This window comes from Acomys russatus, chromosome 2 (genome assembly GCF_903995435.1).
Source record: "Acomys russatus chromosome 2, mAcoRus1.1, whole genome shotgun sequence".
In the NCBI taxonomy this organism is placed as follows: domain Eukaryota; kingdom Metazoa; phylum Chordata; class Mammalia; order Rodentia; family Muridae; genus Acomys; species Acomys russatus.
The window spans coordinates 89,652,689-89,724,154 of record NC_067138.1 but is presented as its reverse complement, the minus strand read 5'-3'; the positions used below and the strand labels follow the sequence as shown (position 1 = coordinate 89,724,154).

The window sequence follows — 71,466 nt, the reverse complement described above, 5'->3', positions numbered from 1 at the left end:
AGAAAGAATAAAAGATCTCCTAGAGAAATTTGCTCCACTCGGATCACAGAGAGCCTGGCAGGTTATATTAGCAACAAAGCTAACGAAAATGATGGCAATTACGTGATGAATCTGCTCACCTCAGAATCCTTAGAGAGTTTCTATTTTCCTCTCATAGTTACAGGTCTGTTGTCTCGTGGTTGGTTAAAGACTATAAACAATGAGATGCTCTTCAGCCCACTTCCCTGCTGTCTTCAGCTGTCCCCTAAGCCCCTGCTCCTCTTCCTACCAATCCTTTGGAGAAAAAAATTAGATCCGCCCCCACCACTCCCTCAAAGCAGCTTACAACCTCAGTAATGACCTCATTACCAAACCCAGGACCCCCTCAGATTTCTCCCCACCTTAGGTGAGGATCAGTATCAGAGTACTCCCTCTCTCCCTCCTCCCTCTTTCTCTCTCCCTCCTCTCTCTCTCTCTCTCCCTTCTCTCCCCCCCCCCCCCCCCCCACCAGTTTACTGCTGGGACAGTCTGCCCTCAGCCTTCCTTCATACCTCATAAGCTTATTCGGTCCTTCCAAAGTGAAGGGACTGAAATTTGATTATTCATATCTGAGTTTGAATTTTTAATTCTTATTTCAGCAGTTCTGTTTTGGGGAGCTTTGCCTTGGAGTATTTTTGCTGTGGTAGTGGTGACAGTGCTTAGGCTTGCTTCCTTGTTCTTTTCAGGCAGGCTCTTCCTGCAGAGCTGGCCTGCTGGTCGGTTCTTCCCTAGTCTCCCAAGTGCTAGGATTATGGACTTGTGCCCCAGGGCCAGTTTTAGCTGACAGTATTAACATCAAAATATCTAAAACTTGCCAGTGGTGGTGGCACATGCCTTTAATCCCAGCACTCGGGAGGCAGAGGCAGGCTGATCGATGTGAGTTCTAGGCCAGCCTGGTCTACAAAGTGAGTCCAAGACAGTCAAGGCTACACAGAGAAACCATGTCTTGGAAAAAAAAAAAAAAAAAAACCTCAAACAAACAAAAAATCTAAAATTTAACTGTCTCCGTCTATCATAAATTGCCCAAACTATCCTTTTGCCTGTTCATAAAGCTTAAGCTCTCAGGGGAAAAATACAGAAATAACTTTATTTTAATTTTTCTTCAAGATTTCAGTTCTACATCCAAGAAGTCCGCCTTCTGTCTTCTTTCTATTCGTGCTACTGGAAGCTTTGTGTCTGGTCCCTGTTTGTCCCTTCCCAGACACTTGTAATCAGTCACTCCGTACACTTAGCAATTAACAAGTAGAGTGTTTTTTTAATTGACAACTATAAGATGAAAGGACTAAAAAACATTTTAAAAAAAAATCAAAAGGAGGCCTGGAGGCACAGGTGTGTTTTTGCGGCACAGGGGAGTGTTACAGCAGACTGTACATGTGTAAGCTTCAGAGTCAGGCCCCAGCTGATTCACATCCCCTTGACCAGCCGTGACCTCCCCCAGAAGGCTCAAGTACCAGGTGCTCCATTGTTATGGCATCTGATGTCAAGTCACAGAACTGAAAAGCCTTGGCATAGCTCTTGCTCTCAGTGGCTCTGGCCCTTTGTTCCTTCCATATGCTATAACAGAAACTGTCTTTCTGAAGCATAGCTCTGACTATGTCCCTATCTTGATTAATCCTGCTTACAGGATAAAACTCAAACTTCTTCTGTGTCAGTCAAAGGCCCTTATTAGCTTCCTGCTGCCTTTCCAGTGCTGTTTCCTCCCGGCTAACAATAAATCTTCCCTTTCATTCATACTGGCAACAGAAAACATACAACTGGCCATAGCTGTAATAAGATGTGTGTACAGGCTTCAGGCTAAATGAAGTCTTTTTTTTTTTTTTTTTTTTTTTTTTTTTTTTTTTGGTTTTTCGAGACAGAGTTTCTCTGTGTAGCCTTAGCTGTCCTGAGCTCACTTTGTAGACCAACCTGGCCTCGAACTCACAGCGATCCACCCAATGAAGTCTTAACATACACACTTTAATACATATACTTTACATACAGGTAGCATAAAGTATATAGTATATGTCAAGTTCTATGCTATGCAACTTCACATTTCTTCCAATTTTCTTTGTTGTTGTTGTTGTTGGGTGTTTTGTTTTGTATTGTTTTGTTTAAAATAGGATCTCTCTACATAGCCCTGGCTGTCCTGGGAATTACTATGTAGTCCAGGCTGGCCTGGAACTCACAAGGCTACACCTGCCTCTGCCCCTTGAGTACTGGAATTAAGGGCCTGTGTCACCTTGCCCAGCATATATTCCAATTTTTCAACAGTGCAATGATGGCTTACGTGAGACTATCCCCTATAGGCTTTCATATATGCCTGGTTCCCAGTCCATCCACTGGGCAATGTCTGAGGTGCTGAGGAGGTGAGGCCTTGCTGAAAGAAGTACTGAAGAAATTAGCCTTGCTAAGGCTATTCTCCCTGGACCTCCTGCATAGGCCAGCTTGGGAACAAGCTGTAAGTTTCCACCGTTCCCAGGGAGAGCCACAAACATACAGCTAACAACCTGTTCCTTGGAGCTCTCACCCAGGGCCAACCAATCAGAGCTACAGGTCACAATGACCAGAACAAACAAAAAATCCCCTCCTGCTGTCTGGCCCTGGTCCCCTCCCTTAGCCCTAGTCACCCACCCAATCAGCTTAAGAGTCACCCTGTTGCCGGGCGTGGTGGCGCACGCCTTTAATCCCAGCACACGGGAGGCAGAGGCAGGCGGATCGCTGTGAGTTCGAGGCCAGCCTGGTCTACAAAGCGAGTCCATGATGGCCAAGGCTACACAGAGAAACCCTGTCTCGAAAAACCAAAAAAAAAAAAAGAGTCACCCTGTTGGCCAATCAAGTTTACACTAATCACTGTTGCTGAAGTCTGCTTCTGTAAAGGGTATAAAAACCCACTGCCTTCGAAGTCTCCTCCTTCCCAAAGGCAGGTAGACCTCATCGTGACGGATCAATAAAAGCCTCTTGTGTTTGCATCGATGTCGGTCTCTGTCTCTCGTTAGGAGCTTCCAGGAAAAGACTCTCCCGACACGAGTCTTACAGTACCCCACTGTGGAAAGACTTTGGGTGCTCAAACCTCACCTTACTTCCAATGTGCTCTCTGCTTTGTGCTTGCAGTTGAGATGTGAGCTCTCAGCTTCCGACCCCTTCCACCATGCCTGCCACTCATTGCCAAAGTAAACTCCTTCCATAAATTTCCTTTAGTCGTATATTTTATCACAGCAATTAATGACTACTACAAATGCAAATACATCCTTCCCATTTGTTTTCATGGTAGTCATTTTTTTTTTTTTTCTTTTCTTTTTCGAGACAAGATTTCTCTGTGTAGCCTTGGCTGTCCTAGACTCGCTTTGTAGACCAGGCTGGCCTCGAACTCACAGAGATCAGCCTGCCTCTGTCTCCCAAGTGCTGGGATTAAAGGTGTATGCCACCACCGCCCAGCACTAGTGATTTTTAAGATGAGGATAATTACAGAAAATCAAGTAAGTCTCTCTAATATTCCAAGAAGTGTTTGTGTGTCTGTGTGTGTCGTGTGTGTGTGTGTGTGTGTATGTGTGTGTGTATAAATTCTTAAAATTCAATAATAAGAAAGTTTGGGCTAGTGCTGGTGGCTCAAGCCTTTAATCCCAGCACTCAGGAGACAGAGGCAGGTAGATCTATGTGACTTCGAAGCCAGCTTGGTCTTCAGAGTAAGTTCTAAGATAGCCAAGGCTATACAGGAAAGACATGTCTCAAAAAATAATAATAATAAAATTCTAAAGATTTATTATGTATACAATGTTCTGCCTGCATGTAACACCTGCAGGCCAGAAGAGGGCACCAGATCTTACTGGAGATGGTTGTGAGTCATCATGTGGTTGCTGGGAATTGAACTCATGACCTTTGGAAGAACAGCCAGTGCTCTTAATCTCTGAGCCATCTCTCCAGCCCCAATAAAAAGATTTTAAAATGGAACAGAGTGGGCTGCAGATACTGCTCAGTGGATAAGACTGAATGCTGCTGCTTGCTTGTCTCCAGCAAGTTGGCTGCAAGATTACTTCTCGGAGTAGGCGCTCTGGCACTGCAGGCCCTGAGGACCAGAATGGCTTCTGGAGGTGGTGTTCACACTGATGAGGAGCAGGCCACCAGGCTGGAGAGGGAGATCATGACAGCCACACAGAAGGGACTGGATCCATACAATATGTTACCTCCAAAGGCAGCTGCGAGCACCATGAAAGACCCTAATTTAGTCCTATCCATCACCGACCAGCGAATAGTGGGCTGCATCTCTGAAGAGAAGAACTGTACCATCATCTGTTCTTGGCTGCACAAAGGCGAGAGTCAGCGATTGCCCAAACAGTGGAACCCATTACAAGCCAGTGCCTCACTAGCTGGCCCACTGAGCCCTGTGTTACCTTTCCGAATGTCGTGGCAAGTCTCTATAATAAAGACTAGCCACTGCATAGGCTTGTGCCATTTAAAAAAAAAAAAAAGATTGAACACTGATTTCTCAGAGAACATGGAACTCAGTTCCTAGCATCCATATGATGGTTCACAAACATCTGTAATTCCAGATGCAAGGACTGTGACACCCTCTGCTGGCCTCCACAAGCATAGCAAGTACATATATAAAAACGTGATAAATATATTTTTTGTAACAAAGGTTTTTGTTTGGTTGGTTTGGTTTGTGTGTGTGTGTGTGTGTGTGTGTGTGTGTGTGTGTGTGTGTGTCTGTCTGTCTGTCTGTCTGTCTGTCTGTCTGTCTGTTTTCAAGACAGAGTTTCTCTGTGTAGCCATGGCTGTCCTGGACTCCCTTTGTAGATCAGCCTGGCCTCGAACTCACAGTGATCCTCACCTGCCTCTGCCTCCGTGAGTGCTGAGATTAAAGGCATGTGCCACCACACCCAGCTGTAACAAAGGTCTTAAGGAAGACCTCACCTAAGAAGATATACAGAAATAATTACATGAAAAGCCATTTTACACATATGTCAGATGAGAAAGAAATCACTACACATCCATCTGGATGACAAAAACCTGAAACAGAGGCAGAGACAGACAGATTTATGTGAGTTCAAAGCCAGCCTGATCTACATAGTGAGTGCCAAAACAGGCTACATAATGAGAGCCTGTCACACAAAAAAGAATTAAAAAGAAAGAAGTAAATAAATTCTAACTTCTGGTAGGAAAAAGGATGGTACAGCCATTTTAAAAGACACTTTACCCATTTTCATTTTTATATATTTTTTGTTTGTTTTACTGGACTAAACATACCCTTATTATGTAATGGAGGAATGATTGGCCTTGGAAACCATGTTCATACGGACTCCAGCACACAAACATTCCTAGTAGCTGCCTTTAAAACTGCCAAAACTAGCCAGGCATGGTGGCGCACGCCTTTAATCCCAGAATTTGGAAGGCAGGGGCAGGTGGATCGCTGTGAGTTCGAGGCCAGCCTGGTCCTCACAGTGAGTCTAGGACAGCCAAAGCTACACAGAGAAACTTGTCTCGAAAAACCAAAATAAATAAATAAATAAATAAAACTGCCAAAACTTAGAAACAACTAGGACACCCTTCACTGGGCTTCACTGGGTGAGTGGAAAGGTATTCAAATAAAAAGAAATGAACTTTCTAGGCCCCTACACAGAAGTAGTCAACAGGTAACTCACTCTTCATGTGGGTCCTCTGGTAAGGAAAGTGGGGGCTGTCTCTGACAGGGACTCAGTTGCCTGCTTTTGAATCACTCCCCCCTCACCAGGCAACAGGGGAAGAGGATGAGCTCAGTCCTGACATAACTTGGTATGCTGGGGTGGCTTTGGAAGCTCCCTTTTTTTTTTAAAGTAGGGGAGTGGGGATGGGGAAAGAGGGTGAGACAGGGAGGGGCAGAGGGAGGAGGCCACGATCAGGATGTAAAGTGAATAAATAAATTAGTTTAAAATAAAACAACAAGGCAGGGCATAGTGGCTCATGCCTTTAATCCCAGCACTCGGGAGGCAGAGGCAGGCAGATCGCTGTGAGTTCGAGGCCAGCATGGTCTACAAAGCAAGTCCAGGACAGCCAAGGCTACACAGAGAGGCCCTGTCTTGGAAAACCAAAAAATAAAAAATAAATTAATTAATTAAAATAAAGAAATGAACTTTCAAAGCAAGGAAAAGAAATGAAAGGGCAAGGCATGGTGTCATGGGCCTATTGTCCAACACTCCAGAGGTTGCCCCCAGAAGAATAGCAAGTTGAAGGCCAGCCTAGGCTACAAAATGTGTTCCAGTACAGCCTTGGCTGTGTGTCAAAAGCACATCTCAGAGAGAGAGAAAGAGAGAGAGAGAGAGAGAGAGAGAGAGAGAGAGAGAGAGAGAGAGAGAGAGAGAACTTAACCTACAGAAAACTGCCTTGCTGGGATCACAAGCACACCACTGTTATTTCCCACCACACATCCACCTGTCATTTCTCTGGCTTTTAGGGCCTTCCCTAATATCTTTCAGCTCAAACTCTAAAACCTTAGAAATTGGTGGCTCTGGTTTTCTATTTTGAAACACTCAAGATGACAGACTTTGTTACTGCAACAAAAGTAAGACACTTAAATTTGTTTGATCAACTATTTCTGTGATGAGAGTTTGAAAAGCATTTGATGGCACATTATAATCACTTATACATAGCACATTGCCTTCCAGGGAAAATGCACCTGCATGGAATCATACAAGAGTATCTACTTCTTGCTACTATAGCGACGCGAGATGTTTTATGGTATTAAAAAATTACAATCTGAGGCCAGGCTTGGTAGTGCATACCTGCAATCCCAGCACTCGGGAGGCAGAGGCAGGCAGATCTCTGTGAGTTTGAGGCCACCATGGCCTACAAAGCGAGGAAGGGGGGAGGAAGATGAAGAGTGAGAGTGAGGGCAATGATAAAAGATCGATGTGTACGTAGTAATGACGCTCTTGCACATTATGAGCAATAATAACTTGTTTGTTTGTTTGTTTTATTTGTGTCAGTGCAGGAGACTGAACCCAGGCCCACCTTGTAAACACCATGTAAGCTCTCTACTAGTGAGCTACAGATCTAGCCCTTCTTTAAATATGAATTCTCTCTCTCTCTCTCTCTCTCTCTCTCTCTCTCTCTCTCTCTCTCTCCTACTCATCTATCTCTCTTTTAAGATAGGGTCTCACGGCCTAAGTAGTCCAAGGATGGCCTTAAACTTGGGTTCCCTCCACCCCCACCTGTTTAGTGCTAGGACTGGAAGAATGCATAACCACAACAGTTCATTTGTTACTGGAACAGAACTCAAGACTTCTTGAAAACTAGGCAAGCACACTACCAGCTGAGCTACGTCCTCAGACATATGTACATATGTGTGTGTGTGTGTGTGTGTGTGTGTGATATAAATATGTATATATCAGCCAGGCAGTGGTGGCACACACCTTTAATCCCATCACTTGGGAGGCAGAGACAGAAGGATCTCTGAGTTCGAGGCCAGCCTCGTCTACAGAGTAAGTTCCAGGACAGCCAGGACTATTCAGAGAAGCCCTGCCTTGAAAAACTCTTTGTGTGTGTGTGTGTGGGGTGTGTGTGTGTGTGTGTGTGTGTGTGTGTGTGTGTGTGTGTGTGTGTGTGTGTGTGTGTTTGTGATCTAGTCCTTATAGCTTCCCCACTGGAAGCTTCATATTCTGGTATGAAGATCTGAAAAATATGCACATATGGCCCTACTCAGCATGGGTTTCCTCTGCCACAGACTTGCAGGTTAAGGTTCAAATATATAGAATGATTCTTCCAGGAAGAAGACTGTCTCCCATGAAGAGACCTTCTCTGGTGCTCAGAGGCACGATTTCCTAAAGGAAATAGGAAGCTGTACTGCTAATAGGGTAGTGCTCAGCAGTGAGGGAAAGCTGGGAGCCACGCATAAGTCTACAATGGGCCACTTTTGGCCATGTTTGTTTCACATTTTGATGTATGGTTTTGTGGTGGTTTGAATGAGAATGGCCCCTATAGGTTCATATGTTTGAATACTCAGTCCCCAGTTGGTGGAACTGTCTGGGAGGGATTAGGGATTTGGAAGAGAGTGTGTCACTAGGGGTGGCTTTGAGGTTTCAAAAGACTACTACCATTCCCAGTGTGTCTTACCTTCTCTGCCTCCTACTTGTGGATCATGATGGGAGCTCTCAGCTGTTCCTGCCCCTATGCCTGTCACAGACTCTAGCCCTCTGAAACCATAAGCCCAACTTAAGCACTGATGTGAGTTCAAGGCCAGCCTGGTCTACAAAGCAAGTCTAGGACAGCCACGGCTACACAGAGAAACCTTGTCTCAAAAAAGCAAAAAGCAAAAACAAAAAACCCAAACAAACAAAAAAATAAGTTGCCTTGGTCCTTGTGCCTTTTTTCTTTTCTTTTCTTTTCTTTCTTTTTTTTTTTTTTTTTTTTTTTTTTTTTTTTTTTTTTTTTGAGACAGTGTTTCTCTGTGTAGTGTTGGCTGTTCTGGACTAGCTTTGTGGACCAGGCTGGCCTCAAACTCACAGTGATCCTCTTGCCTCTGCCTTCCAGGTGCTGGGATTAAAGGTGTATGCCACCACACCTGGCCTCCTTGTGCCTTGTTGGTGGTAGTGGTGGTGGTTGGTTTTGTTTTGTTTTCAACACAGGGTTTCTCTGTGTCTCCCTAGCTGTCCTTGACTCACTTTGAGACCAGGCTGGCCTGGAACTCTCAGAGATCCACCTACCTCTGCTCTGGAGTGCTGATATTAAAAGTGTGCACCACCATGTCTAGCAGTCATGGTGTCTTATAACAACAATAGAAAAGTAACTAAGATGGGTTTAAATGTCATGGCTCCTGTTAGCGAAACTAACAGCTTTATCATTAGAACTGATAGTGAAACTATGTACCAGTTTACAAAAGGAAGCCAGGCCTATGATGTAATACCCTCTTCTAGTCTTCTGTAGACATCTGTGGAGATATCAACATTGCCATTTGAAGACACTGTAGCTTTTGCAAGCCTTTAATCCCAGCACTGGAGAGGCAGAGGCAGACAGATCATGTGACTTCAAGGCCAGCCTGGTCTACAAAGTGAGTCCAGGACAGCCAAGGCTACACAGAGAAACCCTGTCTCAGAAAAACAAAACAAACAAACAAACAAATATATATGTGTATATATATATATATATATATATATATATATATATATATATATATATATATATATATATATATTTGAGGGGCAGGAAATATGGCTCAGAGGTTAAGAGCACTTTCATTCATACACTTTTTTTTCATTCATGCACTTTTTTTTTCATTCATACACTTTTTTTTTTTTTTTTTTTTTTGGTTTTTCGAGACAGGGTCTCTTTGTGTAGCCTTGGCCATCCTGGACTCACTTTGTAGACCAGGCTGGCCTCGAACTCACAGCGATTCGCCTGCTTCTGCCTCCCGAGTGCTGGGATTAAAGGTATGCACCACCACGCCCGGCTCATTCATACACTTTTTATAGTATGATTCTTTACTGCTACTGACTCCTCACTTCAGATTTTTCTTGTCTCTCTAATAATGTATTTATTCAGATTCATTCATAAAGTATTTACTGGCTGGGCATGGTGGCACACGCTTTTAATCCCAGCACTCAGGAGGCAGAGGCAGATGGATCTCTGTGAGTTTGAGGCCAGTCTAGTCTACAAAGAGAGTTCCAAGACAGCCTTACACAGAGAAACCCTGTCTCAAAAAACAAAAACATAAAGTATTTCCTGAGCCAGACGTAGTGCCTCACACCTTTAATCCCAGCACTCAGGAGGCAGAGGAAGGTGATCTCTGTAAATTTGAGGCCAACCTGCTTGAAAAAACGTTTTTTTAAAGATTTATTTATTGATTCATTCATTCATTTATTATATATACATTGCTCTGCCTGCTTGTACCCCTGCAGGCCAGAAGAGGACATCAGACCACATTATAGATGGTAGTGAACCACCATGTGGTTGCTGGGAATTGAACTCAGGACCTTTGGAAGAGGAGTCAATGCTCCTAACCACTGAGCCAGCCCGAAAAAACATTTTTTAAAAGCTTACTGAGCACCTATTTTTTGCTAGATTTTAGAAGTGCAGAAAATAGACCAGTGAACAGCACACACAAAACTCTGCTATCATGGAGCACACATGTTAGTGAGGGGTCTCCAGTGAGAGCTGTATGAGGGTGTTGGGTCCCCTAGAACAGGAGTTATAAAACAGTTGTGATTTGCCATGTAATTACTGGGAATTGAACCCAGGTCCTCTGTAAGAGCAGCCAGTGCTCTTAACTGCTCACTGTGCCATCTCTCCAGCCCTGATTAGGTCTTCCTAACAGTCTCCAATTGGTAATTAACTTAAAACTGTGGTGGGAGCTCTGTCAAACTTAGGAGAAAAATACAATTATGGCTATGCTTTATTTTATTTCTGTCTCAGTAATTAATTTAATATTATTTTGTAAATCCACTGTTTTCGCCCTGATTTGTGAGTCTAGCACTGAACCTTAGGATCCTTCCTTTTTTTTTTTTTTTCTCCCCCTCCTCCTGGATGAAATGTTACTGTTCATCAGCAGAGGGCACTGGAGTGACACTGCTTGACACAACAGCAGTTAGCGTGGGCTCCAGTCCTTTTTTTTCTTTAGTGTGTGTCATAGTGTAGGTATTTGTACATGTTTGTGCACATGTGTATGCAGGGATGTGTGCACATCCAAGGAAGATGCTGAGGCTGACATCAGTGTCTTCCTCTATTGCACTCCACCTGTTTTTTAAGGGTTTGTTGTTGTTGTTGTTGTTGTTTGTTTTGGTTTGGTTGGGTTTTTGTTGTTGTTTGTTTTGTTTTGTTTTCTTGGTTTTTCGAGTCAGGGTTTCTCTGTGTAGCCATGGCTGTCCTAGACTTGTTTTGTAGATCAGACTAGCCTCTGCCTCCTGAGTGCTGGGATTAAAGGTGTAGCCACCATGCCCGGCCTAAGATTTATTTTATTTTATTTTCATTTAATTGATATATTCAGATTACAACTCAATTGTTATCCCCTTGCTTGTCTCCTCCCATTCCTCCCTCCCTCTTTCACCCTATTCCACTCCTCTAGGTCTGTGACAGAGGGGACCCCCTCCCCCACCATATGGTCACAGCCTATCAAGTCTCATCTTGGTAGCCTGCTTATCCTTTCTCTGAGTACCACCAGGTCTCCCCACCAAGGGGAAGTGGTCAAATATGGGGCACCAGAGTTCATGTCAGAGTCAGTGCTCGCTCTCCACACAACTATGGAGAATGTCCTGTCCATTGGCTAGATCTGAGTAGGGGTTCGATGTTTACTGCATGTATTGCCCTTGGTTTGTGCAGTAGTTTGAGCAGGACCCCTGGGCCCAGATCCGCCTGTCGTGATGTTCTTTTTGTAGGTTTCTAGGACCCTCTGAATCCTTCTATTTCCCCATTCTCCCATACTTCTCTCACCTAGAGTCCCAATAGAAAGTCCTGCCTCTATCCCAATCTCCTGGTAAGTGAAGACTTTCATGGGGCATCCCTTTTGGGCTAGTGCCCAATTATAAGTGAGTATACACCATGTGAGTCTTTCTGGGTCTGGTTTAACTCACTCAGTATGATCATTTGTAGTTCCATCCATTTGCCTGAAATTTTCGGGATTTCCTTGTTTTTAATAGCTGAGTAGTATTCCATAGTGTAAATGTACCACAGTTTCTTTATCCATTCTTCAGTTGAGGGACAACTAGGTTGTTTCCAGGTTCTGGCTATTACAAATAATGCTGCTATGAACATGGTTGAGCATATGTCCTTGTTGTGTGGTGGAGCATCTTTTGGGTATATTCCAAGGAGTGGAATAGCTGGGTCTTGAGGTAGCCCTGTTCACAGTTTTCTGAGAAAGCGCCAGATTGATTTCCAAAGTAGTTGTACAAGTTTGTACTCCCACCAGCAATGAAGGAGTTTTCCCCTTTCTCCACATCCTCACCAGCATGTGCTGTCATTTGAGTTTTTGATCTTAGCTATTCTGATGGGTGTAAAATGGAATCTCAGAGTCGTTTTGATTTGCATTTCTCTGATGACTAAGGATGTTGAGCATTTCTTTAAGTGTTTCTCAGCCATTGATTCATTTTATTTTTAATTATGTATGTGTGTGTGAGTTTGTGTGTGTGAGTGTGTGTGTATGTGTGTGTGTGTACCCACAGAGACCAAAGGGGTCACAACCCCAGGAGCTGGAGTTACAGATAGTTGTGAATGGCCTGATGTGGTGCCCGGAATCAAACTTGGGCTTTTATGGAAGAGTAATGCATGCTCTTTAACTGCTAAGCCATCTCTCTAGCCCAGGTTTATCTCACACACCTCCTCCCCCTCCCCAACAGGCTTTCACTATGAAGCCCAGGCTGTCCTGCAAATGTAGACCAGGGCAGCCTCTAACTCACAGAACTCTGCGTCCCTCTGCTCCTGAGTGCTGGGATCAAAGGTGTGTCCCATTGCTCCTGGCCCTATTTGGCCCTATTTTTATTCTGCAGCACAGGAAACTGACTCAGGAGCCTCAGGCATGCCTTCAAGTTAAGCTCTCTCTCTCTCTCTCTCTCTCTCTCTCTCTCTCTCTCTCTCTCTCTCTCTCAGGCTACTTTTCTGCCAGATCCACACCATCTACATCTGGTGACCATTTCTACAGCTTAATTCTGCCTGCTGCTTCTCTCAGCATTGGTGGCCCACTTCCACAGTCACCTGCAGTGAGTTTCTTCACATGGGCCTGGTGTGTGGCTGTGTGTCATACCACTGGCCTGGTGTGTGGCTGTGTGTGTCATACCCCTGGCCTGGTGTGTGGCTGTGTGTCATACCACTGGCCTGGTGTCTGGCTGTGTGTGTCATACCGCTGGACGGGTGTGTGACTGTGCATGTCGTAACCCTGGCTGGGTGTGTGGCTGGGTGTCATACCCCTGGCTGGTGTGTGCCTATATATGTCATAGACATGTTCTCTTTCAAGGAGTCTCAGTCTCAGTTGTAGGGGTGTGGTCTCTCCTTTCCTCTTCCTTAGTTCCCTCAGTTGTACTTAATCCTGACCCTAGAGGAAGCAACTGTTCTTCCATACCTGCTACTGCTGCATCCCCATTTACCTCTACTAGTATTTATCTGCCTCCTACTTAATTAATCATCCTTCATATGAAATTATCTCTAATCAAGAACGGATGTGTGCCTGCTGTGGTAGTGCACACCTTTAGTTCCAGCATTTGGGAGAGAAAGAGGTTAATGGATCTCTTGTGAGTTTGAAGCCAACCTAGTTTACTTAACAAGTCACTAGAACTACATAGTGAGACCCTGTCCCCCCTCCCCCGAAAAAACACAGAATTTTAGGAGATGTGGGCAGGCCCAATGATATTCCTTGTTTTGTTTTTGTTTTTGTTTTTGTTTTTGTTTTTGTTTTTTGAGAGACAGGATCTCTCTGTGTTAGCCAGCGATATTCTTGTAGACCTAGCTATTTCTAGAAGCTAAGGCAAGTTTGCTTGAGTCTAGGAGTTAGAAGAAGCATACCCTGAAATTATCCGGGGTGGCACAGTGATACCTTGTACAAACAAGAAAACAAATATATATTCATTTTTCTCCTAAGTAATCCCTGAATGTCATGCTGTAGGAATATACTTTTGTTCATGTCCAAACATGAACATGGGTCAAGGCTTTCTTTAAAGGGATTTTATTTCTTGGTTAAGTTGCCATGTCTTTGTCAGACAAGGACTATTATAATTCACCTAGTACAATCATTAAAAGTCTCAGAATCAGCTCTCTGTTCATATGCACTCCCAGGATAACTACTGAGTATAGCCTTACATACCAATTTGTTTTTAACTTCAAGAAATTCTAGGGCTAGAGAAATGGCTCAGTACTTAAGAGCATTTGTTGTTCTTGCAGAGAACCCAAGTTTGCTTCCCAGAACCCACATGGTGGTGTACAATCATCTATAACAATGTTCTAGTTTCAGGGGACAGCACAAGACACAGGGGTGGTGTACATATGTTTGCAGGCAAAACACTCATGCAAGTAAAGTCAGCAAATCTAAAAATAAATTTTAAAAATATAAACTTGTATTGCTTTCTATTCTGATAGTGATCTGGAGGTTGTTTGTTTGTTTGTTTTTTCATGTTAAAGAGGAGGTCTCGAAGGTAAACAGTCTCTGACTTTCACAGAAAAGACCCATGCCAGTTACTTTAAACACTAATACTTGAGGTTGAGGATTTAGCTCAGTGGTAGGGCACTTACCCAGCACGTGCAAGGCTCTGGGTTCAGTCCCCAGCTCTGAAACAAACAAACAAACAAACAACAACAAAAACCCATTAATATTCCAGAAAAAAATCTAGAATGTTGGTGCTTATAATTATTTTTCCCAACTAAAGAGACTTAGTCATCCTTAAATACTGTAAAACCTTACTGACCAGAAACCACAAATAAGCAGTCAGCAGATCCTACCTACACTGGTTAGATCAAGATGCCTGCCTGAGTTAAACAACCTCATCCAAGACTTGTGAAACCAGATCTGTGTGCTTGGCCCCAGCGACCTGATGACTCAGTCTGCATTGCTTTTACTTTTTATTTTCCAAGCTATTCTTTCTTTCTTTCTTTTTTTTTTTTTTTTTTTTTTTTTTTTTTTTTTTTTTGAGACAGGGTTTCTCTGTGTAGCCTTGGCTGTCCTGGACTCACTTTGTAGACCAGGCTGGCCCCGAACTCACAGTGATCCACCTGCCTCTGCCTCCCAAGTGCTGGGATTAAAGGGATGCGCCACCACGCCCGGCACTATTTTCTTTCTTATTGGTTGTTTTGGAAAGGTTTTCAATTAATTCTGATATCTATAGCTATATCCTATCTATTCTTCATAAGTATCTAGTCTTCATAAGGCTTCTTTCATTCTTAAGTCCTTTCCATAACTTGGGGCTGGGGAGATCAAGAGACCTTGCTGTTTTCAGAGAGGACCTGAGTTCAGCTCTTAACACCCACACCCACCCAATGATCTGTAACTTCAATTCTGGGGGAACTATTGTGTGACAACGCTTTCCCTGAGGAGCCGATATACAGATCCCAGATAAGGAGCCCAAGGCAGATTAAAGTACAGATAGCACCAGTGCCCTACTTGGTAAGACAATGAGTCTCATCAGGGTTACTTACAGGAATATGGGTGAGGGGTTACTTAACAGGACCAGAATGACTCAGAGTCATCACAAAAGCCGAGAAACCTGCAGCCGGAGGCAGCTCAGCTCATTAGACAGTGTCCTTCCAAGGACACTGGTCTTTAGCCTCTCCCAGGCAGGGTGGCCTGTTTCTGCTTTGTCCAGGCAGCTGGTCTGGCCTCAGAGTCTTTTTTGCAGCTTGTCTAAGAGTAAATCTAGGCAGTATTTATTGCTTACTCTGCCAGGGAGGGGCCTACTGAATCTGGTCTGTTTAAGGGGCATCCTGAAGCTATTTTGAGGTGTTTACCTTCCTGCTTACAAAGGTTCCCTGAAGGATGGAATGTTTCAATCTCTGAGGAAAGGAAACAGCAGCAAACAACACACATTTTTGAGAAAGTAGCAGGATACAAAAATTCACACACACACACACACACACACACACACACACACACAAGGGGTGTGTGTGTGGGGGTAATGCTATTGCCTTTAGTACCACCAGAGAGGCAGAGGCAGACAGATCTTTGAGTTTCATACCAGCCTGTTCTGCAGAGCAAGTTCCAGGACAGCCAGAGCTATGCAGAAAAACCCTGTCTTAATGCTGCCCTGCCCCCCAAAAACCCAGCAAATTGTTTTCGTGCTTAACAATAACAAACATGCCAGCCTGGTCTACGAAGTGAGTCCAGGATAGCCAGGGCTGTCACACAGAGAAACCCTGTCTTGAAAAAACAAAACAACAAACCAATAACAATCACAACCCCATTCACAATTTTAAAAAACAACCCGAACTTAGAGTAAACATAACTAAGGAGATGAAAAGGCTATATACAATGAGAACTTTAAAACACTGAAGACACTGAAAAAGACACTAGATGATGAAGACCACCCATGTTTTTTTGTGTTTTGTTTTGGGTTTTCGAGACAGGGTTTCTCTGTGTAGCCTTGGCTGTCCTAGACTTGCCTTGGAGACCAGGCTGCCTCTGCTTCCCAAGTGCTGGGATTAAAGGTGTGGGACACCACGCCCAGTCCCAAGACCACCCATGTTTATGAAAGCATGAATATTTTTTTTACATGGCTGCACTACCAAAAGCAACAGATGTAATGAAAGCTCTATCAAAATGCCCTTATCATCTTTTACAGAAACAGAAAAAAAAATTCAAATGAATTAGAAAGACACAATATAGCCAAAGGAATCCTGAAAAAATATATAAATAAATAAATAAAGAGTAGTGCTGTAGGGATCACCATATCAGATTTCTTTTCTTTCTTTCTTTTTTTTTTTTTTTTTTTTTAACTTATTAGTCTGTATACAGTGTTCTGCCCGCATATACACCTACAGGCCAGATCACCATGTGGTTGCTGGGAATTGAACTCAGGACCTTTGGAAGAGTAGACAGCACTCTTAACCTCTGAGCCATCTCTCCAGCCCCAGATTTCAGCTTTTACTACAGAAGAGCCAGGCTATGGCATTGGCAGAAACACAGACTGGGGTGCAGCAAAAGGCCCAGATACAAACTCATGCAGCCAAAGCTGCCTGGAGGTTTGTTTTGTTTTTTAATCGTTTCTTTTTCTTTCATCTTATGTGTATAGGTCTGAGTACTGTGTGCATGGTTGGTGCCCAGAAGGTCAGAAGATGGCATCAGTGTCCTGGAACCAGAGTTACAAGATGGCCCTGGGTTGCCGTTCAGGAGCTAGGCAGTGATTCCAGAATCTCTGGGAGAGCAAAAAATGCTCATGACCACTGAGTCAGCCCCAGCTGCCCGATATTTCTCAATTTTTTTGTTTGAGAATTTCATACACGCATATATTTTTAATCAGATACAACCTCAGTTCCCTCTGCTCCAAGTCTCCCCCTATCTGCCCAGCCAGCACTTCCCCCTCCTAACTTCATGTGCTTATTTCTTTGTGTATGAGCGTTTTCCTGTTCCCACATCCATGCATCACATGTCTACCCAGTATCCGCAGTAGGCAGAAGAGGGTGTCAGATCCCGTGGAACTGGAGTTTCAGGTGGTTGTGAGCTGCCATGTAGGTTGCTGGCTCTCGAACATCATCCTCTGGAAGAGCAGCATGGGATCTTAACCGCCAGCCATCTCTCCAGTTCCACAATGTGCTGTGTTAAAAAAAAAAAAAAAACAAAAAACAAAAAAACCTAGCCGGGCATAGTGGCGCATGCCTTTAATCCCAGCACTCAGGAGGCAGAGGCAGGCAGATCACTGTGAGTTCCAGGCCAGCCTGGTCTACAAAGTGAGTCCAGGACAGCCAACGTTACACAGAGAAACTCTGTCTTGAAAAAACAAAAAACAACCAACCAAACCTACTGGGTCCATGTAGTGTTGCCTGTAGGTGCATGGGTGTAGGGACACGCACAGAAGCATGGTTAGCGGTTCAGGGGTTGCATCCCTGAAGAGAACGGAAACTACCTCAGTAGCCATCGTTTATGAGCAGCCTTCCTGAGCCCCTTCCCTGTCCATGCTTAGAGTTTTCAGACACCGAGTTTTTGGTTTTTTTTTTTTTTTTTTTATAAAGATGCAAAAAATGAGAGAAGAGACAGCATCTTTAACAAATGGTGTTGTGAAAACTGGGTATCTGCGGGTAGAATGAAACTCGTTCCTTATCTCTCAGTCTGCACAAAATCAACTCCAAATGGACCAAAGGCCTAAATGTCAACTTAAAAGTATGAAGCCACTAGCGGAAGCTGTTCCAGATCCGCAAGCAGAGGCACAGTCACGGAAGTTTTCAGCAGGCCTCCCTCTAGTCACTTGGGAAATAAGGCCCGCAATTAGCAAATGGGACTCATGAAAGGAAAATGCTTGGGGACAGCAAAAGAAGCAGTTAACTGGGTGAATAGTCAGCCTTCAGAATGGTATAAAACCTTTGTGAGCTCTACATCTGACAAAGGATTAGTATCTAGGGGGCTGGAGAGATGACTCAGAGGTTAAGAGCACTGGCTGCTCTTCCAAAGGTCCTGAGTTCACTTCCCAGCACCTATAAGGAGATCTTGTTCCCTCTTCTGGTCTGCAGGCAGAACACCGTAAACATAATAATCATCAAATCTTAAAATAAAAAAATAATTAGTATCTAGATTACACCAAGACTCAAAAAAATTAAACATCAGGTGCAGGAGATGTCTCATTGGGTAAAAGTGCTTGCTGCCAAGCCTGACAACCTTAGTTTAAACCAGGACCCACATTCAGGTAAGTCTTTCTCTCTCTCTCTCTCCTCTCTCTCTCTCTCTCTCTCTTTCTCTCTCTGTGACGCACATGTGCACGCACATACACACACACATAAATAAATAAGTAAATAAATGTACTTTTAAAATTAAAAAACAACAAGAAGAATCAACCAGACTTTAAATGGGCTAGTGAAATAAACAGAATCCTCAAAACCCTTCTCACAAATTGGAAGGCAGCTGGGTCTTTGCCTGAGGGCACTCCCTTTGCTCCGTTTAGCATCAGGTTTTCTTTAACCCTTTTGTCTCCTTGGGCTCCCTGGCTCCAGCACTACACTTTCTGGTGTTCCTCTCTCCTCACACTGTAGGTTTTGTATTTCTCCTGGCCTCATCTGTTCCCTTGCACTGTAGTTCTGCATAAATGACCACTAATAACCAAGCAACACAGTCAATACCAGGCTGTCCTGAACTCTCTCCTCTGCCAGTGCTGGTAACTCAAAACTTCAATTTTGCCTCACAAAGACGTTTAGGACAAGGGCAAAAAGCAGCCATAGTCTTTGCGGAAATATCCCGAGAATGGTCCCTGGGACACACACTAATGAATGTTCTTCCTCTTGAAAGCCCTTGAGCTGGGCTACATTGACCTCAGCACTGCTTCCATGCCACCAACTAGGATGGACTCATAAGCCACAATGAAAGTCCCAAAGTCTTCCACATTCCTCCAAACAATGGCATGGTTAGGCCTATCACAGCAGGCACCAGTGGGTTTCTCTGTATAGCCTTGGCTGTCCTGGACTCACTTTGTAGACCAGGCTGGCCTCAAACTCACAGAGGAGGCCAGCCTCTGTCTCCCGAGTGAGTGCTGGGGTTAAAGGCTTGCGCCACCATGCGCAGTTTAAAGAGAATCTTAAGCACTAAAAGGAACCATCAAACAGAAAGATGATGAAAATGTAACCTAAAGAGGGGGCCAACTTTGACTTGGGTTCACCTGTGGTTTGTTTGTTTTTTCTTTTGCATTCTAATCCTAAATTTATCCATCGCGGTCTTTTCTCTCTACACAAGCACAAACACCACCTCGTCTAAAATGCTACAAAGTTATAAAACTCAAAACAAACTTTATAGTGCTGACTGTACAATAAAAGCAAAAACACTGCGGAGACTGACCTGCGACATCACCGTGAACGGCAGGTGATGACAGGGTAGGGGTAAGTTCCGTGAGGACCCTGTAGAAATGGCTCACCATTTTGAGAGAGCGACAGAGACTCAGCGGGGACAGAAAAAGAACCCTTCAAACACTTTTAACCCTAGAAGTTCAAGAGCTCTCAGCAGGAGGCATCGTCAGGCCTAACAGAACAGCAGCTTGGTCCTTTCTGCCGCAAGGGTATGTGAGCAGGTTGTGTGACTGGCTCTGGGTGGAAAACGGTGTGCTGCCATTTGAAGGCTTGCTTGTCCCAGTTGGCTCTGCTACCAGATTCTCAAGAACTGGAAGAGGTGAGCTTTTTAGCCAGAAAACTACAGGGTACCTCTATGGTCACCGTCCCGAATCAACAGTCCCCCTGCAGCCAGAACCCTCTTGCAAGAGGAAATATCTCAATTGCTGTCTTCAAAGCCTACCCTGGTTAAGGGACCCTTCCCTACAGATCCTCATTTGGTGAGAGAAAGGACAAAAGTGAGCCGGGGACCATAAGTAACAATCCCTGCTTACGGAGAGGAGCTGGAGCCGGAGTGGCTCTTGTGGCTGCGGCAGCATCCAGGAGATCGAGCTCTCCAATGCACAGGGGACCTGTGTCTCGGGCATCTGGACCTTCTCCTCATCCATGGGGGTGACCTGCCCCACGTGGGAGGCGGTGGGTGCATTCTCCTGCGTGGGCTGAATCACCGAGAGGGTAGCCGAGGCCAGGGTGCCAACACAGCAGTTAGCAGTGATCCCTTGGCCATCGACTTGTCCTCCGTCCACACCACGTGTTTCAGCGCCCGCTCCACGTCACCTGGATTCTCAAAGTCCACATATGCCTAGTCTTTGGGCAGATGAGGGTGCATTCTCTCTACAGGCATGTCAATTATCTTAATTTTCCCGTAAGTAGAAAATATTTCCGGGGCTGGAGAGATGGCTTAGCGGTTAAGAGCACTGACTGCTCTTCCAGAGGACCCAGGTTCAAATCCCAGCACCCATATGACAACTCACACCTATCTATAACTCCGTGATCTGACACTCTCACACAGACATACATGCAGGCAAAGCACCAATGCACATAAAACAAAAATAAATTAAAAACATAAAATGAAAAAAAAAGAAAAATATTTCCATGATCCTGATCCTTGGTCCCATTCCTGGTGAGTCTCCCAATGTGCACTTTGCTTCTCCTTTTCCTCTCTTTTAGGTGGCTTGGATTTGGAGCTGGGACGATGCCTGTTGTCACGCCTAAGCCGAGATGGCCTTGGGGAGCTGGAGGAGCTCCCAGCCGTGCTGTACCTACCTGAGCGGCTGGAAGCAGAGGATCAGCTGGAGCCACGGTTTGAGTCTGTGCTGGGGCTGGAGCCGGAGCTAGAGGTTGAGCCGGACTGAGGTCTGGTGCGGCTGCTCCCACTTGAAACACCGCGCCACGATCCCTCTCACTTGACTCTTGAGTGGCCTCTTTATCTTTAGAGCGATCCTTGGACTTCTCGCCAGAGCGGTCCGAGCCCTCGTGCTGGACTTTTTATTATTTTCTTTGACTCCTAGCAAGCTCTTCTTTTTCACTCCTGAAAAATCGATTCTCCCCTTCTGAGGTGTTCAGAGCAGCAATGTGGGCCTCACTTACCTGAACTCTTCTAACTTGAGTCTGAGAAACGACCACTAATTGGTTGCAATTTATGACAAAGAGCAGCATCTTCCATTGGCCGCCCCCTCCTCCCGCTGTTCTCAGACCTGGGTGCCCCCGCATACGTTTTGTATACGAAAATACAACTTTTTAAAAAAGATTTATTTCTTACATATACAGTGTTCTTCTTGTATGTACACCTGCACCCCGGAGGAGGGCACCGGATATCATTATAGATGGTTGTGAGCCACCATGTGGTTGCTGGGAATTGAACTCAGGACCTCTGGAAGAGCAGGCAGTGCTCTTAGCCGCTGAACCATCTCTCCAGGCCGAAAATATAAGCTTTAAGAAGTACATTAATTGTCGGACGTGGTGGCACACGCCTTTAGTCCCAGCACTCGGGAGGCAGAGTTCGAAGCCAGCCTGGTCTACAAAGTGAGTTCAGGACAGCCAAGGCTACACAGAGAAACCCTGTCTCGAAAAACCAAATAAAAACAAAGACAAAAACAAAAACAAAAAGAAACTCATATATTCTGCTTGTAAGGATGTAAAGTAGTCCAGACACTGTAGAAATCAGTATGTGTTTTCTCAAAAACAAAACCAAAAAAACTAAAAGTAAATTTTCCATATGACTTATGAGCCATATGGATTTTTTTTCCCAGACAGGTCTCTCTGTGTGGCCTTGGCTGTCCTGGACTCACTCTGTAGACCAGGCTGGCCTCGAACTCATAGAGATCTATCTGCCTTTGCCTCCCAAGTGTTGGGATTAAAGGCCTGCGTCACCACACTCGGCCCTGAGCCATATGGAAAACCTGTGTTTAACCAAAAGCATCCAAGACATCCCCTCACAGAGATAATTTCACTCCAGAGCCAAGTTTCTGTATGCAGGCCTCGATCCCCTTTGTACACACCTAGGAGGGTTGGACAAGATTCTGCTCAATGGACCATTAGAAAAAGCGGAGTGAGACTCCAGGGAGGGCTTCTGGTGTGCATGAGATGGCTTAGTAACCCTGTCCCTTCATCCTATGCAATTCCTTCCTTCCTGAAACTCAAATACGGCTCCCCAAAGAGCTCTCATCTCATGTTTGTGAGTAGACTGGGTGTCAGGCAAGGCCGCGCATCAGCATTCCAGTTCTCCAGTGGCAACTCCAGCACTTGGTTTCCTCTTTCCTGTTCCTTGTTTCTTTCTCTCCCTGCCCCCACCCACCTTCCCCTTGAATCCAGGTTCTTTGATGTACTAAGCGTGCACCCTTTCGTGGCCCTATTCCTCAGCATCTTATCTTCTCCAGAAGAACATCCTCCTGTCTCTCCCTCCAGAGTGCCAGGTTTACAGACTCACCACACTTCACTTTGCTAATTCTTTTAGTTTACTTTTTGTTTGTTTGTTTGTTTGTTTTTGTTTTTGAAGACAGGGTTTCTCTGTGTAGCCTTAGCTGTGCTGGACTTGCTTTGTAGACTAGGCTGGCCTCGAACTCACAGCGATCTGCCTTTGCTAATTCTTAAATGAGTACTAAGGACAGTAGTGAACATGGGGTTTGATGACAGGATGACAAGGTTAATGAAGAAGGAGACAAGAGTCATGCTGTATTTCCACAGGCCCAAAGCAAAGCAACCAAGTGGCCGTGGACTGCAATCTCTGAACTCAACAGCCCAAATGTTCCTTTTCTCCTTAAAAGTCGAGTGCCCCAGTCACGTTGTCAGAGTCACTGAAGGCTGAGTGCCACAATGCGGATGGTAAGGAGACTTAAGATGAGGTAAGCAGTCTATGCTTCATTTGGACCAGTGAACGTCAACCGTGTGGGCCATCAGGAGCTGTGTGTGTGACGTAAGAAGTCTTAGAGCAACTGTCTAGAGGAAGAAACGCTTTCTGCTTTCCTCCTTGGCACAGCAGCAGTATCAGGCTCACCATCTAACAGAGACTCGGCAGCACAAGGACAGACAAAAATGGAATTCTAATAGGGAAATAACCCGCAGGAAGGTAGGACAAAGCAAATAATGGGATCAAAGGAAAAGAACAGGGAAGAAAAGCCAGAATTTCAAAATAAAGCCCTGAGATGTCAATGACAATGTTAGATATAACCCATTTAAATGCACTGGCTAAAGGACAGAGAGGAGCATTGTGGGTTAAAAAACAGAACCCACCGGGCGTGGTGGCAGCGAGCGCCTGTAATCCCAGCACTCACAGCGTGTTTCTAAGAAATACCTCAAACATATAAACACGTTAGTTTAAAATAAGAGAACTAAGGAATAGTGGGGGGTGAGAATCAGGCAATATATGTATTAAATAAGTTTAAAAAAATATCCAGGCAGTGGTGGTGCACACCTTTAATCCCAGCACTTGGGAGGCAGGGGCAGGTGAATCTTTGTGAGTCCGTGAGTCCGTGAGTCCGAGGCCAGCCTGGTCTACAAAGTGATTCAGGACAGCCAAAGCTGTTACACAGAGAAACTGTGTCTCAAACAACAAAAAGGTAAACTCGAAGGCCAGGCATGGTTGTATCTCAGCACTGGGTAGGTAGTGGCAGGCAGATTTCTGAGTTCGAGGCCAGCCTGGTCTACAGAGGTAATTCCAGGATAGTCAGGACCACACAGAGAAACACTGCCTCTCAAACCAAAGCAAGCAAACAAAAAATAAGCAGAAAGCTGGGTTCAATGGCCCAGGCCTATAATCCCAGCTACCCAGGAGACTGAGGCAAGAGGATCACAAGTTCAAAGCCTGTCTGGCATGTAAGAGAAAGTTCAAGACTAGCCTGGGGAATTTACAGAGACTGTCCCAAAATACACAATGTAGAAGAAACGGCTGGGAATGTAGCTCAGTGGTAGAATGCTTGATTAGCACGTGCAAGGCACTAGATTTAGTTCCAAGTAGCCACACTAGTAGGTAAGGCAGGTCTCAAAGGGAAAATAACAGCAGGGGGTGGGAGGGAGCATTCAGACCCAGACACACCAACCAACAAAGCTACACACTCACAAAGCGAAACCTATGTCATTCACATAAGGTAAACCCAGAATTCTAGGTACAGACTAAAATACCCCTCTCTCAACTACTGGCAGAATCAAGGCCGTAGGGGTGGGGTGGGAGTGGGGGAGAGAGCTTAGTGTTAGAGTCCTTAGTGGTGCCGGCTTAGCTTGTATGGGGCCTTAGATTCGTTCCTCAGGAACACACACACACACACACACACACACACACACACACACACACACACACACACGAGAGAGAGAGACAGAGAGAGAGAGAGAGAGAGGGAGAGAGACAGAGAGAGACAGAGAGAGAGAGAGAGAGAGAGAGAGAGAGAGAGAGAGAGAGACAGAGACAGAGAGAGAGAGAGACAGAGAGAGAGAGTCTCAAAAAGAAAACAACAGGGCCGGATATGGTGGCGTTCGCTTTTAATCCCAGCTCTCGGGAGGCAGAGGAAGGCAGATCGCTATGAGTTCAAGGCCAGCCTGGTCTACAAAGCGAGTATAGGACAGCCAAGGCTACCCAGGGAAACCCTGTCTCGAAAAACCAAAGAACAAAAAACAAAACAAACAAACAACAACAAAAAAACCAAACCAAAACAACAACCCTCATGAATCTGATACTATCAACTGGACATCATAATTGTTGAATATTTCACTTAATTAAATAATTCCTTTTAAAATTCAAAATGTCAGTATGTGGTGTTTCTTTATTTCCAAGGTTTTCATAATAAGATTTAAAAATATCTAAAAAATGAAAACCGTAAAAGGTAAGTGCGTACACAGGTTGGAGGGAGGGATCGCAGTGCCCTCTGTCTGATGTTCCTCCTGCCGTCTCCCCCTTCCGCCTCCCGGTGTTGCCCGGCTCCTTCAGTGAGAACTTCCAACCTCTTTTGTGAAGATGCAACTGAGACTGTGCCGAGCTGCACAAGAACCCCAAGGGACAAGCGGAGAGCGAGAACAAGGATCATATTATTTTGAAGGTAGTGGGGCAGGATGATTCTGTAGTGCAATTTAAGATCCAAGAAGCTTGAACCACTTAGTAAAGCAATGAAAGCTTATTGTGAACGACGAGGTTAGTGAATCCAGCGGCTAGGATTCCCGTTTGATGGACAGCCAATCAATGAAACGGACACACCCACTCAGTTGAAGCGGACCATGAAGATACAGCTGATGTGTTCTTGCAGCGGACAGGAGCTGTTTCCTGAAAGTGGAGACAGCTACTTTACTCTAGAATTTTGTTGCTGATTAAGACACCGTCTCAGCTAGAAAGCAACAACTTGGTTCCCCACAAGCCGGAAGATAGTTTTCTTTAGTCTTTCAATTTTTCTTTCCCCATTCATGTAGTGTGTGTGTGTGTGTGATATCAAATAAGCGCCCTAGTAGGTGGGTTGGGAGTTAGGAAAGAGCATTGCTCTTGCAGAGAGCCCAAATCGGTTCCCAGCACCCATGTCAGTCAGCTCACAATAGGCTATCACTCCAGATCTATGAAATGGTGTTTACTGGTTTCTTTTTTTTTCTTTCTTTCTTTCTTTCTTTTTTTTTTTCTTTTGGTTTTTCGAGACACGACAGGGTTTCTTTATGTAGCCGTGGCTGTCCTGGACTCACTCTATAGACCAGGCTGGCCTTGAACTCACTGAGATTCACCTGCGTCAGACTTCCACCTGCTGGGATTAAAGGTGCCACCACCGCCCAGCATTTTGCTTTTTTTTTTTTTTTTAATGTAAATATGTCGGTCTTATTATTAGGTTTTCCACATTGATGATATCTCTGTGTAGCCTTGGCTGTCCTGGACTCACTTTGTAGACCAGGCTGGCCTTGAACTCATAGCAATCCACTTGCCTCTGCCTTTCAGGTGTGGGATTAAAGGCGTACGCCACCATGCCCAGTTTATTTTCAAGATTTATTAACCCAGAATAACATGAAAATTACAAGCTTTTGAAATTTTGAGTTCATATACAGAGCAGAAAACACAAAGTAGTTGAAATGAATTTTTACATTTTCTTTCTTTCTTTCTTTTAATTTTTTATTTTTCGAGACAGAGTTTCTCTGTGTAGGCTGGCCTTGAGCTCACAGCGATCCTTTTGCCTCTGCCTCCCGAGTGCTGGGATTAAAGGCCTGTGCCACCGAGTCTGGCTAATTTAAAATTTTTCTATGTATGCTAATTACCCTGCTGGGGCAGTGGGGGTGGGGGGGAAGGGGAGTAGTTCAGTTCTTTTCCTGACATTTTCTTCCCTCCCCCCTCCACTCCTTTCTTTCTTTTCTTTTCTTTTTTGTTGTTGTTTTGTTTTGTTTTTTGATACAGGGTTTCTCAGTTTAGCCTTGGCTGTCCTGGACTCCCTTTGTAGACCAGGCTGTCCTCGAACTCATGGAGATCCGCCTGCCTCTGCCTCTGGAGTGCTGGGATTAAAGGCGTGCGCCACCACCTGCCTCACTCCTTTCTTTCCTAATTTTTTTGGGGGGGTTGGTTTTTTTCTTTCTTTCTTTCTTTGTTTTTTTCTTTTTGGGGGGAGTTGTTTTTTTTTTTTTTTTTTTTTTTTTTTTTTTTCCAAAAGAGTTTCTCTGTGCTAGCCTTGGCTGTCCTAGACTCGCTTTGTAGACCAGGCTGGCCTTGAACGCACAGCGATCTGCCTCCCTCTGCCTCCCTGAGTGCTGAAATCATAGGCATGCGTTACCACTCCTGGCTTCAGATGGGGGCTTTGTTTTTGTTTTTGTTTTTTTGATTTGATTTTTATGAGTCCTATGCACAAGACAGCTTTGGCCACCACACCAAGCATCAGGCTAGGATGAACAAAGGACTGCCATCTGCTCTGCCCCTGGCTGATATAAGAGCAACACCAACAAGGTGTCTCCAGCTGGGTGTTTTAAAAAAAGAGAGCAAGTGGAGGGTGGTACATTGGAGGGAGAAAAGGGAAGGTGGAAATGATGTAGTGGTATTATAATTTAAAAAACTAAAAAATTAAATTAAAAAGAAAAATTGGGGGTGGGGGTTAGAGACAGAGTTTCTCTGTGTAACAGCCTTGTGTAACTGAATGTCCTGGAACTCATTCTGTAGACCAAGCTGACCTCAGACTCAAAGAGATCAGCCAACTTCTGCCTCCTGAGTGCTGGGATCAAAGGTGTGTGCCATCACTACCCAGCATAAAAAGAAACATTTTAAATAAGACTATCAAGTGAAGCTCATTTAGGTGGTCTATAATTCCTTATCTAATTTGAGTGTTTTACAGTTTGTAGTCAGATGGGTTGGGTTTCCAGGCTTCAAAAGCCCGTGTCTGCCTCATGCTCTCTTCCCCCTCCCCCACCCAATCCATCTCTTTCTCCCCCCGCCCCTTGCCTGTGGATCAAGACTTGGCTATCAGCTCCTGCTCCAGTACCATGCGAGCTACTATGTTCCCAGCCCTCATGATAATGCACTAACCTTTGAAACTGTAAGAAATCCCTGAGTTCATTGCTTTCTTTCATAAGAGTTGCCATTGTCATGTGTTCCTTCACAACAATAGAACAGTGACTAAGACAAATAACATATGTATTCGTTGTATTCATCATTGAAACTGCTTTTGTTAAGCAGATGCATTGTAACCAAGGAATAATATTTAATAACTGTATCAAAACATTCAATTACCTTCTTTCATTCCTACCAGTCATCCGATAAAGACGGTGGGAAGCTGGAGAGATGCTAAGCAATTAAGACCACTTGCTCTTTTCCAGAGGACACAAATTTAATTCACAAGTGTTTATAACTACAGCTCAAAGGACTCTGATGTCTTCTGGCCTCTACAGGCACCTGTACACATATGGCAGATATATAGACACTTACACTTACATAAACTTTAAAACAAAAATCCTAAAAAGTAAATTTCATAGTTTCTATAAATTTAATTAAAGGGGGAATGTGTGTGTGTGTGTGTGTGTGTTTCATTCTAACATTTAACATATATTCAAATTTTTTTTTACCGCATGTTAGAAATATTTCAACATGTCGCAGGATAAAAGTAATCTAAAAGTTAGGTAGAAAATGTTATAATAAGTTTGAAATATATTCTTATTCCAGAATACATTCCATTTGACAGACTCACATTTTTATCTTGGATTTGAACTGACATATTTGGAAATAGTAATCTTGGAAACTTCCCAGATATGTGTTAAAATCATGCTTTGCTAAGAGAGTGGGAAAGCAAAGCGATGAGTAAAGAGAATACTGAGGGGCCGGAGACTGTCGGGGTTCAGTTCCCAGCACCCACGTTGAGGGGCCGGAGACGGTCGGGGTTCAGTTCCCAGCACCCACATGGCAGCCCACAACTGTCTATAATTCCAGTTCCAGGGGATCCAGTTTAATCTTCTGATCTCTGCAGGCACAAGGCAAAATACCCGTAACACATGAAATATGATCACCAAGAAGAATTATTTATAAAAAGAATGAGGAAACACTTGAGTAGCCTCTATTTCTTGTCAGTACTGTGTCTGTTTTGCTCATGTGAGAGCCGTTCCTACTTATTTTATACAATTTAAGAGATGGAAGAGACAGAACTGGGCCACAGTCTGCTGTTCTGTTAGTCCGTAAGTGCTGATGAAGAGAATTGAAAAATCACAAATAAAAGTCCAATTACTATCGCAAGCCTGAATTTCACAAACGTTTTATTTTCACATAGCCTAGGGTGGCTTTACTCAAACTTGCTGTGTCACCAAGGATGACGTCCAACTTCTGATCCTCCCACCCCCCACTTCCCAAGTGTTGGAATTTCAGACATAAAGCCGGAAATGGGACCCAGGGTTTCAATTGTCTTCTTTGCAGGAACTCGACCAACCTAGCAACATTCCAGTTCTACAAACGCGAACAGCAAATATCTAGGGCCAGGTATGACGGCCTCTGTCCACAGTCCCAGCACTGGACAGACTGAGGCAGAAGGAACATGAACAGCCGGGTGTGCTGTCCCACGCCTTTAATCTCAGCACTCAGGAGGCAGAGGCAGGTGGATCGCTGTGAGTTCGAGGCCAGCCTGGTCTACAAAGTGAGTCCAGGACAGCCAAGGCTACACAGAGAAACCTTGTCTTGGAAACCATTTAAAAAAAAAAAGGAACATGAACTATAGGCCAGCCTGTGATGTAAGAGAGGGCCCATATTTTAAAACAAACAGAGCACAAAACCACATCAGAAAAAAGTTATTCTGACTCCAGGAAATTCAGTCTTACTGTGAGGTTCCCTTCTTCCTTCTAGAACTTCATAAGAAGCCAATAGTCTACGTGTGCACAAATGCATGCAGAAACCTTCTTCTCTTCAGGTCAAAAGTATAGACAATTCACAGGGGTGGAGTGAGGGTGGAAGTGGATGGTGGCTCATGTCTTAGTCCCAGCACTGTGGAGGCAGAAGCAGACAGATCTCTGAGTTCAAGGCCAGCCTGGTCTACAGATCAAATTTTAGGACAGCCAGGGCTACCCAGAAAAATCCTGTCTCAAAAAAAAAAAAAAAAAAAAAAAAAAAAACCAAAACAAAAGTCCCAAATCCTGACAACAGAAGGTTCGGTTGAGGCTATGTACCAACAGGGGCTTTTATTCATTGTTGATAAGAATACACAATGATGAGAAAAAAAGTGGAGCAATTCCCTAAAAACTAAACATATACTTACTACATGACCCGGGAATCACACTCTTCAGCATTTACACAAAGGAGTTAAAGTGTATGTTTACACAGAAAACTGCACACAGGTATTTATAGAAACTTCATTCATAATTACTAAAATGTGGCAGCAGGCAGGATATCCTTCATTACGTGAGCAGATAAATGAACTATGCTGTATCCACACAGGGGAATGCTGTTCAGAGCTGAAAAGAAATGAGCTATTGATCTGTGAAGACAGAGAAAACCAACGTCAGTTAGTAAGTGAAAGAAGGCAACGTCTTGACTCTCCTTTAATTTTGCAGTGCCTGGAACGAAACCCAGGGCTTATGAATACTAGGTCCATGAACTACAGCACCATTCCAATAAACCTATCCTAAGGGCTGCATACCATGATTTCAACTATGTGATGTTCTGGGGGAAACAAACAAACAAACAACCCTGGAGACAGTAAAGGAAAGATCCATGATAGTCTAGGGATGTAGAAATAACAGATGATCAGGGGAATGCAGAGTTTTTAGGAGAGTGAACCTTTTCTGTGTGATATCATAAAGGTGTCTACAAGTCGTTATAGATGTTCACCACCAGGGGAGAATCATAATATAAGTCATCCTTTTGGGGTAGTGTGTGAGACCAGGATCAGCAGCCACAGGTAAGGTAGCACAGTGGTGGGGAATGTAGGCAGGAAGGATGCTCTATGTGCATAGAATATTTTGCTGAGAACGTAAAAGCATTCACACACACACACACACACACACACACACACACACATACACACACACACACACACACACACACACACATATATATGACGAGTATTTGATCCCTAGCCCTACTTTCTGGAAGGAGAGACCCCACTCCTGCAAGTTGGCCTTTCACCTCTATTGACTCTAGAGCACACACGCACACACACACACACACACACACACACACACACACACACACACTGAAAGTTTACAAATACTAAATAAATGCTTAAATAAAATCTTTAAAAAATATCTTTGCTGGGTGTTGTGATAATATGCCTGTGATCCTAGCACTTAGAAGGCAGAAGATTCAGGAATTCAAGGTCTCCTCCTTTTCCTCCTCTTCTTCCTCTTCTTCCTCTTCCTCTTCTTTTTCTTAATTTTGAGACAGGGTCTCTCTACATAGCTGGCTATCCTGGAACTTACTATATAGACCAGGCTGGCCTTGAACACATAGAGATCCATCTGTCTCTGTCTCCTAACTGCTGGGATCACTGGCATGTGCCACCATGCCTGGCAAAAATATTAAACATTTAAAAATTACGTAAAACCCCTAATGTTCTTCTATAGAAGTGCAGAGGCCTATGCCCTGTGCATCAGTGAGCTAAGAAAGCATATCACCAAATGATGCACAGTATGCTCTACCATCACTGGTCCTTCATGAAAGTTTCCCAGGAAAACAACAGAGAGTCCTAGCATTAAAGGACTCTGGACTAGACCAAGCACAGTGGTGCACACTTGCCAGGCATAGGGGTGCACACCTGCCATCCTAGCACTTAGGAGGTGAAGGCAGGAAGAAGAGAAGTTCCAGGTTATCCCTAGCTGCATAGTAAAGTCAGGGCTATCTTGGGATAAGTTAGACTTTGCCTCCAAAACAAATACATAAAAATCTTTGGATGGGGGACTAAAATCCTCCCTGAAAACTTCAACAGCAAATTAGTATATTAACAGCTTTTTAAAAGGTATCCTATGTTCAAAGTATGTTGCGCCCTCCCGCCGGCAGGAACGACGCAGACACCAGGATTCTTCTCAATCGCGCTTTATTGGGAGCACCCTTGAAGCTGAAGCAAAAGACCCCGAATGCCCGCGAGCGCATCACTTAAATAGCTCTGTGTATGTGACGTGTCAATATCTCATAGGTCGTGTCTGGATGCCTCATTAGCATGCCTCATTAGTATGCCTGTGGCTGAGAGGGCAGCTCCAGAATACTTCATTTGCATACCCCTGTTCGGGAGGGGCAAATTGGGAGAGCTTATGTCCGCGCTTGTGCGGGAGTTATGGTTGCCGCTGTCGCCATTACTGGGTGCGGGCGCGCCTTACAAAAGTAGTTGTGTAACTTTGACTCAACATCTTTCTTTTTTTTTTTTAAAGATTTATTTATTGCATATGAGTGCTTTATCTGCAGAAGAGGGCATCAGATAACATTACAGATGGTTGTGAGCCAACATGTGGTTGCTGGAATTGAACTCCGGACCTCTGGAAGAGTAGGCGGTGCCCTTAACGACTGAGCCATTTCTCCAGCCCAACTCAACATTTTTCAGACTCACTTTACACCTTTTAATTTGTATTATCAGAAAACACACACTGACCTAGAAGACTTAAAAACATAAAAATAATGAGACATCATCATCTGGCTAGCAGACTATACACCGGAGTGAGAAAATATTTTGGTCACCTGGCTAGCAGACTACACACCAGAGTGAGAAAATATTTTGGTTTTTCAGAGACATGGTTTCTCTATGCAGCCCTGGCTGTTGTGGGCTCCTTTTGTAGACCAGGCTGGCTTTGAATTTACAGAGATCCACCTGCCTCTGCCTTCTGAGTGCTGGGATTACAGGCGTACGCCACCATAGCCTGGCCTTAAAAGCCATCTTATAGTAAGGACAAACTAGGTTTATTCCTGCTTGTGATTAAACCTTTTTCTCAAGGATTAGGCTATGCTCCACCTGTAACCTTAACTACAAATGGTTCTATACTACCTGTTCCAGGAAATGGCAACCATGCCTTTTTGTTTTGCTTTTTTGTTTGTTTTTCAAGACAGGGTTTCTCTATGTGGCCCTGGCTGTCTTGGAACTCAGTCTGTAGACCAGACTGGCCACAAACTCAAAGATCTGCCTGCCTCTGCCTCCTGAGTGCTGGGAGTAAAGGTGTGCACTACCATAGCCAGATCCATGCCGTTGTTCTAAAAAGTTGTTACGACAACCCTACCTTTGTTTCAAAGTTATAACCATCTGTTTGTTTGTTTGTTTGTTTTTTCTGAGACAGGGTTTCTCTGTGCAGCCTTGGCTGTCCTATACTCGCTTTGTTGACCAGGCTGGCCTCGAACTCACAGTGATCCACCTGCCTCTGCTTCCCGAGTGCTGGGATTAAAGGCATGGGCCACTATGCCCGGTTTATAACCACCTGTTATTATGGCCACCTTGTTACGCTCTTCTTTTGTAATCCTGACTATTTGTCTGTCAAGTGGCCCATTTGAAAACTCCCTACCCCTGAGCTATAATTTGACCATGATGATTTGGGCTAGTGGTCTTTCTCCTTGAATATTTGGGATTCAGTAATTACTGTTAATGTAAAGTATGTTGTCAAGACTGTTGGAAAGGAAGAATCCTGTGAGAATACGAGAGATTTTTTTTGTAACAAGCATCAAGTTTCATTTAGAAAGATTTCTATTAAACATATATTTTAAAGATTTATTTATTTATTATGTATACAATGTTTTGCCTGCGTGTATGCAATGATCTGCATGCAGTTTTTTTCTTTTTGGTTTTTTGAGACAGGGTGACACCAAATCTTATTATAGATGGTTGTGAACCACCATGTGGTTGCTGGGAATTGAACTCGGAACCTCTGGAAGAGCAGTCAGTGCTCTTAACCTCTGAGCCATCTCTCCAGCGCCCTATTAAACATATTTTAAGATCCACAGTATATTCAAGATAGTATGTATATATGTATATTGGTATGTATCTGTGTGTGGGTATGTGCACATGAGTGCAGGTGCCTGGACTCAGGCCCTCTGGGAGAACGGCAAGCACTTTTAACCACTGAGCGATCTCTCTAGTCCTAATAAATAATGTGTAGAGAAAAAAATGACTGCTTTTAAAGGTCAACCTTTAAGTATATAAAAAAAAATCAAATTTGAACATCTTCCTTTGGTTTGTTTGTTTCTAGCCCTAAGGATTGAATGCCAGGCCTCTTGTCTCTTAGGTAAAGGCTGGCCTCCGGCTTGTGGGCCTTTGCCCAGTGGTTCTCAACCTTCCTAATGCTGTACCCTTTAATACATAGCCTCCCAGCCAAGGGGAATATAGGCAGTAAGCTTCGAACCCCTACCAGGACCTAGCCGACGAACAGGATACTCTCCACCGTTGAGTGGAGAGTGAGATCTGACTCTCACACGAACTCTGGCGCCCCTTTTCTGACCATGTCCCCCGGATGGGGAGACCTGGTGGCACTCAGAGGAAAGATAGCAAGTTACCAAGAAGAGACTCGATATTCTGAGAGCATATATAGGGGGAGGAGGTCTCCCTCAGTCACAGACATAGGGGAGGGGAGAGGGGGGGAAGTGGGAGGGAGGGAAGAATGGGAGGAAACAGGGGAAGGGCTAACAATCGAGATGTAATATGAATAAATTAATAAAAAAATGTTTAAAAAAATACATAGCCTCATCTTGTGGTGGCCTCCCCTCCCCTCAACCATAAAAGTATTTTCTTTGCTACTTCATAACTTTAATTTTGCTGCTGTTATGAATCGTAGTGTAAATACCGGATATGCAGGATCTCTGCTATGTGACCCCTGTGAAAGTCGCAAGCCGCAGGTTGAGAACCGCTGCGCCAGCTTCAACTTCCTGAGGAGCCGGGGCCACAGCCTCATGTGTCTTCTGACCTGTTTTCTTTCCTTGAAGAACTAGTGCCTTGGCAGAGCTTATCATCTGTCTATTCGTCTATTCATTCAGTAACTCCCTCTTGGGGTGGGGAGTGGGGGAGAAAGGTGGGGGGGGGTGACGGGTGGGCGGATGGGCGGATTTTGTTGAGTACCTGCACTGATGAAGAAGACAGTGTTTGTTCTAAGTAGTTTAAAGGCTAGGAAGATTGCAAATAAACAAGTAAGCCATGGGCTGGAGAGGTGGCTCAGAGGTTAAGAGCACTGACTGCTCTTCCAGAGGGTCCCAGCAACTATATGGTGGCTCACAACCATCTACAATGTGGTCCAATGCCCTCTTCTGTCATACAGGCAGGGCACTGTATACATAATGAATGAGTAAATCCTTTAAAAAAAAAGAAAGAAAGAAAGAAAGAAAGAAAGCCGGGCATGGTGGCACACAGCTTTAATCCTAGCACTCAGGAGGCTGAGGCAGGCAGATTGTTGTAGGTTCAAGGCCAGCCTGGACTACAAAGTGAGTCCAGGACAGTCAAGGCTACACAGAGAAACCCTGTCTCGGAAAACCAAAAAAAAAAAAAAAAAAAAAAAAAAAAAGCCACGAGGAGATGATATGTAGGTGTGATTTTTGGGTTGAGTCATTTAGGCCCATAAAGAGTTAAACAGAAGAGCTGGGAGAGGGGAGCAGCTGGGGAGTGGAGTGGGCCCAGAGAATTGGAAGCTGGAATAAGGGAACTGGGCTGCGTCTGCTCCCAGCATCTTTTTCTAATTATGGGCCATTCTCATTCGTCTGCAGCGCCCAAGCCTTCCTGTGCTACCTAGAGGGCTTGTGAAATCACAAAAGCGAGCAGTGCAAGGAAGGGCCGCAAGTTGGCGTGGGCCCCTTGACCCTAGGTGTCCTCGAGCAAGATGCTTAGCGACTGAGCCTGCTCTCTCACCTGTAGGACGGGAAGAATGCAGCTTGGGTTTTGCCCCGACACATTTAGGTTTGCCTGCCTTTTCTGGCTAGCTGCTTGCACTTTTGGAAAGTGCGTTCTTTCTCCTGTGGGGGAGGAGCAAGGCTCTGCCAGCGGCTTAGACACGCCCACATTTCCATACCACCCCCCCCCCCCCCCCCCCCCCCTTTCTCTTTTTTTCCCTCCCATTTAGATTCAGAACTGTTGTACCAGGGGATCGTGGCCTTTGTTCTCTGGAGGCTTAAACTACCACCTGTTTTGCCTTGATTTGTTGTTTCAAAGGTGTCACCTGTTGTTTCGGACTTTTACTAGCTTAAACTGCCAAAATGTATAGCTAGTGGGAGTATCATATTGATTCAACAGTAATACATCAAGTGCGCTCCCATTTGCTTATTTTTTTACTTTTGTATTTTCCGATTATAACCACCTCCTCTACTTGTTGGCGTAGCCATTCAGCCTAACACAAAGGCATCTTTTAATAGTAATATACATCTTCATGTGATCTCCTCTCTTCATCTGTCTGTGTCTCTCGCTTTCAAAAATGCTTTGCCTACAGGCTGGCCTCCAATTTCCCATCCTCCGGCCTGAGTTTGACTGTTGCAGGGATTACAGCCACGACTACCAAGCAGGACTTCCAGTTGATTGCAAATTTTCTTTCCAATCTGAATATTCATAAGAATCACCTAGGGGAGGGAAGGGACAGTAAGGTGGCTCAGCAGGTAAGGGCCCAGTTTGCCAAGTCTGACGACCTGGGTTTAATCTTGGGACCTACATGGTGGGCGGTGAGAACCTACTAGAACTGATTTCCACAGGCAGTGCCCCCACCACAAATAAAAAAACAAACAAAAACCTAACCTGGCGCGCGCGCGGGGGGGGGGGGGGGCCGCAGGGAAGGAAGTCTTGCTAAAATGCAGATTAGCATGTGGGGGAGGGGCTGAGGTGCTAACCACTCCCCCGGCGAAGCTCTAGCTGAGTAGTCCCAGCACCAGCCTAGTTTCAAGGCCTTATGAAGTTGCGGACAATGGCAGGGAGAGGTGTCCACGGAAAATGATAGCTGGGCGATGCTTTGCTGTTTATTACTCAGGTTTAGAAACTTCCCTTTCAGACCTCTTTCTGTGCCTTCTCAGGTCCTTGGCTTAGCGCCCACACCTGACAACCGTTTCTGTAATTACTTAGCTGTGTTCATTCTTCCCTTTCTCCCCCTTCTTAATCAGCAGCCTGATGAAAAAGGGTCTCTTTCTGCCCACATCTGCATTAGCAGTTTTAAAGAATCAGTTTTATCCACTTCTTGCCCTGCGACCTTGGCTCGCTCCCCTAGCAAACAACATCAAATTCAGAATGAGAAGCTTGAAGGCCTATCACCAATAATTCCCTTTATTTGTTTTAGCTCGAGGTGGAACCCTTGCAGGCCAGCTAATACTGGGGGTGTCTTACTACCTTTTAAAGACATGCAATATTCCTTTTTTAAAAAACCTTCAATTTTTGCTTATTCAAACAAATCTCTTCCTGATTTATTCCTAGGTGTGATTCTTTATTTAAAGCAGTATTAGATAGTTATCGATACTTACATATTTTAGTATTCTTTTTTTGGTTTTTCGAGACAGGGTTTCTCTGTGTAGCCTTGGCCATCCTGGACTCATTTTGTAGACCAGGCTGGCCTCGAACTCACAGCGATCTGCCTGCCTCTGCCTCCCGAGTGCTGGGATTAAAGGCGTGTGCCACCACGCCCGGCTATTTTAGTATTCTTAATGTCCTTAATATTTTTAGCCACTTTCATACAGGAAATACCTAATCTTGTTCATGGTTGTACAATCAACACCAAACTGCTTTATTATAAACAGCATTGGGGGAAATTCAATGAAGGATGAAACAAAAGATTCATTTAAAAAAATAGTTAAATGTCTTCTAGTTTGCCATATACTTATTGGAAACCTGGGTGTTAATGGATGAAAAAAAATTAGACAGTTCTGGTACAGTAAAAATGGTGTAGTGTTAATCCACATCAGGATATATTACCAAATATTTAAAAAATGCATTGGCTAAAGGATAAAAAATAAGACCACCTTTAAAAACCCTTTAAGAGTATTTCAAATACTCTTAAATATTCAGAGAATAGTAACACTGTTTTTCTGTACCATCTACTATCATGTCACTTTAGGGAAATAAAAATTTAAGGGCAGCTGAAATTTAGTTTGGGCCCAAATCCACATCCTAGCTTACAAGCTTACTACTCTTTTCCGTGTCATTGTTTTGTACCCATGACGTTTTGCATTCACTGGGATTGCATTTTTAACAGCTCTCCGTGGTTGAAAAGTCAAAGAAATGATATCGGGTTTTCTCTTGTTACAGTCCCAAGGAAAAGGAGACTGCAAAGCCCACTATGCGAGGTGTAACAGGCCTACGAGGTGCACACCCGGCCACTGCTTCATACTCCAATTTGATCTCGGGTTTTTGCACAGCTCCTTTTTTTTTTTTTTTGGATGATGTAAACCGCGCAGGAGCAGTACAGTTCCACCACCTTGGAGAAGGATGAGAGAACAAGCATCTTGGGCTGCCAGTTTCTCTTAAACATGTAGCCGTGGGCTACAGGCCCGGATACCCGCCCCCAAACCGGGTCCTCAACAATCGTTTCCTCCCTCCCCGCCTTTTACATACAGTACACATACAAATACACGCAGAGCAACCAGCAGGGGCGGGCCGGGCGCGACCACTGTTTCATCCGTGGGGAGGGGAGGATGGGGTCAGCCCTGGCGCGCCTCGCACCAGGGCCTTTTCCTGATTCCCCTGCCGCAGCACCTGGCTGCAATTAGCTCTCAGCAGGGGCACCTGCGGGCCCGAGGGTCTTCAGGCGCTCAGCTTCCCAGAGCACCGCCATCTGCGCTCGGCGCGCCACCCCCGCCTGGGCGAGCGCTTGGTACGGCCCAGCGCTAGCGGGCGACGAGCGGGAGCCGCGCGGGAGCGGCGCAGCGACGACGGCGGCGGTGGCGGTGGCGGTTGCAGCTCCGAGCCGTTGAGACGCCTACTGCGGCAGCTGGTGGCGCAGGTGGCCGGCGTGGACGTGGGCAGAGGCGGCCAGCTCGCCCTGCAGCCCCAGCGCCGCCGCCCCGCAGGTGAGGGCCGCCCCGCCCCCGCTCGGCGCGGGTGGGAAGCGGGGCGGCCGCGCTCGCAGCCTCCCTCCTTCCCCGCCGCGCCCCTCCCTCGTGGGCTGCGGCCCGTGGGATGAGCTGTGGGAGCGATGGGGTGGGAGGGAGGACGGCGGCCGCGGGAGTGGGTGGGGGAGGGCGGGCAGCATCCCTGCCTCCTCAGGTGGTGGCGGCCGCAGGCCTGGGCGCTGCTCGGGGCCCGAGGCCGCGCGCTGGAGGAGGCGCGCAGGGGCCTCACCCTCCCCCTCCGTCGCCTCCCCTCCCCCCTGCCCTCCTCCCCGCGGCCCCTCCCTGGGGTTTGCGCTTTAACCGCCCTCCCTGCTGTCCCTCGCAGGCGCGTCGGGACACCCCGAGGCATCCTCCTCCAGCCCGCGGGCCCGCCAGTCCCCAGCTCGCGTCCACCACGCTCGCATCTCCGGATCGCGGCTGCGCTGCTCCCCCTTCTGGTCTTGGGACTCCCGGCGTCGCCCCCTCAGACATGACTCGCGATTTCAAACCTGGAGACCTCATCTTCGCCAAGATGAAAGGTTATCCTCATTGGCCAGCTCGAGTAAGTGATTTGTAGCCGCGGTGTAAGCGGGGCGGCAGCCCTTTCCAGAGGCCGGCTTCCCATCGCTGCTTCTCCGTTTGCCTTCTGCCCTTCCTCTCCCTCGCTTCCCTTTACCGTTACTTGGAACCCTTCATTTTAGTTGTTGTTTTTTTTTTTTTTTAAGTACACTCCCATGCAATTGTAAAATTGTAGGTTTTCCTGCATCCCCGCGGTTTCCCTGTGGCTTGCCTTGAGTCTCTGATAGGTGTTCTTCATGGGAAATATTTGGGAATGACATGGAGTTAATGTTCCAAGGTGGGCAATATCATCAAGTATGATTTTTATGTTTGAAAATGAGCGAAACCTTGACATTTACTTAAATTTTAGAATTTTGGGTAAAATACAAGGCGTCAACAAAACACGCAAAGGAGAAACTCTTGCATGTCAGAAGTGATAAAACTAGACTTACACATCTTAATACAAGATTTGCAGTCAGTGATGTACTTGGACCTTTTAGTGCACATTCCTTGCCTTATGACCTTGATGAAGTTGCTTTTTGATTTTTTGTTGTCCATAGGCAAAATAGGAAGGAGGCCAGACCTTGGGTGGACCTAACTGGAGAAGTCCTAAGGACTCAAGTTGTGACGTTAAACACCCTAACTCCGTTTTCAGAAAAAATTAGGTTTTTTTTGTTTATAATGGTGTTTAGGTTTAGAACATTCTTTATAAGACGTCAAGAATGTTGACTAGATAAACCCAAAATCCTTTAAAAAATAAGACTGTGATGTTGTAAAATTGTAAATTTTTTCATACAATTTATTTTTTACCTTGATTTTTTGAGACAGAATTGTCTGTGGCGCTCTGGCTATGCTGAAACTTACTCTGAAACTAGGCTGGCCTTGCACTCCTAGATCTGCCTGCTTCTGCCTCTGGAGTGCTGGGACTAAAGGCGTGCACAACCTCTGCCTGGCTATTTATTTTTTCATACACATAACTAACTTAATCTTTGAACGGGATTACTTAACAATAATAAATTACATAGTTCTAGATTCTTCAGTAGGGAAGAAGAATGGGGGAAATCCCTTTCTTAAAGAGTCAACAGCTCAGAATACTGTTAGTGCCTTGATTTTTTACACACACACACACACACACACACACATGCCACCCCTGCAGCTTTGTATGAACTCTTTGATTCTGCCCCTTCCTCAGCTCTCCCCCATCCTCAGGTATACTTATTTGATGGAGCCTTACTTGAGCAATGCTTAATCATAAGGTTTGTCTGTATGTTCGGTGTTCTCACCTGTGTCCTATGTGGGAAACATGTAACTATAGCTTTGACTTGTACGTACATGTTGCAGACATCTTTTGGGAAGTGACCTAAAGCTGAATGTCTTTTTGTTTGTTTGTTTGTTTTGAGACAGGTTACTCAGTGTAGACTTGGCTGTCTTGGACTCAGTGTGTAGACCAGGCTGGTCTTGAACTCACGGAGATCTACCTCCCTCGACTTCCCGAGCGCTGGCATCATAGGCCTGTGTCAGCTAAGCTGAATGAATGTCTTTGTCCTTGCTGAGTTACACAATCATGCATTTCTAAAACACTGTATTTCAACTTTATATAAGGTCTGCTGGACTTGGGAAGGTGTAAGGCACCCCGGAAGCATCCTTACTTATTTTGAGGTGTTACAAAATTAGGGTTATTTGATATCCATATTTAGAGTTTGACGCCACAGGGTAGTTAAAGCCAAGTATAAATGCTTTAGAAATTTTCTATTTTTTGAGGGCTGGAGAAACGGCACAGTGGTTAAGAGTGCTTTCTGCTCTTCCAGTGGACCTAATTTCAGTTGCCAGCACCTATTTCAGGCACCTTAGGACCACAGTGGTCTGTCTGTAACGCCAGCTCAGGGTCAGCAACTGCAGTCATGTGTAGATGCCCATATGCAGGGCGTGTGCACATGCGTGCAGGTGTTACATTTAGTTAAAAATAAGATCTTAATTACCCTCATCTAATCTCATCTTCTCACACCTTACATTCTGCTATAGGTGACCAAGGGTTAGTGCTCTTAATGTAAAAATAGCCCCCGGAGGGTCAGGTAAAAGTAGCCTTTTGATTTAAAAAAAGTAACAGTTTAAAGAATTTTTGGTGTATGGGTGTTTTGCCTGTGTGCATGTCTACACACTTCTTCCATGACATGTGCCTGTGGAAAAAATTGTTAGTTCCCTGAAACTGAAGTTACAGGCAGCTAGGAGCTGCTATGTGGGTATCAAAAATTGACCCTGGGGCTGGAGAGATGGCTCAGCGGTTAAGAGCACTCGCTACTCTTCCAGAGGTCCTGAGTTCAATTCCCAGCAACCACATGGTGACTCCTAACCATTTATAATGAGATCTGGTATCCTGGTGTGCAGGCATAACACTGTATATGTAATAAATAAATCTAAAAAAAAAAAAAAAAACTGACCCTGGTTCCCTGGAAGATCAGCAAGTGGCCCTCTTCACCACTAAAAGCCACCTGTAGGTAGAACACAGGTACTGCTTGTGATGAGTTATTTGGATTGGTTGCTTTTATCTTTCCCCTCTTATTTTCCTTTTCTTAGAAATGGCTGCATTTGGTTCTTTACATTCTTTGTTTTAAGAAGTACATGTATGTATGTTTGTTTATTTTTTTATTTCTTCAGTCTTAGACACACTTAACTTTGCTGTAGGGAGTTTAAAGTATTTAAGGTCTCAACTGTAAGGGTGATAACTCTTATTCCAATTACTTTTAACTTTTTCTGAAAATTGAAATAGAACTGTTAATAAGCAACATCTAGTACTTTCTTCCTCTTAATGTTCTTTGGGAACATTGGGAAATAATGCCTTAAACTTTTGTTCCTGTCTTTTACATTATTATTATTGTTCTTGTTGTTTGACATTTGTTTTTGGCCGGGTGTGGCACATACCTTTAATCACTGCAGAGGCAGAGGCAGGAAGATCTCTGAGTTTGAGGCCAGCTGGATCTACAAAGTGAGTCCAGGACAGCCAGGACTACAAGAGAAAAACTAAGAAAAAAAATTTCTATGTATGTTTGAATGCTGTGCGTCTGTATGCCACATGTATGTGTATGTTAGGGGAAGGTGATGGGCCCTAAGAGCTGCAGTTAATAAGGGACTGTAACGGGCTTCAGAGCTGAACTCCCATGCTTTGGAAGAGTTGCAAATCTCTTACCACTGAGCCATTTCTCCAGCCTCTCATTACTCATTATTTGTACCGCCCTCCTGAGGAATTACACAACACATTCAGACTCCCTAAATGAAATGCTCAGTGTCAGATATGTTTTAAAATGAAGTAACTGGGGATTTTAGGAAGCTAATCATGTTTACATGTTTTTCAAGATTTGCTGCTGGGATGATTTTGAATACCAAACAAGCATGTGATAACCTTAGTATTTCTCCAGAGAAATAAGGATAGAAATGTTAGATGAATAAAAGAGGGCCCAAGTGTCAGTACAGATTTTGCCACCAAATGAATTCTGGGGAAAAATTGTTTTCCTCCGGGCTGGAGAAGATGGCTCAGCGCTTGGGAGCACTGGCTGTTCTGTCTGTAGGTGCCAACCCCGACATGGCATCTCACAACTGTCTGCAACTCCAGCTCCAGAGGACCCCACACCCTCTTACAAGATGTACATGCAGGCACAACACCAATGCAAGTAAAATAAATAAATGGGAAAAAAAACTTCTTTAGAACTTTTTTGCACTTACGGATTGTTAAAATGGTTTGATTTTTGTATCAGATTCAGTCGGAGTGTCTTATTCTGAGTTCATTGAAGTGCACTGAGGTGTGTAAGATTTAAAAAAAAAATGACTTTTCTGATCTTTCTTTTAGGTAGATGAAGTTCCTGATGGAGCTGTAAAACCACCCACAAACAAACTACCCATATTCTTTTTTGGAACCCATGAGACGTAAGTCCTGTTAGCTTTAAGCTGAAATGACAGTTTTGCAGAGGCTAGGTATAAAACGAAAAGCAAGTAAAGATTTCATGATTCAAGGGGAAAACTTTTTTTTTTTTTTTAAACAACAGAATCTCATGTAGCTTTGGCTGCTCTAGGATGTTTCATGTAGACCAGACTGGCCTGGACTCACAGAGATGAGCTATGTTTGGGGATAAAATGCCATGTACCTAGGCTGAAATGGAAAACTTTAAAAAAAGTTATCTTTAAGTTTCCTTTAAACATTTAAGAATTTATTTTCAGTTCTGTGCTGGGAACTTTTTTTGCTTGTTTATATGTATCCCTGGCCTAGAACTCATTCTGTAGACACGTTTGGCATTGAGCTTGCAATGATCCATCTGCCTCTGTCTCCTAAGTGCTGGGACAGAGATGTACCACCATCCCTGATTGGGCACTCTCCTTTTTTGTTTGTTTTTGATTTTCTTTTCTTTTTCTCTTTTTGATTTATTTATTTATTACATATCAGTGTTCTGCCTCCATGTACACCTGCAGGCCAGAAGAGGGCATCAGATCATATTATAGATGGTTGTGAGCCACCATGTGGTTGCTGGGAATTGAACTCAGGACCTTAGGAAGAACAGGTGGCTCTCCTAACCTCTGAGCCATCTCTCCAGCCCCTTGGTTTGTCTAGACAGGATTTCTCTGTGTAACTAACTGCCTTGGTTATCTGTAACGTTCTATAGATCAGACTGACCCCAAACTCAGAGGTCTGCCTGTCTCTGACTCCGGAGTGCTGGGATTAAAGGTGTGCATCAACACTGCCTGACCGATAATTAATTTTTTAAAACACAGTTTTGGATCTAGAATTGGATTGTTCTTCACAATAGATTGAGTTGGGTTCATGTATCTTTTGTATATGAAAATCCAACAGTTAGGAAATGTTTCCAAAGGCAGGCAGATCTGAGTTCGAGGCCAGCCTGGTCTACGTAGTTACAGGACAAGCAGGGCTACAAAGAAAGACCCTGTCTCAAAAACAAACAAACGGCTGAAAAGATGGATCAGAGGTTAAGAGTACTGTCTGCTCTTTCAAAGGTCCTGAGTTCAATTCCCAGCAAGCACATGGTGGCTCACAACCATCCCAGCACTTGGGAGGAAGAGCCAGGTGGATCTCTTGAGTTTGAAGTCAGCCTGGTCTACAGAGCGAGTTCCAGGACAGCCAGAGATGTGTAGTCCTACCTGTCCTGGATCAGGCTGGTCTCCAACTCAGGGATCGGCCTGCCTCTGCCTCCTGAGTGTTGGGATTAAAGGTGTGTGCCACTACCACCCAGCTAAAATAGAACTTGTAATGTGAATATTTTAGGTTTGTTTTTTTCAGTGCTGAGGATCCTACCCAGGGCCTTACTCTATAATACCCTAGCCTTATTTATATATACTTGAAGTGCAACTGTTAGATTAAATATGCAATGTCTTTGGTCAATTTGAAATCAATATGGTTACTGTTGGAGCTTGAGAGATGGCTCAGCAGTTACAAGTGGGTATTTTTTTAGAGGACCTGGGCTTAATTTCCAGCACCCAGATGGCAGCTCATAATTGTCTGTAACTCCTGTTCCAGGGGATCTGATAACCTCATCAGACACACACATATATAGGCAAAATAGCAATGCACATAAACTTATTATTTGGTTTTTTGTTTTGTTTTTTGAGACAGGGTTTCTCTGTGTAGCCTTAACTATCCTGGACTTGCTTTGTAGACCAGACTGGCCTTGAACTCACAGCGATCCGCCTGCCTCTGCCTCCCGAGTGCTGAGATTAAAGGTGTGTGCTACCACCGCCCAGCTAAATTAAGTTATTTTATTCTTAAGCACCTTGAGGGCTGGAGAGATGGCTCAGAGGTTAAGAGCACTGGCTGCTCTTCCAAAGGTCCTGAGTTCAGTTCCCAGCAACCACATTGTGGCTCACAACTATCTCTAATCTGATCTGATGCCCTCTTCTGGCCTGCATGTGTACATGCAGGCAAAACACTGTATACATAATAAGTAAATAAATCTTTAAAACAAACAAACCTTGTTAATGCTGGGCTAGTACAGTTCATTGGTAAAGTGCATGTGTAAAGTGCATGAGGCTCTGGGTTCACTCCCCAGCAGTATATAAATAAAGGCAGTTAATGACAAAAATGAATTAATGTGAAAAAATGAAACAGCTTTTAAAATTAAGTTAATGATAATTTTTTAGGTTTTTTTTTTTTTTTTTTTTTTTTTACGTTTTCAAGACAGGGTGTCTCTCTTGTACTCCTGCCTGGCCTTGAACTCACATAGATCTGCCTGCCTCTGCCTCCCAAGTGTTGAGATTAAAGGTATACACCACCATACCCGGCAATAATTTTTTATTTCAAAATGGATTAATAGTATTTTGATCCACAGTAGACATTTACCTTTGCTATTGTTTTGATGACTTAGTTTGTTTGTTTGGTTTGATTTGTTTTTTGACACAGGATTTCTCTGTATAGGTTTAGGCTGGTTTTGAACTCAGATCTGCTTGCCTCTGCCTCTCAAGTGCTGGGACTTAAGGTGTGCACCACTACCATCTCTTCTTCTCTTGTATATTATATCCCGACTGCAGTTTGCTCCTCCCACCCTCTTCCAGTCTCTTCCCCACTGCCTTCCATTGCCCCCTGCTTCCCCTCAGGAAAGAGCAGGCCTCCCAGGGACGTCAACCACACATGGCACAAGCTACAATAAAACTAACTACATATAATCCCGTCAAGGCTGGATGAGGTAACCCAGAAGGAGGAAAGAGGTCCCACAAACAGGCACGGGTCCAAGACAGCCCCTGCTCCCACTGTTAGGAGTCCTGCAGGAACACCAAGAACACGGAGCTACACAGCTGTAACATACATGTAGAGGACCTAACCTAACTTTTTTTTTTAAGACAAATATGAACTAGTGTATGATAGCTTTTCTGCTTCCTATTTTGGGAGGGTAATTACTTACTGAATTTTTTAATTTGAGTTTTTCAAAGGTGAAAGTCTATTGTAATAATCAGGACTTAGATGGGGAGAAAGAGTATAGAGAAAATAGTAACTTGGAAAAGTACTAATTCATAATAGTATAATTTATAGTTTGAATTTATTTATAGCTCTGGAACTTGGTATGTAAACTGGGCTGGATTTAAATTCATAGACTCACCTGTCTTTGGAGCCATGGGATTAATATGCATGACCATTCTTGTCCTTAGATTAACATGTTTTTGTGTTCATTTAGAGGAGAATTTTTTGGTTACTGTATTCTTTTTTTTTTTTTTTTTTTTTTGGTTTTTCGAGACAGGGTTTCTCTGTGTAGCCTTGGCTGTCCTGGACTCACTTTGTAGACCAGGCTGGCCTCGAACTCACAGCGATCTGCCTGCCTCTGCCTCCCGAGTGCTGGGATTAAAGGCGTGCGCCACCACGCCCGGCCTGGTTACTGTATTCTTTGCCGGATATATAAGCACCTGATTCTCCTCAATCCTTTTGTCCCCGACCCGGGTTCAGTTATTCGTGGAGTGGCGAGGAGGGTCGCGACCTGTGAATAAAGAATTGGGCGAGAGAGAGACAGGGGCCCGGGGAAACATTGCTTGTCAAGGGCCGTTTATTGTAAGGGGGTATCCAAATTTAAAGTAAGCTTCTGGGAGGGCGGGGGGTAGGAAGGAATGCAGTGGAAAGTTAGAAAATCTTCTGGGCAAGGCCCAAGGGCAGCAGGTGTGGAGTGGGGCGATGATTCAGAAGTTGCGATACACCGAATGTTCTCTTTCTCAAGGTCAGGCTGGATCTTTTGTGGTTGCCAGGCAGAATAATTATCTCAAGTATGCAGACAGCTGTGGCTTTCAGCCAGCGGGGCCTCTCAGCCACTGGGGCAGGTCAGGCAAGGTCCTATGGCTCCTGACACCTTTTATGTCATTTATATATTAGTTCTTAATACCAGACCCTGATCACCTGTGTATACTGACCATACATGGTATCTCAGACCTATTGTTGTCAAAACTAATTTTTAGTAAGTGGTTCTGATATGAACTCAGTGAAAAGAACTTTTGAGTTACTATATTGAGAAGTCTAGGTTACTATATTGAAAAGTCTAGGTCAGTAGTTCTCAACCTTCCTGATGCTGAGACCCTGAGTTCTTTGTGTGGTGGTGACTCCTAGCTCTTTTTGCTGTTTATTTTATTATCACTTTATAAGTGTAGTTTTGCCACTCTTGTGAGTTTTGCAATGTAAAATCTCATACGCAGGATAGCTGATCCGTGATCCACAGGTTGAGATCCACTGGTCTCTCTAGTGTTACCCTTGCTTTCATAGTGGATAGCCTCTGCGTGCCACAGTGTCCTGGGCATCCTGTTAGAGCTGCAGCACCTGCCGCAGTCATGCCTACAATTAGTGTCTTTACATAGCTGTACTCTGAATATATAATCTTTATATCTCAATCAGATCATGTCTCCTGGTCCAAAAATCTTCAGATCCCCTACTAATATTACTAATAATATTAATGACCAGTTAGCTACAGATGCTGGTTATAAGACCCTGCATGTACTAACTAACCTGTTTACCACTCTAAACACTTAGCTCAGTTGTCATTCATTCATTCACTCATTCATTCATGGTTTTTCCAGACAGGGTTTCTCTGTGTAAGAGCCCTGGATGTCCTGGAACTTTGTGTAGACCAATCTGGCCTTGAACTCGCAGAGATCTGCCTGCCTGCCTGTGCTTCCTGAGTTCTGGGATTACAGGCATGCGCCACCACACCTTTTTTTTTAATCTTAGAAAGTTAGAATTTTTTTCATATATTTTCCCTCCTCCAACTCCCATATCCTCTTGCCTCCCTACCCACTCAACCTTGTTTTCTCTCTCAACTAGAACAAAACAAAAACCAAGTAAAACAATAATGAAACAAAAAGCACCGTCCAAAACAAACAAACAAAAAGCCCATAAAAAATAATGGAGTTTGTTTCTAACCCCAATTTTAAAAGTTTTATTTATTAAGTATACAATATTTTGCCTGCATGTACACTTGCATGCCAGAAGAGGGCACCAGATCTCATTGTAGATGGTTGTGAGCCACCATGTGGTTGCTGGGAATTGAACTCAGAACCTTTGGAAGAGCAGGCAGCACTCTTAACAACTGAGCCATCTCTCAGCGCCTTTTCTTTTGTTTTTTTAAGACAGGATTTTCTGTGTAGCCTTGGCCATTGTGGCCATTCTGTAGACCAGGCTGGTCTGGAACAAAGATCTGCCTGCCTCTGCCTCCCAAATGCTGAGATCAAAGGCCTGCACCATCACTGCCTGGCTGTGGTTTTTCTTTACACACACATACACACAGGACAAAGAATAGTATAATTTGTAAAATTATGGATTTTGAGGGGGCAGTAGGATATGAAATTCTTTGGAAAAAAATTTGAGTCAGTTTTCATGTATCCGAGCCTGTTTTTCACCCCACCCCCCACCCCAAGACAGGGTTTCTCTGTAGCCTTGGGCTGTCCTAGACTCACTTTGTAGACCAGCTGGCTTCGAACTCACAGGAACCCACCTGCCTCTACCTCCTGAGTGCTGAGATTAAAGGCATGCGCCACCACTGCCCGGCACCCAGCCTGGTTTTGCTCTTGACATATAGGCAATGATGACCTTGAATTTCTGATCCTCTTGTCTCCCAACTCGTGAGTGCAGCATTACAGGTGTGTGCCAGCATACCTTACTGAGATAATTCATTTCATTTGTTTTACCCACTTTACATTTGCATTTCTAGAAAGTACTAGAGACATTAGCACAGTGGATTTTAGATTATCATTTCAAAGGGAACCTAGGTACTTTTATTAACACAATGTTTTCTTTTTTAAATTATATTTATTTTATGTGTGAGTGCTCCATCTGCGTATATATACCTATATGCCAGAAGAGGGCATCAGATTCCAATATAGATGGCTGTGAGCCACCATGTGGTTGCTGGGAATTGAACTCAGGACCTCTGGAAGAGCAGACAGTGCTCTTATCTGCTGAACCATCTCTCCAGCCCCCCCACCCCCTTTTTGTTTAAGATTTATTTATTTATTATTATATATACAGTGCTTGCCAGCGTGTACACCTGCAGGTCAGAAGAGGGCATCAGATCACATCATAGATGGTTGTGAGCCACCATGTGGTTGCTGGGAATTGAACTCAGGACCTCTGGAAGAGCAGGCAGTGCTCTTAACCACTGAGCCATCTCTCCAGGCCATCTTTCCAGACCCCTTAATACAATGTTTTAAGATTAATACTATAGCATGTAATAAATCTTCCTTTCTTATTTATGCCAACTAATATTTCATTGTATCGATTTAACATGTTGTATTCATCATTTGATAGGTATCTGTGGTTTCCCCTGATGGCCATTATGAATAATGTTGATGTGAACACTTACACATAATGGTGGGGGTTTTTTGTTTGTTTGGTTTTTGGTTTTGGAGGTTTTTTTTTTTTTCTTTTTTTTCTGATGCTGGGATATACCCTAGGGCTTTGCATACCTAGGCAAGCTCACTTACTGAGCTACATAGACAGCCATTGTATATGCTTTGTATGGACATATGTTTTTACCTAGAAACAGAAACAGAATTCTTGGGTCAAATGACAACTTACTGACCAATCAGTGGAGAAATGGCCAGACTGTCTGCAGAACATTTTTATATATGAAGATCCTAAATTCTTTATTTCAATTTTTCTTCCTTCATTCCTTCTTTTCTTTCTTTCATTCAGGTTTTATGTATGTCAGTCAGGTCTCAAACTACATAGCTGAGAATATCCATACATGGGCTGTGTGGTGCTGGGTTTGAACCTGGGACTTCTGCATTCTAGACAAGCACTATACCAACTGAGCTATATATTGCAGCCATACATTATTGTTTTTATTATAGCTGTGCTAAGGGTTGCAGTGATGTTTGTTACAGTTTTTATTTATATTTCTGTGATTGCCTAGTGATGTTGAGTCTTTCATGTGTGAATTAATGTTGGGGTTGTGGGGACATGGCTCAACAGTTAAGAGCACACTGGCTGCTCTTGTAGAGGGCCTGGGTTTAATTCCCAGCAACCACATACTCACAAGTGTTTGTATCCAGTTCCAGAGGATCTGACTCACTTGCACAGACATAATCATGCAGTCTAAACTTAAGGACACAGAACAATAGATCTTAAAACAAAACCCAAAAACTTAGACCAAGCCTTATGGGACACACCTATAATTTAGCACATGGGAGGCAGAGACAGACACATCTGTGATTTCTAGGGCAGGTTAATATACGTCTCCAAAAAGTGGGTTTTCCCGGTTGTGGTGCCAGACACCCTTAATCCCAGCACTTGGGAGGTAGAGGCAGGTGGATCACCATAAGTTAAAGGCCAGCCTGCTCTACAAAGCTAGTCCAGGACAGCTAAGGCTAGAGATACTATGTCTCGGAAAACTTTAAGAGAAAAAGGTGGGGTTTTTTTTGTGGGGCAGGGCATTTTGGAGACAGGCATCATTGGTTAAGATCACATAACTGGGGGCTGGAGAGATGGCTCAGTGGTTAAGAGCACTGGCTGCACTTCCAGAGGTCCTGAGTTCAATTCCCAGCAACCACATGGTGGCTCACGGCCAGCTATAATGGGGTTTGGTGCCCTCTTCTGTCATACATGCAAATAGGACACTCATATTAATAAATTAAAAAAAAACGCATACCTGCTTTTGTAGATGATGAAGGTAGTTCCCACTACCCATGTTGTGTGTCTCACAACTGCATGCAGCGCCAACTCCAGGGGGCCTGACACCCTTTTCTGGCCTCTGGGTACTGTACTCATGTACACACCTACACCCCCCATATACATAGAATTAATAAAACAAAAATCTTAAAATTCTTTGGCTAATTATAAATTACTTAGGTTTATAAAGGTCTCTGTGGTAGGAGGACATAGTAACTTAGCTTTTTTTTTTTTTACATTAAGATATGAGCTGGGAATCAGGATGGAGAGAAGTTTTAGAAACCTCCGCAAAATTTAAGTTCAAACATTAACTAAGTAGAATTAAAAACTTGGATTTTAACTACTTCTATGTAAGTGACATCCTGTAAATTTATAAAAGTATTTCTAGTCTGGGAGCGTAACTTGGTGGTAGAGAGCTTGCCTGTCAATCACCAATACTATAAAATAAGAACTATGTGGAATTAAATATGACTATTCTGCACCTCCACAGCAGGGAAATTTTTTTGTTTTGCTTTTTTTTTCAAGACAGGGTTTCTGTGTATAGCCTTGGCTATCCTAAACTTGCTTTGTAGACCAGGCTGGCCTCAAACTCACAGCAATCTGCCTCTCAAGTGCTGGGATTAAAGGCATGCACCACCACTACCTGGAGCACATTTCTAGTAAGAGCACTGTTTATCAGTAGGGATTAAAGGTGGTACACACCTTTAATCCCTACACTTGGGATGCAAAGGCAGGTGGATCTCTTGAGTTTGAGGCCAGCCTGGCCTATAGAGCAAGACCCAGTGCAGCTAGGCTACATAGAGAAACCCTGTCTTGAAAACAAACAAACAGCATATAAAGGGGGAGGAGGTCCCCCTCAGTCACAGTCATAGGGGAAGGGAGTAAGGGGAAAGCGGGAGGGAGGGAGGAATGGAAGGATACAAGGGATGGGATAACAATTGAGATGTACTACGAATAAATTAATAAAATATTAAAATAAAAGAAAACAGAACAAAAAAGAGCACTTTTGTCAAGTCTTTTCCACCCTGGTGAAGTTGTTCTTACTAATGAGATCACCAGTAGAATTTAGAACTATTTTGTAGTTCGTATGAGCTGGGTTTGGCAGACTACAATTTTAACCCCAGCACTTAGCAGATAGAGGCAAGCAGATCTCTGAATTTATGGCCAACCTGGTCTATAGAGTGAATTCTAGGACAGCCAGGCTTACCCAGAGAGAGCTTGTCTCAAAAATAAAACATAAAGCAAGGAATGGTGGCCCATGCCTGTAATCCCAGCACTCATCGAGGCAGAGACAGGTGGATCTCTGAGTTCAAGGTCAGGTTGGTCTACAAAGTGAGTCCAGGACAGCCAAGGATACACAGATAAACCATGTCTTAAAATACCCAAAACCAAAAATAACCCAAACAAAAACAACAGAAAAACCAGTTTGTATAAAGTGTTTATTAAATAATATCATCTAGTAGCTTAATAATATATTTAATTGCCGTTGCTTTGCATTTACATCTATCTAACCTTTCTGTTATAGTGCTTTTTTAGGACCAAAGGATATATTTCCTTACTCAGAAAATAAGGAAAAGTATGGCAAACCAAATAAACGAAAAGGTTTTAATGAAGGATTATGGGAGATAGATAACAATCCAAAAGTGAAATTTTCAAGTCAACAGGTGAGTCGTTTTATGAAATTTATTATTTATTCAGTGTTAAGAGAATAAATGTTGTCATTGGAAAATACATAGAGGAAAAGCCTTACACATTCCAGATTGTTGTGGCCTTTTTATGTTGACCTTTGACATTTGTGTCTAAATTGTTACTGATTGAATGGCTAAAGAGAACTTAAAAGCCAAAAAAACTTGCTTGTTTCACTTTTCTTGATTAAGAGTAAAGTTTATCTAAAGTATTACTGGACTTAAGGCCATAACTAGTATCTTGTTAGATTCAGGCCTCTAGAATTTTATTTATTATTGTGTTTGATATGGGTGGGGACACAGGCCAGTGTGCCTGTGTGGAGGCCAAGTACATCTTTGTCAAGTTAGTTTTCCAGTCTCCTTTCCACGGTTGGGGATGGAGATGAGGTTTGGAGGCTGGCATCACTTGATCATCACAGTGGTTAACCCTGAGCCATCTCAGTGGCCTACTTGTTTGTACCTTAAAGCATATGCCTTTTAGTTTAGTTCTTTTGAAATAGATTTTTTTTGAATGCTATTAGAAGAACCTCATGAAATAAATATCTAACAAAACTACTTACAGCCCCAGTAGAAATTCTGTCCATTAGCTTCCTGCCCAGAGCGTTTAATTTATATGCGGTATTACATTTTCATAGAGTGGCCTGCTTGGTTTCATTTTTCTTTTTTTTGTTTTTCCAGGCAGGGTTTCTCTGTGTAGCCCTGACTGTCCTGGAACTCCGTCTGTAGAGTAGGCTGGCTTCAAACAGATTCACCCACCTCTGTATCCTAAATACTGGGATTAAAGGCATGTGCTACCATGCCTGGCTTGTTCCATTTTTCTTAGACAACAGAAATTACGTTTTTCTTCTTTTTTTTTTTTTTTTTTTTTTTTTTTTTCTGTCTTGGTACTAACACAGTTATGGGTATGTACATATTTATGCATGTGCCACAGTACATGTGTAGTGAGTACAGCGTTCTTTCTCTCTCTCTCTCTCTCTCTCTCTCTCTGTCTCTCTCTCTCTCTCTCTCCCTCTCTCCTTTTTTGAGATAGGGTTTCTCTGTGTAACAGCCCTGGCTGTCCTAGACTTGGCTTTGTAGAGCAGGCTGGCCACAACCTACATAGATTCACCTGCCTCTGCCTCCCAAGTGCTGGGATTAAAGGCGTGCGCCACCACGCCCCACTGTGGAGTTGGTTCTCTATCCACTTCTATCATGGTTGGTGTTGGGTGTGCTCAGCAAGTGCCTCTACCATCTCTTGGTCCCCTGATACTACTTGTTGTGGTAAAGTTAGAAAGTAGGATCTAGTAAGAACTTATTATTAGCCCTGTAATTATTACGGTGGTATTCTCTAACCTGGTAGCTCTCAATAAAAACACAGATACCTCTTATATTTAAAATACCCTTGGTTTACCTGGGGCAGGGCAGATATTAGTCCCTTAACCTACCTTCTATAATTCCATGCCTAGCTCCCATACCATCTGCTTCTAATAATTTCTATGGCGCCGTCTCATATCCACAATCCCAAATACTTGCCAGTGTTAGTCATCTGGGCGAATCCTCCCCCCATGCCGGCCATGTGCTTACTCCACCTAACCCATGGCTCAGCCTTCCTTCTCTTCCTTCCATCTCTCCCCTTCTTCCTGTCTCTGAGCGCTTCCTTTCCCACCCGCCCAGGAACCTTAGCCATGCCCATCCCATTTGCCCTGCCCAGGTGTGTTGGATTTTTTTATTTTTTGGTTTTTTGAGACAAGGTTTCTCTGTGTAGCCGTGGCTGTCCTGGACTCACTTTGTAGAGCAGGGCAGCCTGGAACTCACAGCAATCCACCTGCCTCTGCCTCTTCTTTACTGCCACCACGCCTGGCTACTTTTGAATTTTTTGATTATTTCAGCCTTTTAGCATTTAAGGTTGTGACCTGTGGACCCCCCCCTTCTTCCTTTGTTGACACAAAGACCAGGCTGACTTAGAATTCACCTGCCTCACCCCTGGTTGGCACTGTGTCTTTCTAAAACTGGCTAATTTAATTTACAGTTTTAAAATTCTTTAAGGCAAGGTATTTCTCTATATCCCAGCTTGACTTATATCTAGCTCTGTGGCTTACGGTTGCCTCAGACTTGTAGCTATCCTCCCACCTGAGAGGCTGGGATTATAGTATAATAGCTCTGCTTTAAAACTTTAAATTGTTTATGTGTTTTAAAAATAATTTATTTACTTTTATTGTATGTGCATTGGTGTTTTTGCCTGCGTATATGTCTGTGAGGGTATCAGATCTTGGAGTTAGACAGTTGTGACCTGCCATGTGCGTGCTGGGAATTGAACCTGAGTTCTTTGGAGGAGTGGTCAGTGCTCTTAACCGCTGAGCCATCTCTCCAGCCCCAAATTTTATGTGTTAAATGTCCTTTGAAACAGAAATTGGGCTACTCCCATAACATATATATATATATCTCATCTACATATTGGTTTTGACTTTTCATGAGTAGAAAATTTTGAAGTTGGATAAACCATATTTTAATTTTAATTTATTCTTCATAGGCACCAACTAAACAGTCAAATACATCATCTGATGTTGAAGTTGAGGAAAAAGATACTAGTGTTTCAAAGGAAGATACTGATCATGAAGAAAAAGCCAGCAATGAAGTACGATTTCTATCTTTTCTGTTCTAAGAAGGAATGAAGAGAATGTGTGTCTGGATAGTGTGTTACTGAGTACACTGCAAGGGAGCGATAGGCCTGGGGGTGTCCTGTACTACTAGCAGCCTGGGGGTTTATAGTTATGGCAAAAAATTAGAAAGTGAGTTGACTGGTAAAGTAGAAGTAATTTTTGAAATATTTTAGAAGTGAATGAAAACATGTCAATTTCTCAAATATTAAGTAGAGTTTTATGAAGTAATTGATGCACTTTTAAGATGCATGGATTTAAAAAAAGTTTTAAATTTCCTATATGTGTACGTGTACACTGAGTGCATTCCTGCTGCCTGTGGAGGCCTGTGTAGATACCCTGCAACTGCGTTAATAACTGTTGTTAGCCAGCATTTGGGTGTTGAGAACCGAACATGAGCCCTCTGTCTCTCCAGCCTTTGGATGGATGTTTTTATTTGAAATTGTTTTTATATGCAAAATAGGTTTAGGTTAGTGTTTGTTTAAAGATCCTTTTAAAAAAAGTTGTGAGTGGCGTGCTTAAAAAGTATTATTACACTAACACGTTTTCAAACAAAAGAAAAGAAAAAAATAAGCTGGTTTATTTCTGCCTGTGTCCTTATCTGAGTGGATACTCAGCCACTGTAGGTTGTTTTGGTCCCTGTTCTATTCCTGTGAAGACACTAACTAAGGCTTTCTCTGTGTAACAGCTCTGCCTATTCTGGAACTCACTTTGCAGAATAGGCTGGCTTTGAACTCACAGAGATCTCCCTGTCTCTGTCTCCCAAATGCTGGGATTAAATGTATGCAACCCCATGTCTAGCTACAACTCTTTTTTTTTTTTTTAAAGTTATGAGCCATTTATTGATTAATAATAAAGTCTCAGAGTCATTATTTCAGGAATTGGGGAGCAAGCGGTTAAAAACCCAAGGTTAGAGGCTCAACACAGCTGTGAGGAATTTTTGCTTAATCATTTAAAGTGCAAAGACACACTTTGTCTCTGTCTTTGAGGTAGGAAGACAGAGATCTTTAATCCGGATCTTTTGAGGTAGGAAGACCCACCTCTAAACTGGGCCGTACCTTCTACTGGCAGCCTACAGTAAAAGCCATGGAGGAAAAAAAGTCGCCCTCTTTCTAGCTCCAACTCTTAATTCATAAAAACATTGAATTGGACCTTGCTTGTAGTTTCAAAGGTTTAGTCCATGGTGCATGGTGCTGGAACGTACCTGAGAGTTCCACATCCACGTCTGCAGGCGCCAGGGATAAGGACACTGGACCTGGCTTGAGTCTTTGAAATCCCAAAGCCCACTCTCAGTGACACTTCCTCCAACCAGGCCACAACTCCTAGACCTTCTCAAGTAGAACCTTTTGTTTGTCTGTCTGTCTGTGTAGCTTTGGCTGTTCTGACTTGCTTTGTAGACTAGCTTGCCCTCAAACAGCGATACCCCTGCCTCTGCCCCCCTGAGAGCTAGGATCACAGGCATTCACCACGGGGCCTGGCTGTGTTACCACTTCTGGTGACCATAGCATTCACATGTATCAGCCTATGGAGGCCATTCTTTCACACTTCTGAAAACAGGCATTCTGTAAGTTTTTTGTTTTTTGAAGATTCCAGTTTCTGTTACTAGGTCAGAGAAACTTCTCCAAGCACTTTAAGTGAATCATGTTTTGAGACTTTTAGTTTAAGAAAAATTTTCTCTTGTATAATATATTTAATTTCATCTGTGCTTTTTTTTGTTTTGTATTTTAGGATGTGACAAAAGCAGTTGATATAACCACTCCAAAAGCTGCTAGGCGAGGAAGAAAGAGAAAGGTAAATTCTTAAATACACCATAGGAATTTTAAAAGAAATTTTACTTAAATTAAGGAAGACTATTGATGATCTGATACATGTAAAATATTTATAATAAATCCAGATTCCTCAATATTAGCACATAATTGTTGTCAATGTACTAATTCAGTGCTGTGTGAAATGAGTGTGGCAGTGACAGTAGGCCTGTCTCTGCTCCGAGTGCTGGGATTACAGATGTGCGCCACTACCTCTTGGCCAGAAACTCTTATATTTATAGATTTTTGTTACATCAGTAACGGTAGTCTAATGATCTTTGAGGCACAACAAACTGTTTACATGAGAAAGCATCCTTAAGGCTGGATGTGGTGGCGTACCCCTTTAATCCCAGCATTTGGGAGGCAAAGGCAGGCAGATCGATGTGAGTTTGAGGCTAGCCTGGTCTACAAAGCAAGTCCAGGACAGCCAGGACTACCCAGATAAATCCTGCCTTGAACAAACCTAAAAAAAAAAAGCATTCTTAGTTGATAAATGTTCTGAAGCTGGGAGATGGTGGCACATGCCTGTAATCACAGCACTAGTGGATCTCTGAGTTCGAGGCCAGCCTGGTCTACAAAGCAAGTCTAGGACAGCCAAGGCTATGCAGAGAAACACTGTGTGGGGGAAAAACAAAAACAAGAAACAAAACAAAAAAGATAAGTGTTCTGACTACTCCCCTAAGGGCCATTCCCAGTCTTAGAATACTGGGGCTTCAGGTGGACTCACCAACCAGGCCTCTGTAAACTAGAGTGATACGTGATTAGACTTAGTAAGGAGGGTATGTTAAAAGCTGCTCTGACCACTACGTGAAGTTGTGACTGCAAATATGAAGGACAAGTTCTTGTACAAAAATTGCTGCTCAGCCACGCGCAGGGCGCACTCTGGGAGGCAGAGGCAGGAGGATCGCTGAATTTTGAGGCCAGCCTGGTCTACAAAGCAAGTCCAAGGTAGCCATAGGTACAAAGAGAAACCTTGTCTTGGAAGAAAAACAAACAAAAACAAAGTGCTGCTCAAGTGAATTCTGGTATAAGAGAAAGTACAGGGCTGGAGAGTTGGCTCAGTGGTTAAGAGCACTGTCTGCTCTTCCAAAGGTCCCGGGTTCAATTCCCAGCACCCACATGGCAGCTCACAACTGTCTGTAACTCCAAGATCTGACACCCTCATACCAATGCACATAAATTACAATTAAATAAAAATATTTTTTAAAAAAAGAGAAAGTACAATAGACACCATGCTACAAAGAAGGTGTTAGTCATCAGGAGAAAAGATTAAGCCAGTCAAAATGGTACTGTAAACCAACGCCCAAGGCAAGGCTCTGTCTTCTCAGAAGCTTGAGGGAGGTGAGAAAAGTACAGATCAACAGATATTTCATGAGGTGTGTAGCAAGAAGCTGTTTCCGTAATATAAAGCTGCAAGTAGAAGTAGCCAGTGCTATGGAAATGCTCCAGTGCTGTTATCCGGGTCTGAGGTCACTGAAGGAAGGAGACCACCCTCAGCGGGCTTTTCAGTGTGAACAGCTCCTCTTGGGAAGAAGTCACCATCTAGGTTGACTCTTAGGGTCTGGAAGTACTAGTGACGGTAATGTGACGACTCATCTGAAAATCCTAACTAAACGCGCCCTGCCTCTTCATTATGAACAAACAGAAAAGCCTGCATGGCAACTGTTCCCAACAAGATTCATGCAGTGTTTTAATCCTACTGTGGACTCCCGCTCTGGAAAAAAAGATACTCATTGACCGTTCACCTGGCTTTCCAGGTGCTGTGATATACCAGAAATGTACAAATAAATAATTTTTTTCATTCATCTACACTTACGAATGAGCATTGAAAGTGATTTTTTTTTCAAGACAGAGTTTATGTATGCCTTTGGCTATCCTAGGAGTCACTTTGTAGACCAGGCTGGCCTTGAACTCACAGATCTGCTTGCCTCTGCTTCCGGAGTACAGAGATTAAAGGTGTGTGCCACCACCACCCGACTACAGCCGTAGATTTTGAGAAGTTTGATTCTAATTTTAAAAGTCTGTTGATAAATGTAAAAAAAAAAATCACTGCATAATACAAAGAATTTTTGTGCATAGAATAAATGAGTTGATGGAATGGATTCCATTTTTCTCTCATTTTAAGAAATTGCCATGGGTACCCTATGTTTAGTAACTACTTTCCTGGTAAGTTATAGGTATCAACACCAAGGTAAAACACTCTGGCAAAACATGGCTTATTGAAGGCATAGATGATTTGCTAGCATTTTGATGTTATGTTGATCAAATCTGGAGCTTTACAGCATGTTGAAAATACTATAAATACGAGCTCTTCTTACCACTGAATAAACAGCGCAAGCCCTGTGGTACTGGGCCTCCACCAGTGCATGCTTGCACATGCCAGGCAAGAGGCCCATGGCTGAACTACGTGCCCATCCTAATTAGCTGTCCCTAGATTGAGGCATGTGTGTGTTCTCTTTAAGACAGTACTTTCAAGTAACTAATAGACTGTAGCATAATTTAACTGTAACATAAAGTACATGCAACTTTGATACGTACAGGAAAGTCAAAAAGCTTATTTGCTTAGTTGACTGTAACAGTTAACGTGAGGGATTCTGATTGTCACCTACCTAGTAACTGAGTAGGTCATGAAAGGTCTAAGGAGTTAGCATTAAATTCCAAGGACATGCCAGGCACAGTGGTGCTCACCTGTAATCCCAGCACTCTGGGAGGCAGAGGCAAGTGGATCTCTGAGTTTAAGGCCAGTCTGGTCTACAAAGTAAGTTCAGGACAGCCAAGGCTTTTTTGAAAAACAAAAACAAAACAACAACAACAACAAAAACAAAAACAAAAAAAAAATTCCAAGGACACAAGACTTACATCAATTATTTATTTTTGTTAGTGTGTGGTGGAATTTAGGCACTCTAGGAACTGATAGCTGATTGAACATAGATGCTTAAGAGCATGGAGGAGGACTCCAGGGGGTTTCCTTGGGTGACTGTGTACTAGATAGCGACATTGAGCTTGCTGGTTGGAGCTCTGGTGAAAGTTACGTACTCTTGTGAATTACAGTGAAGATACATACCTATGATTATGGTAGAAAGGAGGGAAAGAGATGACCACTGGTGTAAGGTAAGATGTTAGAGGAGGGCAAGAGAAAATGGTTGGTTGGGAGAGATGCAGAAGCCAGAATTGAGATGGGATGTAATGGACATGAAGGCAGGCGCTTCTATGACATCATAACTGGAAGAAGCATGAGAAAGCAGAAGTTGTCCAGCTAAGGAAGAGAGGAAACTTGAACGAGTTAGCACTGTTGTCGCAGTACTGAGTCCAGCAAGATGTTTGCTAATGTATTAGGAGATTTTAGTTTCATTTACATAAGTGCTAGGGACAGAAATGAGATGAAGTAGATTGGAGAATAAATGTTTAATGGTAATTTTGAGAATATTTGATTTTTTTTGTTGTTGTTGTTTTTTGAGACAGGGTCACTCTGTCCTGGACTTGCTTTGTAAACCAAGCTGGTCTCGAACTCACAGTGATCCAACTCCCTCTGCCACCCAAGTGGTGGGATTAAAGGCATGTGCCACCACACCTGGTTCAAGTATATGTTTGAAATCTCAAGAAATGGGGGAATGGAATGCAACAATGCGTTGGATTTGCATATATAAAAACAGTTCATGTGTGAAATAACAGTAAAAATCTTATTTTTGCAAAACTAGATAAATTTGTTATAATTAATTTTATGTAAGTCAAATGCTGCATCAGATTGATTTAAGAAGGAAGAGGAAATGTGTTGACTGGTGACTGAAGAAGGGACGCTTTCTGGCTGTATTTCCCCTTCTCCCCCATTCAGAGTCTGACTGAGGCGATAAAGTGGATAGAAGTCTGCTGGCTATTTAGGGCTTACAACAGAAGGGCAGTGGACTTTCAGTAGATTTGAGAAGCCAACTTCAAATACAGAAAATGACTTCATGTTTGTATTCCTATCCTACCACGCCAGAAGAAGGCACTTGTGAGCCACTATGTGGTTTCTGGGATTTGAACTCAGGGCCTTTGGAAGAACAGTTAGTGCTCTTAACCTCTGAGCCATCTCTCCAGGTCCTGCCCTCCTTGCCTCATAATACTCATCAGCTTACTAGTCTTCGTTTAGGTTTTGTCAAACAGGTACAGCAAGGCAATGATGCAGTGGCCTTGAAAAGACAGGAATAGTGGTTCTGTGATGCATTCAGAATGGCTTTAAGAAAGAAGAAAGAAGAAAGATAGTACAATTGAAAAGTAGGGTAAAAATGAGAAAGGACCAATCTAGTGTTAGGTTTCACTCAGATAAGTAATGAATCTAGTTAGAATGTGAACAGTAGAGATAGTCATGATGTGTTTCAAATAACTGAATTAGTTCTTTCTCTGGATAAATTAAATACATTTTCATGAGTAATGGCTTTTTCTTGCTTGATTTTGTACTAATAGCCATAAACGTGTGTCTATGATAGGGCAACTTTTGTTTAGTGTTAGAGTTGGTCTTCTTATGCATTAGTTATTGATGCATGTGTCACTGCTGGTATCTTCTCTCTCTCTCTTTTTTTTTAATTTTTACTTTTGGGTTTTTGAGACAGGGTTTCTCTGTGTAGCCTTGGCTGTCCTAGACTCACTTTGTAGACCAGGCTGGCCTCCAACTCACAGCGATCTGCCTGCTTCTGCGTCTCGAGTGCTGGGATCAAAGGCGTGCGCCACCACGCCCAGCTTTGGTATCTTCTTAAATGATCCACTGTACCTGTAATTCTTACTTGCTTTCAACTTATTTCCAAATGCAAAAAGAAAAGGTAAGTGAGTAAGTTCTTTTTGCCCTCAAGAGCTGATCTGTTTAAAGCTAACTTTAAAGAACCTTTGACCAATGAAGTCATCAGCAGAGAGAGTTTAACCTTTGGCCCCTGTGGAGCCTCATGGAAATAGAGATCTGGCTCTTTAACATGGGGTCACAGGTTCAGATGTGGAATGGCGCAGCATGATCTTACACATTGTTAACCCAAGCACTTACGGGAGTAGTGTTTTCTGTTTCTGAGAATAACCAAGGGCACTCTTAGATCAGTCTAAGACTTCTGAGTATGCATACGTCCGCAGAGATGGATCGCCTCCTCATCCTGGCCATCACTGATTAAAGGTGACTGAGCTGGGCCTGGTGGCAAATACCTATATCCTAGTACTGGGCAGGAATCGTTTGGGCAGGAAGATAGTTTTGAGGCTAGTCTGGGCTGTCTGCATGGAGAGATGGCAGTATTTCCATTCCTCCCTTCAAATAGAAGTAAATGAATGCAATGCTGTAAACATACTAAAGTTTTCTTGTTAATTGAAATGGGTTCTGCATATTTTTGCATACATTCTTACTTTACTCTGCAAGGCCCATTAACACTGAAGCCTAAATGACTCTTTAATGTCCTTACATGCTTTAGTTGACTTTCTCTTCAGTTTTGTTCCTCCCTTTGCAAATATAACCATTGAGATGTATTTTCTTATGCTTTCATGTCCTAATTTGTGGTTCTTACCCTTGTATTTCCTAAAAAGCTTTAAGTCTGTAATAGCTGATTCTCTTCTAGGCCCACTTTTGTTTTTGTTTTTGTTGTTGTTTTTCAAGACAGGGTTTCTCTGTGCAACAGCCCTGGCTATTCTGTAACTCTCTGTAAACCAAGCTGGCCTCAAACTCCACCTGCCTCTACCTCCCGCGTGCTGGGATTAAAGGCATGCACAACCACGCCTGGCTTAGGCCCACATTTTAGATTTGTAGTTTGGAAAGCTTTCTATAAGAAAAAAAAAGTAGTAAGATAACATCAGATGTCAATCTCGGTTGAAAGATAAAGCAAATGTGCATTACCAAAGTTAATTAATTAGAAGTAGCAATGTGAGTTATTACAGTAGAATTGCATTATACTTTGTTTCTCATCTTCTATCAAAAATGTTAGCCTTTTTTAAAAAAAAGATTGTATTAGGTAGGGAAATTTCTTTAAAAGGTGACTGAAAAAAGGTGATACTCATAAGTTGATTGTTCAAAAGTAATAAAAATCATACTTACTATAGATTGGCACAGTACTGCTAAATAGGTTAATTAAACTTTTGTGATTCAGGCTGAAAAACAAGTGGAAACAGAAGAGACGGGAATGGTGACTGCAGCAACAGCTTCTAATCTGAAAGCAAGTCCTAAGAGAGGCCGACCTGCAGGTAGGACCATTATATATACTTCAGTACGTGTGTGCCTTCCAGTGCATCGAGACAGTGTCGGCTCAAGTGTTCTGCAAGAATATTAACAGCAGTTGATTAAAGACAGTTATGTATCACTTTAAACATGAGGCTTGAGAAATTAGTCATTAGGCAGAGTCATTCTGTGACTCTCACTTTGTACTTACACAAACTAAGCTGTCTACGATGTCAGTAAGATATAGGGCCTTAGAGGATTACCTTTGGATGTGCCATATGTCTTTAAGAAAAATGTCACGTAGACATGGGGCTGTACACTAAAACAGTTTCAAAGGAGAAATGGTTTCTGCTGGTCACAACTATTAAGTTTGAAGTAATTGTGACTTGGCTTCTTTAGTCCCCAAATTAAACTACCATGTTTAATGAGTGGGCTTATTTTATTTTTTTCTCTTTAAAATTACTGCATTTTGATAAGATATTGGTTAGTATTGACTTGGCAATTTGGAAATAATCTTGTTGGTCTTCTTGACATGGAACACTGGAAATCAAAGTAGAGCATTTCCTTTTTCCTACATTGTAATAGGATCCTTACAGAAAGCTGTTAAGCGAAAAATGTCAGATTGGGAAAGAGAGAAATTAGAGTCTATTTACATGTTTTATAGTATTATAGTAGATCAAACTAGTGATGATGAAGATCTTTCAATTCTGATACAAAGAAAGTATACATAAAATACTATGGTAAGAAGTGGAGATTTGTGCCAGGCATGGTGGCATATGCCTTTAATCCCAACACTCTTGGGAGGCAGAGGCATGCTGATCACTGAGTTCAAGGCCAGCCTGGTCTACAAAGCCCAGGACAGCCAAGGCTTACACAGAGAGACTCTGTCTCGAAAAAAAACCAAACCAAACCAAACCAAAACAAAAAACCAAAACAACAACAACAAAAAACCCAACACAAAAAAAAGACTGGAGATTTAAACCGGCCATGGTGGCACACACCTCTAATCCCAACACTCAGGTGGCAGAGGCAGGCAGATCTCTGTGAGTTCGAGGCCAGGCTGGTCTACAAAGTTAATCCAGGACAGCCAAGGCTACACAGAGAAATCCTGTTTCGAAAAACCAAAAAAAAAAAAAAAAAAAAAAAAAGTAGAGATTTAGTAATAGTGATTATTTTTTCACTTTCTTGATTCTTGGTCACTAGTTCTTAGGATGTACACATAATTGTTACAAGCCTTTAAATAATACTTTTACATAATGTAATATTTATATTCTATATAAACATTGCATTTAAGAGGGAAATTATATATATATATATTTTTTTTTTTGTTCTATATGAAAATCAGCTACTGAAGTCAAGATTCCAAAACCAAGAGGCAGACCTAAGGTGGTAAAACAGCCCTGTCCTTCAGAAAGTGACATGTGAGTTTATTTTGAATACAAAATTGAGACCTTTGTAAATTAAGTTTTTTCTTTGTCTAGTTTTATTTAGTTGTGCTTCTATCACTATTCTGCTATTTCTGAAAATTATGAGGGAGACTGTAGGAAAATTTGTTAAATGGAAAGATTTCTTGGGGTTGGAAATTGGTAATTTGAAGGTATTTTGTTGTACGATAACATAAACTTTGGTAATGTAGGCTAAAAGGGAAATTGGGAAACGTAGATTGCTGAAGAAATCTGGGCAGACTAAATCTTAACTAGTGTCCACAGACCTATTCTGTATAAAGATTTTTTTTTCTTAATTCTTTATTTAATTTTATTTTACGTGCATTGGTATGTGACTGTCAGATTCCTTGGACTAGAATTACAGACAATTGTGAGATGCCATGTGGGTGCTGGGAATTGAACCCAGGTCCTTTGGAAGAGTAGATAGTACTGAAGCACTGAGCCATCTCTCCAGCCCCAAATCTTTTTTATTTTCCTTTAAAGATTTACTTTATTATGTATGATGTACTCTGCCTGCATGCCCCCAAAAGAGGGCATTATGTCACATTATAGATGGTTGTGAGCCACCATGTGGTTGTTGGAAATGAACTCAGGACTTCGGCAAGAGCAATCAGTGCTCTCAACCTCTGAGCCATTTCTCCAGCCCTAGGTTTTTTAAATAGTTTAAAAATAAAGTATTTTGGAATGATACATATTTGGTTACCAAACAAAGTGGCTTATTTTTTTCATGTCATCTTTTCCCACATAGAAATTCTGTTACTTTGACTGTTTTGGAGAAAGATGGGAAATGGTTTGATTGTGCTTCACAGGTCTTGCAGGACAGACTCAGTCAAGCATGGGCTTACTATTAGAAAGACAACTGTGTGGTGTGTACGTGTACACAGACACAGCACTGTTGGTGTCACAGCCACTGGAGCACTTGGTGGTGAGCCATGGGGTTGGCCCTGGGAAGCAAACTCTGGTTTTCTGAAAGAGCAACTGGCACTCTTAGCACTGAACTGACTATTTTAAGGGTTATTGGTTATTGGAACACTACTGTAGAGTTGGGGCTTTTCAGCCAAAGTAGAACTTTCAAAAAGCTTTATTTCCAAACTAGCTGTTACAGTACTCTCAAAGGGCTAAAACCAACAATAAAAAGGCAGTGTGAGACACATTTCTAACAAATTTTTCTGGGTGTATGTATTCATGTGTCCCTTTGTCATTTGTAGCTCATGTGGGTAACATAGTAAAATCTCATTAAAAAGCAACAATAATGGGCTGGAGAGATGGCTCAGTGGTTAAGAGCGCCACCTGCTCTTCCAGAGGTCCTGAGTTTGGTTCCCAGCAACCACATGGTGGCTCACAACCATCTATAATGGGATCTGGTGCCCTCTTCTGGTGTGCAGGCACACAGGCAGCCAGAGCACTGTATATGTAATAAATCTTTAAAAAAACAAAACAAAACAAAAGAAAATTATAAAAAACAACAAAAACATAGAAATAGTAGCAGTTAATATACTTAAACTGCTAAGAAAATAGATTCTAAAGGTTCTTAAATCCTTGTATTAAATATCCTAGTTGAGACATTCATGTTGAAATTTTTACTTTTCAGTTAAAAAATAGCAATTTGTTTAGTCAGTATTTCATAAAAACGTCCACGGGACTTTCGTGGTTTGTATGACTATTTGCTTAGTAAGAGTAATGATCACATATCTATCACTATGTGCTTTTCAATCCCTACAAATAACTGAGTTTGTTCCTAAAACAAAGTATTTTTATAAACCTGTAAAATATAATTCTATTATGGTGGCTGTGTTCTCCCTCAGTGTTGGAACATATGCTAAACAGGAGCAGAAAACACCCAAGGTTCAATGTTTAGCACAAAACAGTACTTTTGTATTATTCCTTGAATTAAAAATGGGATGTGCACATACACGAATAATTTCTTCTTTTTTTTTTTTTTTTTTTTTTTTTGGTTTTTCGAGACTATGTGATGTGCACCACTTTATAATGAATGCAAAATGTATAACAGTGTCAAATTTCATTCTCGTTTATTTTTTGAGACAGGGTTTCTCTGTGTAGCCTTGGCCATCCTGGACTCACTTTGTAGACCAGGCTGGCCTCGAACTCACAGCGATCCGCCTGCCTCCCGAGTGCTAGGATTAACTACGAATAATTTCTTTAAACAACTTGATTACGGGGCTGGAGAGATGGCTCAGAGGTTAAGGGCACTGACTGCTCCTCCAGAGGTCCTGAGTTCAATTCCCAGCAACCACACGGTGGCTCACAACCATCTATAATGTGATCTGATGCCCTCTTCTGGCCTGCAGGTATACATGCGGCAGAACATTGTATATGTAATAATAAATAAATAAATCTTAGAAAGGAAAAAAAATGGGATGAAACAACTTGATTACATTAAAGGCAACTTGCAAAATATTTGGGAAGTAACATTTTATTGACCTAGTGCCATTATGACTTTGTTTCTTGTAATATTTGCCATAGAATTCCATTGTATGATAGGATAGCAAAATGTTACGGTTTTTTTATATAAATGTTTGCCATGATTTTTTTTCAGAGTATAAATGAACAGTTAGCAGTTAAGAGTGCTGACTGCTCCACCAGTAGACTTGAGTTTGGTCTTAGCACCCACATCCAGCAGGTTAGAGACAGACAGACAGACAGACACACACACACACACACACACACACACACACACACGAATACATACAAATAAATCTTTCAAAAAAGAAAAAATTTAAATAATTGCATAAAAGTTCATTTTCCATTGTTGTACTTTAATATAGGGTTATTGATGAAGATAAAAGTAAAAAAAAGGGGTCAGATGAAAAGCAGCCTAAAAAGCAGCTTAAAAAGGAGGAAGAAGGCCAAAAGGAAGAAGAAAAGCCAAGAAAAGAACCAGAGAAGAAAGAGGGGAAGAAAGAAATTGAATCTAAACGGAAAAATTTAGCTAAACCAGGGGTTGCATCAGCCTCTGATTCTGAAGATGAAGATGATCAGGAGGGTGAAAAGGTAACAGCTGACATTGGCAGCTTCCCCTCACTTGTGTGTGTGCTGTGTCTGTGTGTTTGCAAATAAGCCCACTAATGACAGCACGTGTCCTTTTTTATTCTCCCATCTTTTTTCTATGTGTTTTTGTGTGTGGTGTTCATGTCTACATGTATGTACAGGCCTAAGGTAGCTCTTGAGTCGATTTTAAGAAGTGTCTTAAGCAAACCCAGAGCTCCTCATGTGGCTAATCTTGGTACCAAGTTTGTTCTGAGGATCAATTGTATCTGCCTGCTATTACTGTAATTATAGGCGGGATACCACAATTACCTGGATATAGACTCTGGTCTTGCATGCTTAACAGGAAATTCTGTTGAAAGTTCTCTCCAGCTCACTCCCCTGATGTACCTTTTATGTGTGAATGATTTGCCTGCATGTGTATTCAAATAGAGCCCTTGGAGCTGGAGATGTAGGTGGGTGTCCCTCCATCCATGTGGGTGTTGGGAGTTGAGCTTGGGTCCTCTGTACCATCTTTTCAGCTAGCTACTTTGGTGTCCTTGAGAAAAGCACTCAGTGGTTCTGAAGCTAGTCTGCCAGGCTAGTCAGCTTCTTAAAATAACCGTGTTACTGGTCCCCATTCCTGCCATCCCAAACACAGACTCTACAGATACGTTTAGTCATGCACATGGCTGTTCAGGATCTGAAGTCAGGTCCTCATTCTTGAACCATTTCCCCAAATAAGTTTGTTTCTTAGATAGGTTTAGGTAATTCTTAATCTTTCTGTTTTGTTGTTTTTCGAGTCAGGCTTTCTCTGTGTAGCCTTGGCTGTCCTGGACTTGCTTTGTAGATCCGGCTGGCCTCAATATCCTGCCTCTGCATCCCGAGCAAAGTGCTGCGCTGAAGGTGTGTGTCCTGTGGCACACTCAGAGCTAAACATTTTAATTGGCTAAAGTGTTCAAGTTACAGTGACTGTAGCGACAAATAGTGTGGCATACTCACAAGTGTCATCAGTTCTGGAAGGCTTGTAGACTCAACAGGACAGACTAGAGATGTGTGCCTAAGGAGGGAATTTTTGATGTTAGTTACTTTTTTCCTACCATGATTGTAATTAGTCAGGAATTGCTGACTTGAGAGTTGACTAAATCCATCTGAATTCTCAGAAGAGAAAGGGTGGAAGAAACTTCCAGACTGCTCACAGGAGGAACATGCTGAAAGGCCAACATGAGAAAGAAGCTGCAGATCGGAAACGCAAGCAAGAGGAACAAATGGAAACTGAGCAGTAAGTATTCTATTTAGTTCTAAGTCTTGCATTGTTTTTAAAAGAGTAGTATAAAAGTTTTTACGTAGACTCTCATTCTCCAGACTTCATGGAGCCTTTGAAGCAACTTCCATATTAGGAAAGCCTTCCGTATGTGCTATATTCAGGCTCTGTTCTTTCCTCAAAGGATGAAATTCACCAAGGTAGTCCTTCCAGAACTGTTTGCAATTTGCAGTTAGATTGTTTTATAGAATGCTCACCTTCTATTTATTTGTGTAACGTGTTGAACATAGAATTATGAAAATATACTGGTGGAAAAGGAATTCAGTCAGTATTCGTTTGTCACCCCACCAGCAGGCCTGTATAGAAGACAGTAACAATAACAGAAGCACAATTGGAAACCTGGAAGCTGACAGGGCTTGCATTTGATATGTACAATAGCAATCAAATTTGAATTACATTTTGACACTTGGAAACAATATGTTTATGAGGACTTTGTTCCTCCTTTATTGTATATTTTAACATGACAAGGAAGAGTCATTGCAGTAATTAGACTTCCTGTCTTTATTACACATTTGTCATACTCTTAGTAAATTTTATGGGCTTTTTCTTGGTAGTGAGGAGATAATTTTGAAAAGATGGTATAGGTCACTTATACAGTGCCCACTAATAAAAAACAAAAGAGTTCATTTCTTATGAACTTATCTACAGGCTAAACAGCTTTATAGATACATTGTCTCTGTTTCTGTAGCTATTTGGAGGATACAGAGCAGTTGAGCTGCTTGAGAGAGTTTTAAAGTGATTAAAATGCCAAAATATGGCAAAGTCTGTAAATGCAGTTATTCTGTCCTTTCTCTCCACTAAATACTGTGACTGTTGTTGCTTTTAACTTTGTGCTCCCTGAATTAAGGCATAAATTAGTTGTTGCTTAGTAAATCTAGCCCAATCCTTCCTCAGAATCTCAAAATATCTTTTTGTATATCAGTTTCTTTTGAATGTCCTCCAATGTAACTTTCTCAAATTCTAATATTTGTGTTTTCTTTCCTTCTCCTGTTATTACAAAACATTGTACTTGGACAGTTTTGCTCTGTAAAGCATTTCAGATGCAACTTGTGTGAAATGCATTATGCAAAATAAAGTTTATTGTATTGTATTCCCAGCCAAACAACATGTAATCTACAGTAATAAAAAATATATCTCATTTTGGGCTCAAAGCATTAATCCAGTAACTGAAAAGAGAATACAAGTGGAGCATACAAGCGATGAAGATCTTGAGACAGACTCATTGGACTGAATTTTCCCCTCCCCCCCTGATGGAAGAAATGTTCCAGATTCTAAATTGAGGACTTCACTATTAATGGCATTATTAACTGTGTTAATGATTGTTAACAAAATATCCTGTAAGGTACACACTACATATTAAGGTTGGCCATCATTCCTGTTTTTCTTTTTTCTTTTTTTAAAACCAAGCTTAAAATGAAGCTTTGTGTTTGAAAGTTATAAAAAACTTAGATGAAGATGGTGGTTGTACATTATTTCATTTAGAAAATATGAAAACTCATTTTGTTTTGAAGCTAGGTGTTAAAATGGAATAGCTATTACGTTCTTGAAAAAATGGGCAGCTGTGCCCTTCCCTTGACATTCTTTTGTTGTTAAATTCTTTAGAGTCTTGGTTTTTTCTTTTTAATCCTGAGAGATTAAACAGTAGACTTGTTAAGTAAAAAAATGAAATTGTAACCAAAATTTTAAAATAAAGTTTTTTTTTAAAAAAACCTGATTTTTAGGTATTTTTTTGTTCTTGTCTATATTAATTGGTTCATAATAGGGCCTGAATGCCAAGCCAAGGTACTACTAGAACGTAAAATTTCTAATTCAAGAGGTTATTTTTGTTCATCTTAGTAAAATGGTACTTTTTCATTTATGAATGGTGTGGTAAACATTAGTGGATATCACTTATCTTGTTAACAATGGCCTCCTTTCTAATTAAAAAACGCATAATATCTTAAAGCAAGTCTATTTACTTTTGAAGCTAATGTTAGAGTCCCTTGAATTATCTGACGTTTGGAGATGTGGGGAACAACTTAATTGGTATAATTTAATATTCTTTAAAAAATAGTTGTAGGAAAAGGAGTTTGATATAAAATTCCTTATGCACTTATTTATAGGTGGTTTCTTCCCATTGTGGCCTGTTAGTCCAGTGATCTTGAAATTGGATTACAATTTTTAGCGTTACATTTCAATGTGACTGTTTCAAAGTCATGCTGTGATATCACTGAAAGACCAATTTTCGCATGTTTGAGTTTTGCCTGTATTTATGTTAATACTGTAGAGGTGCATAGTTCTAGAAACTAGTCAGTGTCCTGCTTTTTTTATTTTCAAGGAGCATTTTTAAAAACCTTTACATAGGGGAATATTGGCATCTGCTAACCTCAGTCACAAAGTTTCAGTGTTTTGAAATATTTGTGTTAACATTTGATAGGCAGACTAAAGATGAAGGAAAGAAGCCAGAAGTTAAGAAAGTGGAGAAGAAGCGAGGTTAGTTATTTTACTTTCTAAGATATACAAAATTACACATAGAAAGTTAATGTAACCTGGGTGTGATGGCACACGCCTGGAATCCTAGCATTTATGGAGGCACAGCAAGCAGAACTACAAGTTCCAAGCTAACCAGGGATACAAAGTGAGACCCTGACAAACATACCTTTTTAAGTCTAGGGGAATCTATACTAAGTTGCATTTTAAGCAGTTAAAGCGAACTCGCTAATGTCTTTATAACTGAATGCTTATTTGGTGTCAGTTGTGCAACCTTGCTAAGAGCTGGAGGTTTCCTCATTTTGGTAAATACTTTTCAGTTAAATGGGTAGGGTGGAGGATGACTTTTAAGAGTGGACATGTAGTTCATCACCCGATACAGAACAAATGCAGTGTGGTTGTAATTCTGTGCTTTTATCTGCATATTTCTTCAAACTGTACATTAAA

The 71,466-nt window shown here is 42.7% G+C and overlaps 1 protein-coding gene, 1 long non-coding RNA gene and 2 pseudogenes across 4 annotated transcripts; 2 read left to right on the top strand and 2 right to left on the bottom strand.

Annotated features, from left to right (window-relative positions):
• The first annotated feature begins 2,343 nt into the window (after positions 1-2,343).
• On the top strand, positions 2,344-4,373 carry LOC127198684 (cytochrome c oxidase subunit 5B, mitochondrial-like; annotated as a pseudogene).
• Positions 4,374-19,945: 15,572 nt separating this feature from the next.
• On the bottom strand, positions 19,946-21,168 carry LOC127198675 (RNA-binding protein with serine-rich domain 1-like; annotated as a pseudogene).
• A 17,009-nt stretch (positions 21,169-38,177) lies between these two features.
• Psip1 (PC4 and SRSF1 interacting protein 1) lies at positions 38,178-70,931 on the top strand. 3 transcript variants are annotated; one of them, XM_051163874.1, is made up of 11 exons: positions 38,178-38,299; positions 38,667-38,882; positions 42,720-42,796; positions 52,036-52,174; positions 54,705-54,809; positions 56,560-56,622; positions 62,729-62,822; positions 64,142-64,217; positions 67,028-67,253; positions 68,390-68,508; positions 69,703-70,931. In XM_051163874.1, the coding sequence occupies exons 2-11, from the start codon at positions 38,811-38,813 to the stop codon at positions 69,779-69,781; spliced, it is 1,050 nt and encodes a 349-aa protein (XP_051019831.1). In that variant the 5' UTR covers positions 38,178-38,299; positions 38,667-38,810; the 3' UTR covers positions 69,782-70,931. The 3 variants fall into 3 exon arrangements, with proteins under 3 accessions (XP_051019831.1, XP_051019838.1, XP_051019844.1); XM_051163881.1 differs by lacking the exon at positions 69,703-70,931 and adding an exon at positions 69,648-69,701 and having other exon boundaries at positions 38,179-38,299; XM_051163887.1 differs by lacking the exon at positions 69,703-70,931 and adding an exon at positions 69,568-69,701 and having other exon boundaries at positions 38,180-38,299.
• On the bottom strand, positions 46,237-46,827 carry LOC127204664 (uncharacterized). The gene is made up of 2 exons (XR_007832499.1): positions 46,705-46,827; positions 46,237-46,286 (listed from the first exon to the last, which is right to left on the bottom strand). It is a non-coding gene; the product is annotated as an uncharacterized LOC127204664 (long non-coding RNA).
• Positions 70,932-71,466: the final 535 nt, after the last annotated feature.

Bases quoted from the DNA above. Each gene is read 5' to 3' on its own strand.
- Psip1 (XM_051163874.1), top strand. From the start codon at position 38,811: ATGACTCGCGATTTCAAACCTGGAGACCTCATCTTCGCCAAGATGAAA. The intron at 54,810-56,559 runs GTACGATTTCTA...TTTGTATTTTAG, and splicing joins AAGAAAAAGCCAGCAATGAA to GATGTGACAAAAGCAGTTGA. The intron at 67,254-68,389 runs GTAACAGCTGAC...CTGAATTCTCAG, and splicing joins ATGATCAGGAGGGTGAAAAG to AAGAGAAAGGGTGGAAGAAA.